The following is a 72,089-nucleotide window of genomic DNA, read 5'->3' as shown; positions in this document are numbered from 1 at the left end:
CAAGGGGCAGAGCCTAGCCTGGGAGAAAGAATCAGATTAGATGAGTGGAACCAGGAGGACCAGAGAAGGGATTGGTTAGGGGAAGGGCCCAGCACAAGCCTGGGAAAACCCAGGAATAGGTTGGATAGTTTTAAAAAAGCCTGCTTGTTCCAAAAACCAAGTGAATACATGGAGGATTATGAAGGACCTCAGAGCAGTTGCTACTGGAAACTGCCTGCACTCTACATCCCCCAGGGTGTATTATTTCCCTTCGCCCCAATAAAACTTGTCATTACACTTAAACTTCTCCCGCCTGTGTGTCCTTTAAAGTCCCTTTCTCGCAGCACTGCAAGAGCCCGTGTACACCAGCAACAGTACCTCGCGGCCCGCAGGAAAAAGTCCATTCTTGGCACTGCATCCAAGATAATTTTTGGTCTGGGTCTCAAACCAGACTCTTAGTCTTTTCAAATCTCAGTCTAATAAATGAACCTAACTTCCCAACTAAAAGAAGTGTTTCAGTTTTTAACATATCCTATGTTTTGTACTTTATATATATACATTTCATTTGCTGTTCCTTTGGCCAAATATTTCTCTTCTCTTCTCTCTCTCCCTTTTTTCTCTGCCTGAATGTAAAATTCAAAATGTTAAGTCATCTGTGAAGCCTTCTTTATACAACTTAATCTGCCACTCATGTCTGAGCGCCCAGGTCACCCCCCCCCCAATATTGAGTTATAATACTTTTCTTACCTGCCCGACTGTCATTTCTAAGACTATGAGCTGATGAAGGGGAGACATCCTGTCCTGTCATATGCATGCCTGGAGGTCATTGGAACGCTGATAAAGGAACAAATGAATGTTTCCCTGGGTATCCATGAATGCGGCTGATGTTTTGGGCAGAATTTCCTCTGTAGAATATGTGTTTCCTTCTTGATTTTCCATGCAATTTTTAACAAAATGTATATCTAACCATAAAATTGTTTGTGACAAACAACCAAACAAAACCCTTCTAAAGTGGGTCATCACAAAACTCAGTATTTTAAGGAGGGAAGGAGCAGAGCGGAGGAGCAGCATGTCCTGCGCAGCAGTCAGCTGGTGACTTAGGACCTGTCTCCTACGTATTGGACTCAACAGGAAAGACCCTCCCTGAGAGGAGGTCAGGCTCCACAGCAGCTGAGCCTTTGTGAACAACGAGCCCAATTGCCGTTTACTGCAAATCAAAGACCTGAGCCTTTTGGTGCAATGCGGTGCAAGGAAACCGGCTTTGATATGCTAATGCACAATGTGTTATTCATGAGGTGTCACTCGCCCTGGACACCGATATCAACTGGAGTGGAGAAAACAGTTATTATACTTTGCTTCATTTAATTTCCATAATTTACTTGAAAAGTGAATATGAATTAGAAGGATGCTAGTCTTTGTTTCTGAAAACTCAGATAAACTAAATCTTTAGGGAAACAATAGATCTTTTTTTTCTTTCTTAGACCTAGTTCAGATTTTTAAAGGCTCTGTCACTGTTCCTAGACGTGTTTCCATTCCTGGTGGGATTCTTGGCTCCCACGCACTGGCCGGTTGCTGAATGAATGAGTTTGATGCTGTGCTAGAACCAATGTCTACTGGTAATAGATGCTGTTTAATGAATACCTTCTAGAGTAGGTGTTTTGTGTGCATTGTCTCTAAGAGCAAGGGCACTCCCCAGAAAACAGACACAGAGAATATATGCGATTTTCTAGTCACACACATAGAAATGCGTGGGAAGGCGTTTCACTCACGTTTACCTGGTTCCAATGGCCAGGTTCTTCCAACATTCATTGCCTCAGCCGGGATGGGCTGGCTGACTGTAGAAGCAGACAGCCGCCCGGTCTCGGTGATACAGCAACGGTACATGCATCTCCTGCGTGGGTTAACCGGACTCTGTTAAGCGGTGGGACATATGCTCCGTATCCCCACAGCAGTGGGCAGGGAAACGGCAAAGGCACTCTGGCCCCTCAAGGGCTGGCACGTGAAGAGCACATTCCTGTTTACGGGACATTGACCCATGCGATTCCCATGGTTACCACCAACCCTGAAGAGCGGCAGAGAGTTCAATTTTCATTAGCCTGGAAAAACAGAGCTGCAAATATTTGTTAAACAGTATTGATGACGGTGGCACCAGGTTATGTGCCAAATGCATCAGAAGTCTTATTGTATTTGGTGGCGTAAATAGCTCAGTAGCCATAGATACAGGGTGGGGCGAAAGTAGGTATCCAGTTGTTCGTATGGAAAATAATACAATAATTAATAAATAATGATACAGGAATATACTTTTTCACGAATTCACAACTGTAAACCTACTTTTGCCCCACTGTGTGTGTGTGTGTGTTCCTTATAAACTTGGAAGAAACATAACATCTCATAAGAAATAGTGTGTGAAAGAAAAAGTATGGGTAATGTACTTTTTAAATTTTAAGTTTTTAATGAAAGTTGTATATAAAATCACTTTATTCCTGCATCTTCTCAATTGTTTCTTCCTTGTGTTTGCCCCTCCCCCTCCCCTCCCCTTCCCCTTCCCCTCCCCCTTCCCTTTCTTTTCCTTTCCTTTCCTTTCCTTTCCTTTCCTTTCCTTTCCTTTCCTTTCCTTTCCTTTCCTTCCCTTCCCTTCCCTTCCCTTCCCTTCCCTTCCCTTCCCTTCCCTTCCCTTCCCTTCCCTTCCCTTCCCTTCCCTTCCCTTCCCTTCCCTTTCCCTTTCCCTTTCCCTTTCCCTTTCCCTTTCCCTTTCCCTTTCCTTTCCTCTTTCCCTTTCCTTTCCCTGGGCGAGACTGGCCTTTACCTTCCAGGGCCTTTCTGCGGCCTCCGTCCAGCTTCAGCCCAGCGACAGCACCGCGCTGGGAGGATGTCCCCGTGCGCAGGTGTCCATCGGCTCTCTCTTGCCGCACTGGGTCAGTGGAGGTGACACGTCTCTTCCTGTAAACCTGGGCCACTCTGCCAATTTGCTGCCCTTTGCCATGCCCTCGAACAACCTGAACCTGACCCTTTTGGATAGGCATGGACCGAACATTGTGCTGTCCCGGCTCTTTGGAAAGAGGAGAAGGCGCAGTCTTCTGGGAGTGCGCGAAGGCGCATTGAAATGACTTCTAGGGCTCGTGCTCCGGTCAGAAGTCACCAAGGGACTGGCCTCACTTTGACCGCTGGCCTCCTACGAGGGAAGAGGCCGGGGCCGTGCATTTGCAATGCTTCCTGGTGGTGTCCTTGAACACTGTTCCAGCTTAGCTATTTTACCTCCCTTTTCCTTTCTGCTATTTTTAGATGTGAGAATGATTCTATTCTACGCTCCCCACCGTCCAAGCCAAGCTGGACTTTGCGGCAGCAGTAGCTGCCCTCGGGCCCGCTCATTCCTTTCCCTCTGCCCGTGGCATTCACGAGCGTCTCCTGCCAAATGCGGCTGGTTCCGGGGGTGCCCCCCAGCAGGGGCGCCTAGTGCCCCCTGGCCTGTCGGCTTGGCACCAGCAATCGCGTGTAGGTTGGCCAAGAGGTTTTCGGGAACCCTGCCCCCCTGTGGCCCGCCCGTGGGAGGAGCGCAGGGGCAGTTTGCAGGGCAGAGGGAAAGAAGATCCCTGCCCACCCGGGCCATCACACATGGGCCCTGCTCAGGCCAGGGGGTCTCCGTCCCTGCTCCCTGGACTCTCAAGGCAGCTTCCACCCAACCTCCGGGTGGCCCTGTGCTGTCCCAGGCGCATTGCCACAGGGACCCACTTTCTCAGACTCTCCCGTGCTCTCCGGCTTCCCCAGCTGCACTGATGCTTGAGGCTGGGGTACTCGGTGATTGCTTCTCTGGTAAACTCATCCCTTCCCAAATTTCTCTCACGGCCCCTCCCGCACCCCTGTGGACCCCGGGCCAGGCAGCTGGGACATGCGTTTTCCAGACAATCACAATGGGGCACAACAACCACACCTGTTCAGCCAGGTCCATGCTCAGGCAAAACTCTGTTCTATACTTTTTCCCAGGCCTCTTCTTAAACAGGTTACACTCGAAATGGAATATTTACTGCACAAAAACCTACCTTCCTCCGTGTACATCACATCGCTCGTTATTGCTTCCTTTCCTGGTGATTTCCCTCACTTCCATTTCTCTTTATAGTGGACCTACTAATTTTCCATGAGCTATTTTAAATGCTACCTCGTTCTGGATATTTCCATAATCACTTCAGATAGAAGTAATGACTCCTTTTAGACAATCATAAGGCATCTCACATACCTTCCTCATCTAGGCATTATCACATTAATCTTGTCCTTAAAAGAATCATCTGCATATTTAAGGAGATTAAAAACAGGGACTGGGATTCAATATTTCTTGCTGGCATTCGTTTGATTTTCTAGTTTTGTTCTTGTTGGGCTCAGATGTTGGTAGACATTGCTACAATGATTTCAGGTTCTGATAGAGGAGAAGCATTTTTGAGATGATAAAATAATTTTTACACTTTCTGTCACTTGTTTGAATGATCCCTAACCAAAAAAATATATTGTAGTGTGAATAACAGCAATTAGGTGTGAAAGTGGAGGAACCAAACATTAAACACATCCAGCCTTTTCATAAGACCTGGAGCAAATTCTAAACTTAAAATTATGTCCTTGAGCCAACCAAGTCTTTTCTACCTTTTTTTTTAGTGGAAGTAACACTATACAGATCTTAGTTTAGTGGGTTTAGTGGCCTCTCAGTAATATTTGATACCTATGATCAATTAATTAATCTTTCACAAAAGACTTTTTTCTTTATTACAAAAACAAATCGTGGGCCAGTCATTTTCTCAATTTTCTTTGCTAGAATCCATATTAGGCCTTCAAATCTGAGTCCTCAGTTTTCTCATTTCAGTCTCTGTCCCTCACAAACACTAATGATTTTAACGATCATTTATCCCTGCCTGGCTGGCACGAAGCTATGCTGTGCCTCTGTTTCCCCAACATATGTAATTTGATCGCTCAGATCTCATGCATGTCACGCAGACACCTTCAGTTCAAAAAGTCCATGTGGAACTTTAGCTGTGGTCCGAGTCCAGGATGACTTAGAAGAGCATCGAATACATAGTCGGGGAATCCAGCTCTACCGAGGAATCTGTGTTGGTATCTTTTTTCCTCTCACTACTCACTCACCCCAAATAGCTAATAACTTACAAAATATTGTAAATCTTCCCTTATATATATCTCTTGGGACTGCCCATTTCCCTCTCCCTGTAGCTGAAACAACCTAGTTTCTCCTGGATACCACAATAGTCTCAAATGTTTTTTTCCTGTATCTCTCCTTACCTCCGCCCAAAGCATTCTTCAGCAGGTGAGATCTTAGAAAAATGCAAATTTAGCCAGGTCTAAAATCTGTAGTGACTTTTCAACTTTATTTAAGGGAAAACATGAATGGATAGCGTGACCTTCCGGTGTAGTTAGGATTTTTGCTTTCTGTCATTCCCTGGTCCCTTTTCCCACTGCACTTCAAAATCGTCGTTTCAAGAAAACGCCTGGTTTACTGCAGCATCTACGCATTGCGTTTACTCTGCTTTGAACTTCTGCAGACCTTCGCTACCCACTCCCTCGGCCTGCACAGCTCGCAGCCGGTGCTGCTGCGGATGTCTCCCCCGGACTCATTTCCACCTTGGGTGCCTCCTTCCTACTAGGCTTCTGACACATGTGCACAAGTAGCACTTTGTATTTTTTATTTACAGCAATATACTAACTGAATTACTGTGTTATTTTAAAATAATCTGCATCCTGGACTCCATTGCTGAGGAATGTTTGCACTTTTAAATATAAACAGTGCATTCTAAGCATAAGGTATTTTTAACACTTAGGTTTTGATATATATGTATGTGTGGGTACATATATGTGTATTATGTATACATGTATGTATAATCCTATTTAACTTCTCCATATGTAAAACAGAAATAGCAAGAACCACCTGTTTTAGGAAAGATAGTTTTCATGAACCCCTATGGGAGTCTAAATGACAAGTCAGGAAATAAATAAGCGCCAGTGCTCGCTAAGGCAGACAAGGAACATGGCTGAGTCACATCATGGTTAAGCGAGGTGGAGCCAGTCACGACAGTCAGGAAATCAGTGTCTGTCATAGCAAGAATCATTGTCTATCAAATATGGGTGCAAGTAACACCCAGAAAAAGGTTTAAAACGCGTCTTGGGGATTGTTCTGGGATTTAAAACTGCTAGGCAGGGGAGGTTGTATTTGCACAAGCATGCCTCCTTCCACAACCTGTATTTACGGTATATTCCTTTCACCCTGCAGTGAGTCACAAACTGATTTACGAACTCTTGAAATGTACTTCATCTGTTACGCACACGTATATTGCATTTTATGAATTTCAGAATACGGCACAGTAATCCCCAAATATCACTTTGAGACTGAAACTATTTTATGGCTCCATGAAAACAACATGACAAGTTGTTTACTCTGGTTTCTGTGACAAATCTGTCTTTTCCGTAAGAGGAGCTCTAATTGAAATGTACAGTTCAACTCACAGGCAGCAAAAGATAAAAAATATCAAGGGGGCCCTGAGCGGGTGATGCATTAGTTAGCATGAAATGTATTGTGTTACCACGGTGCACACAGAACAAATTTAGGGGTTATACAGGGGAAATAAAAAGTGCAGCCTCCAGCCTTGATGGCCATACAAATTAATTTGCACAGGCGGAACTTTCTGCAGCTAGACTTCGGCATTTTCTGTAAGTATCATACCGGCAGATGTGCTCGGGTTCAAGTTCAATCCCCAAGTGCAGTGAGAATAGAACAGTCGGGCCAGGACAGGCCTAGATTCCTGAAGGAAGTAAACTTAAGCCAGGTTCCAATTGGTAGGAAGGGTAACCTGCCCCTAAAACTTATTGGTAGATTTGTTAAGTATACCCATAAATACATTGATCAGTACATTTATTGTAATAGTGCTATGAAATTTGTACAATTTCTGTATTTTTCATTTGCTTCCAAAAACATTCCACCAAACAAATGCGATTTATTGATATTTGATACTTTTGGAAAAGAAATTGTTTTGAAAATTGCTATTCACAAATTGCTTTTCTTTCCCAAAGATTTTAGGAAGAACATATTAGTAAAGTAATATGTTCTATCTCATTCTTGAAACAGATTTATTAGTAGAAACAGTACTGTGTCCCAGAGATATTTTCTTATTAAATATATCTTTAAAGTAATAAGACTAAATATAATGCTAAATTTGTACTTGGAAATTACAATGCTAAAATAATGAAAGGGTGGGAATAAAATTTTTAAGTCTACTAAAGACATTCAATAGGTCAAAGCATCTAAGCTCAAAAGTAGTCTTAAAATGAATATTTCTATTGAGTACTTCCTATAACTGGGTTTCATTCACTCTACTTAGCTCTTTATAGGTTATTCACATAATCTCCACTATCATGCTATTAAGAAGATGCTTTTATTGATTATTTGAAGGTCTTGCAACTTTCAGAGGCCTGAAAATTTGCTGCAGGTCATAAAAATCATAACAGATCGAAACCTTAAATGCAAAATTAGATCTACAGATAGATAAATTCATACAGAGATATGAATATATAGATGTATACACATATTCATCTATATCTATCTAGATATATCTACCTAAATGTATAGATATCTAGATATACATTTCTAGATATATGTTTCTCTTCTGTATTGAGATCTTCCTATTTTCTCACTTTTCAGTAAGTTCAAGGGGTGATTTACCCATGTTTACAGACTATGAAATAGTATTAAAAAAGATGTCCTATTTTTTTATTTTCAATAATTCATTCCACATAACATTTTATATTTCTAAACTGTTTAAAACTTTTCATTATTGAGACTACATTGTGAAGAATATGTATGTATATAAAATATATGTGTTTTTTGTGATAAATACACTCAATATGAGAAGATTATGTGCATGAGCTAAGGACTGACACATAAGTTACTCTACAGTTTTGAAAATATTAGCTAAAGAAAATACAATTAAGCAGAATGGCAGCTTTAAAAATTATAAAATATTTGTGAGCTTTAACAAAACATCTTAATTTTTAGTGTTTTAATGGATATAGATGACAAAAGTAGTTCTAGACCCCTCAGGGGCCTTTATCTATATACTTTTATATGCCAGTATGTAACATTTGCAGTGCTTCAAAAATCTTATTTTAGTTTTCTATTTTCAATTTTAGATGTGTTTGGTGAAAATTGTACAACTGAAGGAAGTAAATGTTAAAATTATAAGAAAGGAAGTGTGTCGTATCAAATTTATATCAAATTTTAAATTTATTAATTAGAAAAATTATATATTTTGAGTAGTACCAACCACAAAATACATTTATTTTTTACTTATGTATTTACTGTCACTTAATCTATAAGAGTGACCATGCTTTGTGAAATGTGTGTGATACCAGGCCAGATTACCCTAGACCCAGCCAGCGTATTTGTGCTCAAAGCTGAACTTTGGGCCATTAATGCTCTGCCAGGATCTAATGGTCACTTACTGGGGGGAGACTAATATAGGTCCCTACATGACAAAAATATGTGACCTTATGTTAGATTATTAAGTCCACGTGAGCATAATGAGAAGTGGACCCAAATGCACATTTTCAAAAGTCAGAAAAGTAGAGGTACTGCCTAGGAAAGGGTCAAAATATATGACATGAGAGAACTCTTAAGGAGGTGGAGTAGAGCCCCAAATAATTTCTGAAGCTTTTCAAAATTGTGCTGTTAGATGCTTAGCTTTTGCATACTATACTAGTTACAGGTGTTGACCGGTACAGAATAGATGACCTGTTTTCTTAGTGGAACCTTTATTTCATTTATAGTCATGCATAGCCTTCAAATAATAATAATGTCAGAGATTATTTGCAAGGATTTCTTTTTCCATGTAGTTTCACTTTGAATTCAGGAATATAAAAAAATATAATATCAGCTATTTCTCGTATTCCGGATTGGTGAATCACCTTTATTGCATCAAAAAAAAAAAGCCATGCCAGCTGGTCAAAGCCAGAGTCTACTCTGAATTGAGCAATGCTCACACTTCATCAGTTAAAGAATTGTGTCTACTCTATACAAAATACCCTATTAATTCAAATATCTGTCTTTACATATATGGACTGTAAAGAAAATATTGGAAACAATATCCATTTTTGGGACTTCCTTAAAGAGCAAGTCTAAATTTAAATTTTGCTATTTCATCAGTTAGTCATAAATATTTCTCACCTTTCAGGACAGATCACAATAAAGAGGTAGCAAACTAATAATTAACATACTAAGTGATATTATATGCCAAGAAAACCTACAGTCTTGTGAATACTTTGTTTATATACCCGCAAAAATATACATAGAAAGTATTTCTCATATACATCTATGCAAATATATATCCTCTAGTCATAGACTATATTTTATTTACATATTCTTAATTTCAAAATAGGAAAATAATTCATTTTCAAAACGTTAGCTCGCATCAAGGTGGAATTAGCCTCTTTTTAAGAAATGTACTTTCAACATGAGAGACAAGTTATCTTCATTCATATAACAAGAGGAAATTCATCTCAGATGTAACTCAATAAGCCCAAAAGCTTTTTTAGGTCATAAAATTACTAGTTTCCTCAACTTCCTGACAGGCTTATGTAATGAATGGCAATTAAAGGGCCATTGAACGAATGTGAAGGCTAATAGAGAATGTTAGGTGACTACAGAGGAAATTAAAGAGAAATGGAACTGTAAGGATAGGAAAGTGGATAATTACAGAATAGGCAAGGAGCGAGAACTGAGCCAATAATGGGAGATGTAATATAAATTTAGACAAAAATTGCTTAGAGTGTCCTCTCAATACTTCGAGGACAAAATGTCATTACTAAAATGAATTTTGAGACTGTGCCTTTCCTGTTTAAAAATTGAATGAGTGATATGTCCCCTTTGCCATCTTATCTCTTTAATGCCATTTAAAATTTCAAATAGCCCAGCCGGGCATGGCTCAGCGATTGAGCATCGACCTAGGATCTAGGCGATTGGGGTTCAATTCCCGGTCAGGGCACATGCCCGGGTTGGGGCTCAATCTCCAGTCAGGGGCATGCAGGAGGCAGCCGATCAATGACTCTCTCGTCATTGACCTTTCTCTCTCTCTCTCCCTCTCCTTTCCTCTCTCTGAAATCAATAAAGATATATTAAAAATAATAATAAAAAATAATAAAATTTCAAATAAATTAAATATACCTATGAAAATTCACCAAAAGTGAGAAATGTTTATAAGTTTAAATACGTTTAATTATTACCATTTCTTTGCTTTGGCCAGTTCATGTCAATCTTTGTGGCAGGTTGCCTGTCATCAGCTGGTCAATAAAATAATGTAGAAAATAAGACACAACCGAGCCCCTCGCTTTGGGAAGTGCTTTGTCTTCATAGCTAGGGATGGGGAAATGAGCTCTATCATTGTTTGTAGATGGAATTAAAGAGATAATGACCCATATAATCTGCTCACTGCTTTTGGAGTAAGCAAATGGATAGCATACATTGTAATTTTCCAAAGTACTTTTCGAGAAGTTATCCTAGAGAAGTAAATCAAATGCATTCCTAAACCTCCCCTGTGAGGTCTTTGCACAAAGACGTAATAGGCACAAGTCTACAAATGGGATTTTCAGTCATGGCACCAGGGAAACCTTGTATTGATTCATCCTGCAGACGAAATGGATGGAGCTGAGTTTTCCTTCAAACAATTTGAAAGAGTGAAGAGACACTTTAAGAACCAATTTGCAATGTCAGTAACCGGGGTTGGCTGTAAATACTTGAAGCACATCACACAGAGGAGTGATAGAAGTGTTTCCCTCCCAAAGTTTCAAGTTCATTGTACTCAAAGCTTCAAATGTATTCTTCACCTGTAACAGCCAGGGCCTCCTGAAATACGTAATGTTTTAAAGTATGAAGCAGGCACTTCCCAGTTATTCCTAAACCAGGTAAACTTCTACCATAAGCTCATAAACTGATCATACTAAATCTCCTATTGACAAATAAAGACAATTAACATGGACAGGGAAATAAAAGCTATACCTACCATTCAAATCTTAAGCCAAAAGCCATATCCAAATTATATTATTTTCCCTTAAAAATTACATAATTAGGTCAAGTACAGCATTTCGTATGAATCACACAGTCCGTAGTGATGACATAGCTCATTTTAGAAATAGATGTTTTCCCTTATTATTTTTTGCCAATAATAATCTTAATTGTGTATAATCAATGTTGTTGTTTTTTAACATCTCATAGCATCATAATTGCCCTCCTCTGTTTGACCTCTAACTCACTCAAGTTTGTGCTCTGCTACCAGAAAGCAATCACGGGGGAAGGCACTAATTGTACTAAATACTTTCTTAGGCATCTCAGCCCCTACAGTATTCTGATAATGAATCTAAAGGTCAGAATGGGATTTGGAGTAAAGCCAAAGTCAGGTCAAACCCCAGCTTTCTGTCCTCAGTCTTCACATTAAATTAACTCGAACATGTTACATGGCTCTCTTCCCTGAGAAGACAGTATAAATGGTGATGGAAAATGAATAAATGAATAAATAAATAATTAGATGTATGTTTTAATTTCTTATTAGCCTGTATAAGTCAGAGTCATATATCTCTTAAAAACATTTAAACACACTTATAATAAGTTATAATGTTTTTAAGTCCAAGACAATGTGTTTTATATTCATATCTATACAATATTAACATAGTACCTACATATATAATTTTGTCAGTTGTCAATTGTTGGCTAACAGGTGGCCTTTATCATGTCTTGGACACAGAGAATATTTGTATTTTTTTTTCATTCTAATATTAACTCAACTTACATTCACTTTGTAATTCTGAAAATGTTAATATTTAATCAGTATCCCCAGATTAACATATGCTTATAACATATGAAAGTTTGAAAGCTATCTTCCATCTAGGCACTAGTTTTCAAATGTAGTTAGCAGCAGAATTACTTTCTGAAAATCAAAATTTGCATTCTGTATATAAATGACATTTTCTTAAATGCTTTTTAAGTGCAAGATAATAACATTTGTCTACTGTAAATCCTATATTTGAAAACCATGAGATCATTGCAACAAATGTATTGTTTGGAGTAAGCAATAATATTATATCATAATCAATTTATTTCTTTGTTTTCTTTCAGTTAAGAAATATTACAACATAAGAATTTATTCATATAAATATTTGAAAATAAGAAGATATAATGGCTTCTTTAAAATCTCATAAATTTCATTAAAAATGGATGCAAAAGCTTGGAGGAAATAGGATGATTCACTTTTGTTTGTGTGTTTGTTTAAAAATTGCATCACAATCAGACTCTAAGAACTCACCACTTTATTGTTAAACGTTCATTTTAAAGTAGTGGCTAAATATATTATTCAGCCAATTTTAATTTCACTATTTATCAGAGGATTTCTTAAAATCTTAGTGGGTATTTAAACATGTCTATTAAAATATATCAGGTACTTTAGTGACTACATTTGTCATTCAGACTTAAAAAATATGTCTATTCTTTATGCTATAATCAGCCCAGACAGCACAGTGAAACTCTAATCACCTAATTAAATTCTTTCAGCTTGAGCATCATCAAAGGAACCTCAAAAATAAAGTAAAAACAGAAAGGCCATCTATTTAAAATACCATCTTAGAAGTGATAAAACTCGGAACCTACCCTAATACCCCCAGCATATGTCTGAGTCTTGAATTTTGCAATACTGAAACTTTGTAATGCTAAACTCGTACACATTATTTTCATGCAAGCTGGGGATTTTAACTAATTTTAAAATACTTTTTATTTTGTAAATAAATGGAAAAATAGTGTACTCTTCAATTTCTCTCAAGTTTGACTGAATTAATAAATAAAAATAGCTTATATTCTGATTTTCTTTAAAGAGATTTTACGGTTGTCATTTAAAGTAGGAGACACCTTAAGAGGCCATTGCTATAATGTGTTCAAAAACAATGATGTCTTGGGCCAGGATTGTCATAGAGGAAATGGGACAAACACAATAGATGCCAGGTATGTTCCTGCAGTACAGTCAACCCCTTGCAAATTATTTGGATCTGGAGAGAGAAGTGTCAAGAACGTCTCCAGGGTTTTGCCTTGTACAGCTGGACTGAGTGTTGCTGTCAGCTCTTGACATATAAAAGTTTAGGGGCTGAACATACTGAAATGTGTGGAAACATGTTAGATTTTAGGAGTGTGCTTTTCAGAGACTCCCAATACGTCCGTGTAGAGGTGATAAATTGGATATGAAGGCTAGAATTTCAGGACAAGGTCTGGGGTAGTGGTATTTGGTGGTTGTGGCATCACAGATGGCTAGATCTTCAAAGCAGATGCACACAAATAATAGTTCTAATTCATCATCAGACCTTCCAAGTGGTTAGTGAAAGATGTAAGTGAAAAGTAGAGAAGCTGGCAGCCTCACCATATAGTCTCTCAGATCACCACAAGCCCAACAGATGTACCTTCCAAGACCAAATAAAACAATACCAGTCAGCTCAAGAAAAAAAATACAAAACTTCCTGGAAACAGAAGAAGATGAAAGCACAACCCAAAACCTATGGGACTTTCCTGAGAGGGAAGTTCATAGCACTGCAGGCCTACCTCAAACAGCAAGAAAAATTTTTAGTAAACTATCTAACCCTACAACGTAAAGAATTAGAAAGCTCCCCTGTGAAGCCATCTGGACCAGGGCTTTTGTTTGCTGGGAGTTTTTTTTTATTATTGCTTCCATTTCATCAGTTGTTATCGGCCCCTCCAGGTTTTCCGATTCCTCCTGGTTCAGTTTTACATGATCTCACTCACATGTAGAATCTAATAAACAAAGTAGACTGAGGAACAAAATAGACCCAGAGATACAGAAACATGGAACAGACTGAGGGATCTCAGTGGGAAGGCGGGGTTGGGGGAGTGGGTGGGGGGAGATTAATCAAAGAACTTCTATGCATATGTGCATAACCCAGGGACACAGACAATAGTGTGGGGAAGGCCTGGGGTGGGGGGCAGATGAGGGGTGGAGGGGATCAATGGGGAAAAATAGGGGACATCTGTAATACTTGCAACAATAAAGATAAATTAAAAAAAAAAAAAAAAGCAAAACAAAACCAGACATTTCTCATCCTGGATGAGTTTTGATTTTGGAGAAAAAAACAGATACTATCTACGTGTATGGGGCAGTCTAGCTCAGAGGAAGATGTTTTCGTCTGAGGTTTCTTGGTTTTATACTTCACCAGTCTCACAGGCGGTCTATGCAGCTAACTTCCATCCCCCAGTTAGCTTTGTCCCATAAATCTATGCATTATAGGTTCATCTTTAATAAGCAGTGTGAATGAACGATATGTCTCGCTTAAAAAAAATCCTCAGATAAGAACTTCCTCAGCTGTCTTGCTGGTATAAATCCCACTGGGATGTTCACAAGTAGATTTCGTTGAGATCAGCATGGCTCTTGCACGCCCGGGAGACATGCTGCCAATTCTTTCTTCCTGGTCATCAGCATACAGCTGACATTTGAAGCAACGGCACTGGATGGACTCAGGGATGTTTCCCATCACAACAAGAAAATGGGTGCAATAGCATTCACTTTCAGCTGCTCTTAGCCAGGTGTGCCAGAGGGAAGGCACTGGATCCAACAGGGCTTGCGGATTTGCAAGGCGAGTAGAATGGAAAGGAAATGTCTATATTGGTGGACGAGATGGGAAAACAATACCAAGCACTACAGGATCTGCTACTAATTTCCTTTGTCTACTTGCTTGTCACGTATCCTGGATATCTGAGATTCTAACTATGTGGGTCGTCAATAAGAAATGGCAAGGAACCTCAAACAAAACAATAGACTCTATTCTATGAGTCTTCAAAAAACAGTATCAGGGACGCTCAAACAACAGACAACCAAATGCATTTATATTGTCATTCAGGTTGGATGGAAATCTGCTATTTCATGAAGTAGACATCTGAAGACCACAATTCTTCATTTAAGTACTATTGACATGAAATTTTAATGTATATTTCTTCCATGTATATAAATATAAAATACATTTATATTTTATATAAATATAAAACATATGTATTTATATATTTTTATATATTTATATACATATATATTTCCCCCTAATACACGTGTATGCTTTAGTTAGAACATGGTAAAATCTACTTCTTAAGACTTGCTGTTTCCCCTTTCAAATAGAAGTCCTCCTCTTGAAATTTCATAAGATGAAATTCTGCCACAGTGAAACTTTGCTCAACTAGACAGAAATGGCCTAGTTAACTGTCCCTTCTCTGACAGGTATTTTTTATTTTATTTTTCTCAGTCAGTGCGGTTGAATATGAAGGAAGAATTAAACTCATTATACCAAGTCTATTTATCTGCATGATATATGCCAGGAACTTTGGATTTCATGAAGACTACATTTAATTAATTAAGAAAGGAAGGCTTGCCATCTAGAATGCGAACAGTATGTATTTATTTCCAACACTAGGTTAGGCTTAATCAAATGCAACAAATGAGAAATTGTATTATAATCACCATCTGTTAAATGTGCCTGCCCAGAACCTCATTCTGATATTTCTCTGCATTTAAATTTGGATTCCCTAGGTAGAATCAAAGAGTACTATATCCTGCCACAAGAAAAGGCCAAACAGCAGCAGCCACTTCCAAGGATTTGGAAGTTTCACTGAAGACAGGGTGCTCCCAGCTTTCTTGGCCATTCCGTTGGAAGGTACGGCTCTTTCTAGCATCCTTGGCAGAGCTGCTGACTGTCTGGTATCTGGCCCCTGGCTTTTTCAGTCTCTAGGGGTATGCAGTGGATCAGATTATTTCTGATAAAAAATTGTGCTGTTTGGACACGAGTAAATCCTGGCTGGGTATCACCAAGTTTGATTTCCTGGCCCTTTCAAAAGCTGTCAGCCAACAAATAGCCCATAAGACGACCCTTTCTGCTTATCCTACATGAAGTAGATTCCGTAGCTGGGTCTTGGCAAACACATAATAGTCACATCGTTCAATGCTGAGCAATTGGCAAAAACGCTTCGCCATGTGCGGCAAAGGGAATCGTCCTTGTCGTTGCCTAGCGCGGCTTCATCTGCTGTGCCCACAGCACTCCCTGCTCATTGGCTCTTGCACGCCCTGAACTGTTTTTGTCCTGTGTTCATCAGCACCAGGAGGATCCCTTCTCGTCACTTTCCCTTGAGTTGGTTCATGTTCCCTTAAGGTACCAAATCTTTATTATTAACTAGATACCCACGGTTTGCCCCTTATTTGCTCTGTAAAATGCTTGTCACTGAACATTCAATCTGTCGAGGTGGTTTTCCCTCCTTTGCCCAGAGCTGCACCTCCCCTCTCAGGTGTTCCTGGTATACTAAGCAGGTGGGCGCCATGGCCTTCTCACAAGCACACGCGTGCACACACGCACACACACACACACGGGTGTGTCTAGTATGAACACACTCCAGTGGAGTTATCTAGTCATCAGTTGATGGGCATTTTTTGTTGTTTCTATGTTTTGGTTCTAATGAGCAAAGTTACTATAAACATTTCAGATAAAAGAAGTTTTTGTGACAAACATGTTTTACTTATTCATGTATAAATACTAGGAATGGAATAGCTATTTTTATTGTTTAACTTTATAAAATGTTGCCAATTTTAACTGAAATTACCGTTACATTTTGCAATCTGATGAGTATCATTTGCTACACTGCCTTTACCAGCACTTTTAATTTTGTATTTTTGTGTGTGTGTTTTAACGTTTTTGGACTTTATGGAATGGTATCTTGGTGTCCTTTAAACTAATTTCCCCTGATGATTAGTTACCTTGAGCGTTTTCTCTCCGGGTTATTTCTCTCCCACACATAGTCTGTAATGAAGTTGCCCAATTTTTATTGGGTATTGCCTTATGGAGTTTTAAAAGTTCATATCAGCTTTGTGTTTTGTACATGTGATCTTTCAGGCTGTGACTAGCATTTTCATTTTATTAACATTTTCTTTCAAAGAACATGTTTTTAATTTTTATGCAGTTTAATTTATCAAAATGTTTCCATATCATAACTTTTATTCCCTAAGTAATTGTTACATAACCCAAAGTCACAAGGGATCTATCCTATGTTTTCTACTAGATATTGTGTAGATTTCAGTTGTATACTTAGGGCAATATAGTTTATGTTGCAAAGTATTTGTGAAGGTTTGGGTGGTTGTTGTTTTTTGTTGTTTCCCCCCCAAAAAAAATTGTCCAAATATTCATACAGAAAGCTACACTTCTCCTATTGAGTTTTATAGACACTTTGGTCAAAAATCAATTGGCCACATATGTCTCTCTCTATTTCTGGCCTTCAGGCATAGATCAACATAGTTGCCCTAAAGCAATCTCTCACTTGCTCTGTCTAAAAGGCCAACCTCATTGGAAATCAGTCAAATAATTTATTATGTGGATTTCAGAGTTACAGGGTAATTCATTAAGTCTCTCATATAAGTGCCAAGGAAGGAATGCAGCCCCAAAACTATAATTCAAAATTATAAAAGTCTACAATAGACAAGAGCTGAGAACTAATTCTTCATACAGCAAGAGGAGCTAATGAAGATGTGTTTCCTACATCGACTTAAAATATCACACAAAGGTAACAGATAACATAAGTAAAGAGCCCTATTACAAAGAAAGTGACACACTGATTGCCAATTCTTCACTCTGTCTGGAATAGAGTTCTGCCTTTGATGTTAATTATTAGACTCTTTTCCTAGCACAAGGGGCCTAGTTGCTCTTTGGGGCTTAAAATGAGTTATCAATGAGTTAGCAAATAAATTGAGAGCACCATTTATTAAAAGTAATGAGAAGTTAAGCTAAACATCCTCTAGAAAAGACATGGATTTGAGAAGACCTAGAAAGCGAAAATTTCTACATAGTTATGATTTTTCTGTGCTACCTGAAGAATTCATACACACTCAACAGACTTGATTACTCCATGAGACACCTTCGAAACCATCACACTAAGTAATCTGCTAAATGTGACCTAATCAAGAGAAGATAAACAGAGCGAGATAAACAAACCAAAATACACCCCCAATGCAACTAAAGATTGGTGATGAGCAGCAATGGCCGTCGTTACTGACATCTCAGTGCCAAGATTTGGTCTGGGTTTGTGACGGCTTTTACTTTTGTGTTTGTTTTCCCCTGAAACTTCTAATAATCAATGCAAAACATGTGCAATGTAAAGGTGCAGGTGTGTGGATGATATGCTCCCCAGGTTTCCTGTTTCCTAACAGAGGGGCACCCAACAATGCATTTAAGCTGAAATAGAAGAAATAATGATGCTCTTCTGGAAATTGCAGCACCCACTCTACTAAAGGTGCTCTGTTGGCAGCCTTGGAGTCACCCTTGTTTACACCTGTGAGGCAGGGTGGCGGAAGCCTGCGTCTCTGTCTGCGTGAGGCCTCCTTTGAGCCAGGCGTCCGACAGCCTGGGGAGACGGGCGGGGCTGGCACTCACATCAGGAAGGAGAGAAGGTGAAAAGAGGAGATTAATGTGCTGTGGAAGGACAGGGATCGTTCAGTCTCTGTCAGAATAGAGGGCTTCTGATCTTATCCACCCTAAAATAAAGAAATACATTTTACTAGTTAAAGCAAAAGATAAGGTTAAGGTTTTCTGAATTCAGTGTAACTTGAAAATTTTGACAAAGAAAGAGTGTGATACTTTTTCCCAGTAAACTTTCCCAATCTGGTATCTGATAAAAGCACACATCCCTCATGTTTCTGTTTCCTCTGGTGATAGTGCAAGCGATAGAAAGCCCAGTCTGAGGAGAACGGCGTGGCTTTAAGGAATACAATTTCTACAGCATTCAATGACCTTGTTCCTTTGAGTGAGAAGTGGGAGGAATAATTATCTCACACTAATTTTAGCGCATGTTGGTTCCATTAACTAGAGAACGTATGAATAACACTGTTAGTATCCATGGGGAGAGGAAAAACAAAGAATGAACAGTCTCGCTGAACCTCCCTGTGACAACGCAGATAGTGTAACACTGCCTACGATCAAATTTTTACTATACAACATTTTGGAACAAAATTGAATTCTGTCACATATGGTAGTTCATTGTCTCATGATCCGCTGCTCTCTGTGGCGGAGGTGAACCGCGTTTCCAGATGGCAGAAGTAAATGCGAACTCCCCAGGATGAAAGACAACACCAGGCAATTTTAGTTTTGGCTCCCTACGTAATTGCTAAACAGCAAACACAGATGAGAACAAAGAGACATTTTTGGAAAGCTAATGGATTGCTCTTATCGATTTGTTCCTGACTCAATAAGTAACATACACAGGCTCCTGTGGAATATTCTAGAAAATGGGAATGCCTGGAATTCTTGGAAATACAGTAGACAAAAGAGAAAATAAAAATTCCCCCTAATCACACCTTATAGAATGTACTGAGAGTTCTTGCACGTGCCCGTGTTTGCGTGTGGTGTGCGTACATTACGGGGGGACCTATTTGTAAACATTTATCATAAATTTGGCACTTAAAGAATACAGAGGTTTGGACTGCAGATGTTTGCTAAATCACATCCTATGGTGTTTGAAAATGTAATTTAATAGTTAAAGACTCTATTTTTGGTAGTTCAACACTGTAATATCCTAAAATTATTATCTGTATCGAATAGGTGACAAAACCAGAAAAATAACTCACACAGTGTCACCGAGCTAGATCCTGGGAGTCTCTATTCAGAGCTAATCTTCTCAATGACTTTGCTACGATACACCTCGAGTACAGCTGTGCAACTGGGTCAAGCAATGGAAAAGTTGCTGAGCTAGTTTCCAAAGAGATTGTAGAACTGTACGCTTTGTGTAATCAATAAAAAGACAGTTAAAAAATATTTTTAAATTTTGAAGGAGTTTAACCTTTTTTAGTTCAACCAGCTGTTTTTATACTTGCTTTAGAGAGAAAAATAATTACTTATGACTTATTTATTTATTACATACATGTTTAGATATTTCTTAAGACTTTTAGGAGCTACTTACATAATAAAGTTACTCCTATCTTTTCCTGCAATGCTTCAGTAGGCACCTTAATCTCAGTATACCCTTTAAATATAAATTTTATTTTCCCATGTTTTTCACTTGAGAACATTTTAATTTTTATTTGGAAAAATCATCAATTATCCTTCAAGACCTTACAAGTATCTCCTCAATTCTTTACTAGTTTTTCACAGTAAAATTCATGGTTTAAATTATTTATATCAAAAGTATTTAGCTCTGAAGCAAAAGCTAATCTTTATATACTTTTTCTAAATACCCAACAAACTGATTTAACACAATTAATTGAACAATAGTTTTTATCCAATCATTTCTACTATTAAATTTATATATTTTCAAAATAAAGAGACTCTTTTTGAGCTATCTATTATGTTTTATTACTTGTCTACTATTTCATCTCACAGAAGTAAGCCGATATATTTTACCGTACTATTGGATAAAAGGCACTTCGTCTTTTCTCTCCCCATTTTCCTATTCACTTGCCAAAATTTTGTATATAGAATATGCTCATTTCAGTCAAGTGCCTTTTCTATATATAAATATCCATGTGAAAAATAGAAAATAATAAAAAAATGCACAAAAGAGAAAAAAAATGCTCACTGTTCTATCTTTAAGAGATAAATGGGAAAAAAAATAACTGCTTCAGGACTTGTGAGCAATATCAAACAGCCTAACATATCTGTCTATGGAATTTCAGAATGAATCAGAAGAAGGAAAGAAAAATATTTTAAATAGAATTTCAAAATTATTCCAATTGTATGTAAACTGGAACTCACAGATACAAGAGGTTCAAGAAACACCAGCCAAAGCATTAATTCTTTGTAATAGCAAGATTAAATTGCTGTTTCTGGTTCCATGTAAGAAAGTAGACATTAGACATATTTCATCGTATTATTTCTACTAAGTACAGCTAAAAGCCTTGCATATTGTATTTATTATATTATATTACATTATATACATAGACTCTAAAACACAGAAACATAAAACACTCTATAAATTGAAAAGAAAAAAGCCACCCTGGATTGAAAAATTGGCAATCCCAGGCTTAGAGTTGAAGAAGCCAGCAACCCAGAAATGCCACTGAGCACAGACAAAAATGATTAAAATTAAAAAATAAAAAGCCTGCTCTCTCTAGGCAAAGGACCAGGAAAGGGGAAGTCTAATAAGGCAGAAAATCTTTAAACAATAACTGCCTTACTCCAGCTAAACCATGACAATATGTACCACACCTCCATCCCTGCCAGCAAAGGCTGGGTGGGGAATCTAGACTTCACCACCACCCAGCAGTAAAGAGGCACACTCGCCGGTGTGGATGGGGTCAGACAAGTCGATATGAGAGCTGGAAATTTCTTCCCTTCCCAGCGGTATTAAGGCTCCCACATACACACCGTGTCACTGAAGAGCATTCGATGAGCCTGACACCCACATCCAAGCCCAAACAACACGAAACCTTCCACCCACTTCAAAATGGAATCTAAAAATGTTTAGTAGCCCACAGGAAGGCAGAAAAGAGTAAAGAAAACAAACAAGAAAAGAGATCAGAAATAAAATGCTGGCTAGATTTGAGCCTTAACATATCATTACTAACATTGAATATAAACAATCTAAATATACTTTTTATACGACAGAGATTGGCAGAGTAAAGAAAAACCTGTCCCAATTAAATGCTGTCTACAAGAAACACATTTCAAATATTATGATAGTGCTAGATTTAGTAAAAGAATTGAAAGATTGGGCATGTATATATTAATCAAAAAAACAACAGGAGCAGCTACATCAATATCAAATAAACTTCAGAGTAAAGGAAATTACCACAAAGCGGGACATTCAGAATGATGAAAACCTAGTGGGAAGGCACAATAATCCTAAATGCATATGCATCAAACAATAGAACTGCTATGTGCAGGGATATACTACTGGGTATGAAAGAAGAAATATGTAATTTCACTATTATATTTTGTGAATCCCTTAGCATTTTTTCAACAATTGGTAGAATTGATTAGACAATTGATCATATAGAGATAAAAATCATCAAGCAACAGAAAAGTTCAACATTATCAACCAAGAGTTTCTAATTTTTAATTATATTACTTCGCCTAATAGCAGAATACATATTCTTTTCAAGCATCCAAAGAAATATCTGTTAAGACAGCCCATATCTTGTGTCTTCGAACAAATATCAACAAACATAGAATAACTAAAATCATGCAGAGTGTTTCTGGATCACACAAAACAACAACAACAACAAAACACACACTAGAAATCAATTTAAAAAAATGACAGAAAAATCTGGAAACTAAACAACATACTGCTAATAATATATTGTCAATGAGGAAGTCTCAAAATTAAAAAATATATATATTCAACTAATAAAAAGAGGATGCATCATATTAGAACGTATTAGGTGCGGGTAATGCAGTGCTGAAAGAGAAATTAATTGCCCTGAATACACACATTAATAAAAAGGAAAAGTCACAAAATAACAAGGTCACACCTCGGGAAATCAGAAAAAGAGCAAAAGAAGGGTCCCAACTGGTAACATTTACAAACTTGCTGCAACCAAACATAGGAAGTAGATCAGTCTTATAGGAAAAATAAAATAAAATAATTCATATTAATTTCAGAAATCTTAGTGATGTAAATAACAGAAGGCAATAGAGTAACATATCAGATATTCTCTACCTGTCAAGAAAGAAGAAAGAATTTTCAGTTATCTAAATAATGTAGGAATTTAATACTGAGGAAGTCTTTCTGACAAAGTCTTTCAAAATGTAATCCAGTCAGTTGAAAAATAAAGCAGGACATAAAAATCACACATAGTGGAGTTTTGAAATGAAATGATTGATGGACTTCAGATCTAGGATAAAAAGAAAAATGTATACTGCTCATCAGATAGTATAACCACATGAAGAATGTAATTGTTGACCGTTATATTTTTGTAGGAAAGGCATACAACTAAAAATCTCATGACAGATTCAAACATATTATATAATCCATGAAGAATGGGAACCTATTAATAAACACCATCCCACAGACAAACCCACAGACGGAGAAAATAGCACCAACTAATGCAAACTTCTCCAGTTAGTGGAAAAAGAGGCAACACTGCTTAACTAATTCTTTTTTCGTGACTCACATAGTCCTGATTAAAAAACTGGGCAAGTGCCGGGCCGCCATGGCTCAGCGGTTGAGCGTTGACCTAGGATCCAGGAGGTCGCCGTTCGATTCCCGGTCAGGGCTTGATCCCCAGCGGGGGGCATGCAGGAGGCAGCTGATCAATGACTCTCTCATCATTGATGTTTCTCTCTCTCTCTCCCTCTCTCTTCCTCTCTGAAATCAATAAAAATATATATTCTTTTAAAAAACATGAAAACTGACCAAGTATAGTATAAGAAATAAGTGCTATGGAGGCTTTTATAGTGAGTGCAGATGCGTAAAGAAGCGAGTTTCTGGATGGGGTTGCTCATGAATTTTATGAGCACACGGAGGACTTTCTGGAGAAAGTATGTCCCTAGGAGTTTGCATCAAATGGTGTTTTCAGAATCACCTACATTTGCCTTGGTAGTGGCATGCATGGCATGTTACTAGGTTACTAGAAGGAAGGGCATTGAAAAACCAAGTGACCATGCAAAGCAAAACACACACACACACTCACAGACTTGACCTCTCAACTCCAAACATGACTGAAAAACTAATCTTGTGTGTGTTTCTGTGTGTGCTGACTGGACATAACTCATTATAGAGCCAGGACTGGGTTTGGACCCAGGACCTGACAGTTTGGCTCCACGGGTTACAAAGCCCATTAATTCCAGCCATCGTGGTCACTTGTTACAACTGAAGGAGACCCTAATATTTGGGATGCGGTTTTTTGGATAGGAAGCAGCAAATATGAGAAATGTGAAAGCCCAAGCTTCAGATGTAGTGTCTGTCAAAGCAAGCGGCCCTCCAATCTTAGGAAGCAAACATTTTCATTGGGGGGGGGGAGAGAAACACATTTTGATTACTTTATGGAGTTGACATCAAAGGGATATTCATCCTTTTCAAGTCCTACCCCCAACACGTCACATCGTTTCTAGAACCAAAACACATCTTAGCAGAGCCCAGAGAAATATAAGATCTTTCATAGTACTAAAACCAGTCTCTGAAAATTGCCTCCTTGAAATCAAATAAAAATCATGATACCAAGGTTAATAGAAAAGTTCAATTTCTTTGAAATGGGCAAAATAGTAATAAAAATTAACTCTGCAACATTAAATTCATATTTAGAAGAGCATATATTCATCATATGTATAATCTTAGCAGGTTGTGGGTGGGTTTTTTTGTATTTGCTAAAGCTTAAAGTGCTATCCTAATGTACTTCAAAATTTTGGATCCATAAAAGCTCTTTGAATTGAGATTGTATTTTTAATTACCAAAGATAATCGATACCATTAAAAAGGAAGAAAAGAATGAGAGCTGCGGAGAGCTTAGAGTCATTCTAAAGTGAGCATTAGGATACTAGCACGGAGTGAGAAACGTAAGAGTTAGATGAACACTTCAGTTATTATTAGAAGGAGCAGTGAAGTAGCTATGAAGACTGAAAATGGAGAGAAGTCAGTTCTGTACACATTCCTCCTAGGGAAGAAGCGTGGCGCTCGGGATGAAGCGGGAGCTAGACAACGCGGCCCCGGGCTCCTGCCTGCCCTTACTGCCTTGCCTGCTCTTGGACCTAAAGTTCATACGCTGCGTATCAAAATTCCTGCGAGGATTAAATGGGCAAAAAGACATTACCTTGATGTTGCATGTCACGGTGCACAGCTCTCATCAATGACTCATAAATCAGAGCCGGCACACATGCGTTTACATAGGGACAGCTCTAGGTTCAAGGGCAAAGCGAAGGCCTAGTCCCAGGAAAAGCAGGGGAACCGCAGGAGTAAACAAGGTATATGTCAGCTGATTTGTTTTCTTCATTTTTATTTTTTATTTTTATACTCACCCAAGGATATGTTTTGTTTTTTTTAAATTGATTTTAGAGAGAGAGGAAGTGGGGAGGGAGAGAGAGAGGGAAGCATCGATGTGAAAGACAAACATCAATCAGTTGCTCCCATTCACATACCGACTGGAGATCGAACCCGCAACCTTGGTATGTGCCCTGACCAGTGATCAAACCCCCACCTCTGGTGCAAGGAGCGATGCTCCAGCCAACTTAGCCACCCGGCCAGGGCTGTTGGTTCTCTTGCTGCTGATGTTAAAGGCTCTCTTCTAACAAACTGTAGGTTGTCTGGATTTCTAACATGGTCAAGGGCGTGTAAATGTAGCACCTTTTTTCTACAGGCTTCCCTGGCTTGTGCTTATTGGCTCATACCTATTGCTGCCCCTTCACTAAGGGGGCATTATCATCAGCACACGATCGCTTCCCTCAGTTCCAGTCGGCCTTTGATGTGAGCTAAAAACGAAAAATGAAAGGCAGAGCGGTATATGAGATTAACTAAACAACCTGCCCACGAAGCTTTAGCTCTCCGGCGCTTCATCTCTGGCAGGTAGAAGAGGGGGGCTTTATAGCCCACATGACAGTATTTTTCGAGTTGTTTCTCCCTGAGATAAAAATAAAGATCTTTTGAAGCCTGAAAGGTTACAGGTTATAAACGGAGTCTCTTTCTGTTGATCGTATCTAAATATGCCCAGAGGAGACCTGAGATAAAATATGTTCCTTGGTAGGTAGGATATTACAGGGCAGTCCAAAGCGCAGGGAGCTTTTAACACCTGCTAACGTCAGGAGTGGTTCTGATGATGAAAAAAATAGCTAAAAAGTTTCAGTAATTTAACTCAGGCAATAGTGGCTCCTGGTTCTCTATCATGTACTCAAGTCATGCAGGATAAAATTAGGTAAATAGTTTTTCTAAAATCTATATGAACATATAGATTTTATATATTGAAAACCTTACTATTGAAAAATGTTTCCTGTGATTTATTTAAATGTTACTCTTTTCTTCTGACTCTTCAATAGAAGCAGCTGAAGGTAATTCAGGATCATTCTACTTCCTACTGATTTTTTTATATGTTTTTATTGATTTCAGAGAGAGGAAGGGAGAGGGGGAGAGGGAGATAGAAAGGTCAATGATGAGAGAGTCATTGATCAGCTGCCTCCTGCTGGGGATGGAGCCCGCAACCCAGGCCTGTGCCCTGACCCGGAATTGAACCTCGATCTCCTGGATCCTAGGTTGATGCTCAACCACTGAGCCACGCTGGCCAGGCAACAATTTTGAGAACATATTATAAATATCTTACTATATGTGTCCCTCATTGCATATAAAGAAAAAATGTGAGAAATGTGTGAGAGTAGGCGATTTATATACACACGGTTATATTTATAAATATATAAATAAGTATATGTGTGTGTGCATATATATACGTATACATCCATTCTATCCCCTTTCTAACTGTGGCCTATTTGTCCTAAGCATGTCGTGACAATCATATCATCTCTACATGTGATTGGATCAGAATGTCAGGCTTAATTTTTGGTTACTTGCCCTATTATCTCAGGAACAGACACGATCCTGTTTAGATCAAGGAAAGGTTTACGTGAGGGTTTATGGAAACTTTCCTTCGCTTCTCTTAAGGGCATAGAAATAAAAGTCTTCGCTCTGCCAGTTATCATCCCGCGTGGATATGAGGCCCGAGTAGGAAAGACTAGATCGAGCAAGGAGCTTAAAGGTGAAGCGTAAACAAACAAGCAAAGGGCTTCTCAGGGGACCACCGTAAAAGGGCCTAGGCACTGGATCAGGCAGCCTCGGAAGCCTGCCCCGCTCCGGGCATCTGAATGTGCATCAGCACTTTTCTTAATGAAAAAGTATCGGATGAGAGCATATTCGCAGCTGCTGCGCTCTTTATAAACGCCTCTGGCTTTTCTGCACTCTGTTCTGTTCCATCGACCTGTCTGTTCTCTGCCCGAGACTCTCCGCCTTGACTGCTGTAGCTCCGCAGTGGCTCCTGACGTCGGCAGCACCGGTCCTCCCACTTCCCCTCTCCAGTGTTATGCTGGCTACTCAGGGCCGTGGACTCTCTATAAACTTCAGGATCCGTTTCTAATATTGACAGAAAATGCTGGGGTTTTTATTGGGTTGCATTAAATCTGTTGCTAAAAGCGGGAAGTCCAGACATTTTAATATTGAGTCATTCTACCCATGAAGAGGAGATATTTCCACACATGATATCTAATTTTATTAATTTTGAGAGAGAGAAGGAGAGCGAGAGATGTGAGCGAGAAACATGGGCCAGTTGCCTCCTACATGCACCCTGACCAGGGATGGGCCCGCCCCGGGGTTCGTGCCCTGACTGCGAATCAAGCCCATCACCTTTCGGTCTGTGGGATAAGCTCCAACCAGTTGAGCCACACCAGCTGGGGGTCACGCATGATTTTTTTATGTTCTTTTACTCACATTTCAAGGTGGACACAAGTTTACCTTAAAGAGGAAAACTGTTATTTTTCAGACATGTGTCTTTGGTAGCCTGGCACAGTGACCTGCGGTCCATTTGGGAATGTACCCTCTAACTACCCAGGATTCTTATCGGGAAATATTGAAAGCCATTTTCAGGGGAAAAGTTAGAGTATATAATACAGATAACTTTGTTTTATACATTATTAGACGCAGATTAATAGTTCTCTTTTAAGTGTATTGTTCCAGCTATAATCAGAAAATAGGTATCAGTTCCCTTCCCAGTAATTTCTGATAGTCTCATGTTACTTTAACTGCGTCTCAGCTTTAAAAAATAATGAAACATTTGGATGCAACAAAGAAAGAAACAGAAAGGATGGCAAATAATGTCCAACTTCTAACACTTATGGTACAAAAAGATATAAAAATAATCATTAACATATTAACCTTACTAAGGATGAGATTGATGATTAATGTAGGGATAGATGACAGATAGAGAGATGAGAATTATTAATAAATGTCATGCATATTTAAATATAGATAAGAATTATTCATAAATATTATAGATAACCATGTACAGGGATGGAATAGACACTTTGCGGACTCAGAAGTCTCCAGCTTATTTGAGATCAAAGTGGGAGCTTTGATACTCATACTACAGAGGTGATTTTAATTAGTTCTATTAAACATACTAAGGGAGATTTTTCATGAAAGCTGATGGGAAATTTTTATTAAACAGAATGAAGAAGCAGACTCAGAGATGAATAATTTTGTACTGAGGATAGGAATTTCCAAAATTAGCATGTTCACCTATAATAATAAATAAGGGAAGACACTCATATTATCAAAAGGAAATCTTCAGGAAAACAATTTTCTTGCCAAAATATGATGCACAAAGACACTGTAGTTAAAAATGTGGGGCTACCAGTACCAGTGCAAGGCAATCATCTCATCAAGATGAGGCCGAATACGGCATCTTTGCTATGAGACAGACACACGCTCAATTTTCAGAAGCACCGCTTGGCAGAGACCTGGACATGCCACCTCCCCCGTGCCACACGCACTGCTGACTCTGACTCGAACTACCTTTCATCCTCTGTGGGCTCGGGACCACGTAATTTTATTCAATATGGACCCCGAGCCAGCACTCCAGCAGGCACTGGTCCTAAAAACTAAATAAGAAATATTTCCTAGTTTCACAGCTTTGTTTGGAGGTAGAGACTCATTGTATTCTCTGTGAGCGTGTGAAAGCGTGCTCACCTTCATCAGCGATTAGGGAATGGGATGGGCAGTGTTAGGTTTCCCATGCATCACGACGGGCATTCCTAAGACATTAAAAAATGCCAAGGCTTAGCACGGACGTGCAGCTGGCGAGATTGCAATCTGGTAAGATCGCTTAGGAAAACTGTTTGGCAAAATGTAGAAAAGTCAAACAAACACACACTATCTAGCACATTACTGATTTATAGAATTTTTTTCAATTTTTATGTTGGGTAGAAAAAAATCTGAAGTGACTATTTATATATTTATACAAATGCTAGCAAAACAGCAGTCTGTATTTTTACTTTAAAAGATGTTAAAGGTTAGGAAATAAGATATATTTAGATTTTCTTACATGCAATAATAATTATCCTCTAAAATTTATTTTCTGGATATTGTTTTTTGACTATTTTCTTGCTTTTGCATGAGACTTTCTGTTCTCTCATTTTAAGAGCATAAAAAGCTGTGTTCTTTTATAGCCATTAAGCTTAGCAATTTACCTGATTCTTTTATTCCAGAGAAATTCATTTATTGATTATAGAGACACTATGTTTCATTTTACTAAATACCTCGAATCAGAGTATTGGCTTGTGAGAGCTTCAGGTAAAAGGGTTTAAAGTAGTGCTGGTGATCAATAATTGCATTGTTAGAAAACAGGCTTTACTCAAACAGAGCTCTTGCTCCTGTAGAAAAAGCAGAGGTCTTGTTCCCATGCATATATAGTTATAAGATTATAGAGAGATACGTGCGATGTGCATTGAAGCAATATCTATGCATGCTGTGTGTGTGCAGGTGCATGTAGTCATCTCACTTACGGACCTGGAGAAAATTCTCTGAGTAAAATCCTCACAGTCTACCCTTGCTCTTGATGAGATGAGCATATTGGACAAATATTTCACCTGAGGAAACCCAGAGGGATTAAACATTACAACACTTACTAATGCAACTTTCTACTCTTGGATAAAGAAAAAGATGGCACGGCCATTTCAATCAATGCGGAGAAAGCTTTCAGTAAAATCCAATGCCCAGTGTCCCGGCAACCTACCAAAATGGGGTCCTCTCTACAGCATCATAAAATATTTATACTAATGTCAGGGGTTCCTTGAGTATAACATGAAGAAGCACTGAAAGCTGAAAACACAAAATTGGAATGAAGGATGTCATTATCTGGGACTGTGTGCAGTAGTATAAATATTAGTCCCATATTAAATTTTAATGAATAATAAGACTAAATTGGATTCTAGTTGTATAAAATATAGCAGGCAGGTGAGGATATAATTTTTGGTTCCCTTTAGAAGGAGGTGGTAGATTGGAGGGAAAGAGACAAAATACCTGTTTTTTCTGATTGTACCCCAATATACACATTAAAATGAATATAGGACCATGGCTATAAAGGGCAGCTTAAGGGAGACTTTGGATGGTTGTCCCAGTTGTCACCTTCTTAAGAACCAGCGGGTGATGCAGGTGGAATTTTATGATGATCTCTAGCATCTGACTCAGAAATGGACACTTACATTTTATAAAATGAAAATGCAATCCCTTTCCAAATACCACATGCATATATTAAACTATTGCTATTGTATCAAAATCAATCATTTATTTACTGACATTTTTGCTAGTGCATCAATGTTATTAAGCACCAAGTTTTTTTATAAAACTTATTTAATTATAACAACTAGTGGACTTTGTCTTCAAGTTCTGCAGTATTGTCATACACAATGCTTTCAGTTCCCATTACAAAGTTCATGGGTGAGTAGTCATGTTTAATAAAAGAACTGATTATTGTGTCCTAGATGTATCATTATAAGTGAAACTCATAAAAATATTCTTAAGCGCATGACTTTACAGGTCATTATTCTGAAATAATACTTTATGGTATCTTACTGGACTTTTGCATTTGATTACTACTTTTTATCTCGACTCTTGTGCATGTTTAAATATGAATACATTTACGTGGGCTGTTTGTAGAGCATATATTCATTATTATTCAACTCGTGATTTTTAACTTTTGTTTGCCACTGATTTTTAAAAATGAATGTTTTTTAGAGTTACATCTATTACTTTACAATAGACTTAATTTTATAAGAATGTGTTTATTGCTCACTTGGTTGAGTGCTCTATTCATGTTTTTGTTCAGATATTTTTATTATATCCAGAATCAAAGAAATAGACAGTTGGTTTTTGACCTGGGACTTGCTTTATAAAAGTGGTTCTCATCATTCATGCAAAAAATCCCATTTTTAATCCTACAAACTATTTAGGATTGACTCCATATAGTCTGAAAATCATTAGATCAGTCTCTATCTGTTTTTTCACGGACTACAGAAACCACACTCATCCAGTTACTGATTTTTTTCATTTGGCAAATAACCACTTTATCCTTATGATGTATCTGTGTTTATACATAAATATTCCAGGTAATTATTTTGGGCAGAGGTGCTATATCTGTCCTTATTTCCCAGAATTTTTGTTAAAATAAAAACTGAGTTTTTTGGGGAATATGCAAATAACTTCATAAATACCTAATAAAATTAAATAAGTAGGAAGTATATATAATGAAAAATAAGAGATAATATCATCTTCCTTCAGGCTATCATAGTGCTAATCTTTGGATTTTTATATTATCAAGTGAAGCTATGGGATTTTAGACTTACTAATTTTCTTTATGTCAAGCAATTATTTCCTGAGTAAGAGTATTACCTTACCTTCTGCTTTTCTAGATTTCCTAGGACATGTTGTAGTCACTAGTGGTCTCAGTTATGATATTAAAGAGGTGTGACATGTGGTCCAGCAGGATCTACTACAAAGTGTGTTCACCAAAATCTGTTACACTAAGTGATAGATCAGGCAATAAACAAAGGGTAGATTGTTCTGGTTTGGTGATTTTGTTTGGAAAGGGTTGGATTGTTAAAAATACATGTCTATAAACCAAAAATAAAGTACATGGTAAGGTAAATTTTTTGGCTGATTATTATAGACTGAATCGTATCCCTACCCAAAACTCAAATGTTGAAACTTTAATTCCCAATCTGACTCTATTTGGAAATAGGGCTTCTATGGAGCTAATTAAAGACAAATGAGATCATTGCTATGAAGCCCTAAACCTATAGAACTGCCTCATGTTAAGAAGAGGAGACACCAGACCTCTTTCCCTCTGTACACAAATAAGCCTGCTGAGGTCACAGCAAGAGGATAGCCCTCTACTAACCAGGAAAAGAGCCATCACAAGTAACCAAGCTTGCTGGCAACTTCATTATGGGCTTCTAGCCTCTAGAGCTGTGATGCCTAAAAACATTTAATTTCAAAATTTCCCGGAAATATTCCCTTTACTCGTGACAGTGGAGAATAGCCAACTCTTTCCCATGGACCACATAATAATCTCACTAAAGCAGGTTCCCTGTAAATAACCATTGTTCGTCAAAATCCATCACTTCCTTCCTTGCTGCTACAAGCCAGCACTTGTACCTCATTTTATTCAGAGCAGAGAAAAAGAAATCCTGCCCTGGGAAGAAATGACCTAGTTACCAAAGAAATTTCCAGACCTACCTAGTAGTATAAACAGGAAGGATCTGGGGAAATGCATGTGGGAGAGGAATCTTAGAATGCAGAATAGAAGGACTGCATAAATAATACACTCTTGATTTTTTTAAAAAGCCACCACTCATGCTTTGGCAAAGATACCTGCAGCTGACACCAGTATTTGTTGGATGGCTACTTAAAACATGGACTCAATGAAGGTCCTTATTAAACCAAATGGGGAAACCAGAACTCCCTTACATCAGCACTGAATATAGGAGCACATGACTCTAAGAAGTGGGAATGTCAGGCCTCATTTGTCACATGTGGCCTGAAAACACACCATCTGATATATTTACTTGGATGGTCCAAAGGATTCTGTGTTTATTAAGGCAAAAACAACACACTGTTGAAGACACACTGGGAATCCTGAGAAGATCAGGAATGACTTTGCTCCATAGGCCAGATATTCTGTCACTGAGGTCTGCTCTGAGATAACGACGGGAAAGATGCCATCCGCCACTGTCCCAGAAGGACAGGGGGAAGTGGCAGCATTTAACACGAGGGCCAAGGGGGACATAATTTCAAGATGACCAGCAGGGCCTGAGTGGGAAGCAGGATCTCTTGCCCTGCAAGAATTTATGGTTGTAGCTAATAGATCTTGAAGTCCCTAGTGTTGAGATAGATAAATAGCTAATAACAGTGTCGCTTGATTTATATAAGAAAACAAAATTGGAAGTTGGCAGACAGAAGGTTAATGAGTCAGTCACTACAATGAAAAATTACGACCTCTTACCCGTGTTCCAGATTAAGTCAGCTCACTGACCCGGAATAAAGAAAAGGCCAGAGCAGTTTGAAGTGAGATGTTACAAATCCCTCACAAATATATCCAGCACACATTCTTCCCAGAGAGTCTGAAGCTCCTCGCCAAGGCAGATATTCCTGAGGCAAGGAGAACGCCCGTGTTTTCTAGGCCTGTCGACTAAAAGATGGATGTAGAGCGGATACCGGAGACCTGAAATCCCACACAGTTTTAAAATGAGTAGAAGCGAAGGAGCCAAATCTGTGAATCTGATGCATTTAATGACTACTGTGGTAGGCAGATGAATCTCCCCTCCCCAAATCCATGTGCCCCTTCCCCAAATCCATGTCCTAACCTCTGGAGCCTGTGCATATGTTACCCTGCGTGGCGAAAGGGATTTATCAAACGGGAGTAAAGAGTGTGATGTGGGAGATCACCCTGGAGTTCCAGTGTGAGCTCAAGGGTTCTCATAAGCGAAAGGTGAAGGAGAAGAGTCAGAGCCAGAGAAAGAGATGCGATAAGGAAAATGGACGTTAACCGAGACAGGACCGCAGGAAGGCCAAGGAATGAAGGAAACTTCTAGAAGTGGAAAGGCAAGGAAAGAGGTTTTCCCGTAATGCCTCGAAAGGCAACACACCTTGATGTCAACACCGTCATTCTAGTCCTCTAAGACCCACTTTAAATTTCTAACCTCCAGCAAAGTAAGACAATTTTGTTGTTGTTTTAAGCCCCTCATTAAGTTACAGCAGCAATAAGAATGGAACGACCTTGCAGGCCTTTCCTTTTTCAGGTGTAATGGAATCTATATTCTCAGCAGCTGCAAAAGCCTCGCAGGGATTCCCTGGCCTGTGAAATAAGGGCCATTATCTTACAAAACATCAAGTGAAAGCCCATGAAATTGTGCCTCCCCCCACAAACACACACATGAACACCAGTGATAGTAAATCAAAAATAATGCCAAGGAATTCAAATATCTAAAACGTGCAGTGGTGGAGATTTCTATCAGAACCTTGTCTAATTTACCTCTCTGGACCCAGCCGAAACAGAGGGGTCACGGTCAATGGTTGTGGGCGATGATTAACATAAGTGGGTCATGTCTCAATCACAGTCGCTGTCCTGGGTGTTTTATGCTCATCAGAGCAGCTGAGTGGCCTGACACTGGCTTACAGCTTTTTAGAGCACATTTTTTTCTCAGTGTACACCAAAAGGACCGATCAAAAGCAAGAGGCCACTCTATGGCAAGAAAGAAACTTTGCTGTCTGGACTTGGGGAGTATTTTAATTGTCCTATTTTTCTGCAATAACACTATATAAAGGGATCTTAATCATGTTGACCTTCCAAAGAGCATCGTTCTAGTTAACACACTGATGACAATGAGCTAGTTAGAGCTGGTGGACAGGAAAGGGCATGTACGGCACATGTATGCCAGAGGGTAGGAGATAAGGCCCACATATGATGAAGTCTTCAGGACTCTAGTTTCTGAACTTGAAGATGTGTCAATATTCTAAACTGAGCTGCAAAAGGGGAAAAGAGCAGAATGTTGAAATCCTGCAAAATTGCAAAGGTCCTAACATATATATGAGGAATATTAAAAGGGAGAGAATGGAGCAGAATCGATACTTAAAGTATATCATGGCCAAAAACATTCCAATATCTACTAAAGTATACATTTAGAAAGCTCTGAGAACATTAAGCAGGACAAACGTCAAACACACACGTACACAGAAATAGACGTTTATATAATCATCCAACAACAGCATACAACACATTGCTCTCAGGCCCACCTGGAACATTCACGGGGATAGAACATATTCTGGGCCTAAAACACATCTTAACATTTTTTTAAGTGATAAGAAATATGTTTTTATACCACAGTGGCATTACTCTAGAAATCAATAACAAAATGGTCGCTAGGGAAAAATCCTCATGTATTTGGAAATGAAATAATGCACCTTTTTATTTTTATTTTTTAAATATATCTTTATTGATTTCAGAGAGAGGAAGGGAGAGGGAGAGAGAGAAACATCAATGATGAGAGAATGATTGATCCACTGCTTCCTGCACGCCCCCCACTGGGGATCGAGCCCGCAACCGGGGCCTGTGCCCTGATCCGGAATCGAACCCCGATCTCCTGGATACGAGGTCGATGCTCAACGGCTGAGGCACTCCAGCCGGGCTGAACAATGCACTTTTAAAAACACATTGTTTCCAATGACAGTTTACTAAACTGAATTTAATTAAATTAAAATACAACTTATGAAGATGTGCAGGGTGCTGATAAAGCAGTGCTTAGTGAGAAAATAGCATTAAATGCATTAGAAGGAAAAAAGAATGAAGTTAAAGCCATAACCTATGCTTCCAGCTGATAAAACTGGAGGAAAGAACAATTAGGCATGAAGTGAGCAGAAAACAGGGAGCAATAAACAGAGCAGATAGAGAGACGAGGCAGACAGAGAAAGACCTATAACCTAGTATCACTCATACATGGAGTCTGAAAACAGGGTCAGACTTATAGAAGCAGGTGATTGCGGGGGAGGAGCAGTGGGGGAAGTGGGGACATGACAGGAAAAGATAGAAACTTGCAGTAATAAGATGGGTAAGTTCCAAGAATCTAACATACAGCACAATTATTAGACTCAAAATTTGCCAAGAGACTAAACCTCAAGCCTGCTCACACACGTGTGCCGTGGTGACACGGATGTGTCCATCGACCCGACGGTGGGAACCGTTTCGCGATGCATCTGTATATCAGATCATCACATTGTGTGTGCCAAATTTTTCCAGTATTACAACTTTAGTTGTCAAGTATGATTCTGTAGAGCTTGAAATAAAATGATCGTTTCTATCCTTTAAAAAACAACAGAGAAGCAATAGAGAAAATTGACTGAAATCAAAACTGATTCAATTGAAAGAATAAAATGGATTCAACTCTAACCAGACCAACCAAGAAAATTTTTTAAAAACTACCAAAACCAGAAAGAGGAATTCTTGTGATGAGTCCCATGAACATTAAAAGATTAAGGAAATAGTATAAATAAAAAACTATGCTTTATGCATTTGATATTTAGGTGAAATGGATCAACTTCTTGAAAGACAAGAACTACCAAATACTATCTTTCATATTATCTATTTCAGAGGCATAGGAATAATAGCTAAATCCCTTCAATTCTCGAGAGAAGGGGGTGGCTGTGTTGGGCACTGGCAGTCACCGCCGACAGCAGGCAGGGCAGGGGCCAGCGGCACTGGCAGTCACCGCCGACAGCAGGCAGGGCAGGGGCCAGCGGCCTCGGAGTGGAGCTGGACGGGGCCTGCAAGCGGACCAGTGCACACAGGAGGGGGGCCGCTGCGACCCCTCCAAGCCTGCTGCTCAGCTGTCCAACCCCTGTGATGCTTTGCAGCTACGTCTGCTTTCACTGGTGAGAGTTCATGCCCTGTTCAAGTTTGAGAACCTCCCCTTCAGACTATCAAGTGAATGCATCAAGGAAACAAGGAGACATAAATATCTGGAGCTTGGGTAAGTTTAGGAGAAAAAAGAGCAATGAAAATACCACACATGTAAGGCAGAAATTAGGCTCGGTCAGATCCCTTTTGTGAGTAACCCTCAGCAACATTTCTTTATCTCACACAAAAAGGGAAATAAATCTGCATACATATTTTCATTCTAAAACATCTGTGATAATGCTTTTATTTTATTACAAAGTATGCAATGATTTTGAATGTCACGAATAGTAGATTATCGAGCAGAGGGGATCATCGACTATCTCAGGGACAGCACATCATTTGAAATCAGAGAGACCCTGAAGATACACACCTCATCTGCAATGCCAGGGATTGCTGATGGAAGACAGAGGACTTGCGACCAAATTTTTTAAAAATCAGAACAAAGTCAGGTCTCTTACAATAACGCCCAAATTACAACACGTTTACAACAGAAAGAGCTTATGGAAGATGTATAATGCAAAGGATCTTGTATTCTTTTGGAGATAGACAAATAAAGCAATAAGTATTTATTCATGAAAACTAACTGCAACCCAGTCTAAATTAAGATTCCTATTAATTTCTGGGGTAATCTAACAAGCATAAGCTTATTAACGAGATACTATTTTAAAAACTTCAAGACAGGTGTTTGCTTCACTAACTTTATACTAAATTATTTATGAACATGATTGAAAGTGTATTTTGAGAGAGCAAAAAAAATGAGAACATTAATTTGAGAGTCAAGGGATGAAACCGCCATATAATCTGTACTATGGATAAATGACTTTGTTTCTTCAATTTTGCCATGATAGCCATTAATTCAAATGAGGAAACTACCAGGAGGAGCAAATCTAGATGAAAAACACACTATTTTTATTATCTCAAAATAAGGATGATTATCAGCAAAAGTACATTATTCATGTTCATGGACTTTAGTTTACTTTGTTATTCAGTTATTTTCATGATTTGGACCAGGAGACAAAAGGTGAGGACTTGTGATAGTTGTGCACAGATATAACCCTGATGTTTTTCTTTGCCTGTATCACCTACCAACTAGCTCGAGGTTTCTAAATCCATCGCAGGTTGTATTGTTTATCCCTCTAATAATTTCTAAACTATTAGTTTTTATTAGCTATTTTTTCTTGCTTACTTAATCCAGGTTTACATTTGTTCAGAGCTATAGTATATTCTTCAAAGATGTCAAATTAATGTTATGTCAATCCTATTAAAGAAAATGTAATCTACAGGTGAGCTTTTAAATGCACTCATCCAACAGAGTGTGTATCAATGGGATCCTTAGTTACACGGTGCAGAGCTAGGAAACAAACTAATGAGTGATCATGTACACACTGAGTAGATGTGAGATTTCCTTAAAATTTTCCTAAGCTTTTTCCAAATGTCTTCATAACATATCATAACTTACTAGTCATCAAGTAGACGATTAATCCCTACAGCTTCTCAGAGAAAAGAATGCCAATGGTCACTGATTGTGCTGCCCAATTACAAACATATTGCTAATTTTAGTGAAATTGTCCTTGCACTACTCAGGTCAGGAATGCTAAAACTGTTAAAATATGTGTCAGGTTTTGTTCAAACCAGTGAAGATTTTATATTTTCAAGATTTCTTTCGGCACCCAACAGAAAAGATTAATGTATAGTGATTAACTTCTTATTACAGGGGTCAGTACTTTCGATTTTATAAATGGAATTCAGGAGTTATTTTTAAAATTATACAAATTATATTTAAAATGTGTTCAGTTTTCTCTATTCTTCTAAACAAAATTATTCATGTGATTTATAGCTGTAAATATCACCTTATCAATGTTTCCATGCTTAATAGTCACAGAAATGAAATGACTTATTTTCTACAGGAGCTGAACACTAATTACATTGGGGAAATATGCATGTTAATAGACATATTTATTGATTACTGAAAGAGTATTCTAGTGTCTTATATGTGCTCAAAAAATGTACCCAAGAAAAACGCTATCAGCAACTATTATGACACAGTGTTTTTTTTTTAAAAAAAATAAAATGAGCTATAGTCTATATTAAGATAACTACATTGTAGACATAGACATTTTTTAAAAAGTAAAGTACTTACAAAATTATATATATGAAAAAATAACATAAGAAAAGCTATTTTTCTAGATAAAGTAAAATTAACAATTGAAATACTGGTGATTCTAGGTACTTTAGAAGAGGCGAATCTTCACAAGAACACCATTACAAATTAATTACGCAGCACAGGCTATTAACATGAAGTACATGTTATCATCCTAAGCAATTATTTCTGCCCCCTTTTTTAATCTATCAGTAGTGTCAAAGATATTTCCTCTAAATTTTTCATAAAACAGCTGCCGCTTCATGGTTTGGTGTATAACTTCAATCTTACAATTCACTGAAATATTATGTATAATAAATTATGAAAAGTTCCCTTATAAACATCATAGCTCTTACCATGACCATTTTCTCACCAGAAAGACACAGATTTGACTGAGTCACTATTGGCTTAACAACAGAAAGGCATTATCTGACAGTCCTGGAGGTCAGAAGCTCAGCATAGATCTCACTGGTTAAAATCAAGGAGTTGGCAGGGCTTTCTTCCCAGGTACTCAGAGGAGAGTCCAGGTCCCTGCCGTTTCCAGTCTAGAGGCTGCCTGCTGTCCTTGGCAGGTGGCCACCACCTCCCTCCATCTCCAAGGCAACCATTTCCACACCGTCATCCCTTCCTCTTCTGCCCCTTTGTGCACTTAGAAGGAACCTTGTGAGCACAACGGGTTCACCCTGATCATCCAGGACAATGCGTATAATCTTAATTCCGTCGACTACCTTGTTTCTCTTTTCCCCTGTAACCTAACATAGTCATAGGTTCTGGAGGTGAAAACAGACATCTTTGGGGTGCCCACTGTTTTCCCTACCACATGGAAATGTTTGATTGCGATGAGTTTTCATATTTTCTATCATAGTACGAACTAAAGTAATCCTCATGGCTCCCCCCCCCCCCAAATACATCCTGATTAGCTATTATGAAGTTTAAATGAAAGTGATCCTCTGAAATGGAAAATAATTAGAAAAGAAAAGAAAAGAAAAGAAGAGAAGAGAAGAGAAGAGAAGAGAAGAGAAGAGAAGAGAAGAGAAGAGAAGAGAAGAGAAAAGAAAAGAAAAGAAAAGAAAAGAAAAGAAAAGAAAAGAAAAGAAAAGAAAAGAAAAGAATTGAGCAAAGGTAGCAACAAATACTAGTTTTCAGATGATTTGCACTGAGCACAAGTCAAATAATTAAATTCAAAATTTGTAATTGTAGCATTTGATTGATCAGAATCTGACCCTTAAGATTTGATGAAATTTTATGTCGGTCCCATAGGATTAAGTAACGCACATCCACTATACATACATATATATATAATATAATAGTTATAATGTAGAATATATTATATATATGGTATTATACATTATACTTATACTTATATCATGAATATGTATTATGTATGTGATAGTTATAAAATCACAGTACTGTGTCTAGTAGTACTTTGTATGTTTTTAAAAAATACTTAAACTGCAATCTAATGTGGATTAGTGACCCACAGACATGAGTGACTGGTGTGGTCATGGATTACGTGGCCTCCATATCATGGTGCTTTTCTCAAGGAAAACTCGTGCAAGTAGCAGAACAGAAACGGGAATATTGATTTCTTCACTTGTAATGTTACGTTTACACTCTTTAAAACAAATGGACTATTGGCAGAACAGCCCAATTACTTGGATACAGCTTTGACTAAGGCTGAGTGTTCAGAAATAAAGTCAAGGAATGTGCTAAGATTATCTAGGTAATGCAAGACATGCAAGCTGAAGGGAGTCGGGTGTCTTTGTGATCTCGAATCATCCAGGATATTTGGGTAAGCCTCTTAAAGCAATTATTTGGCTTTATATATAAGCATACGTTACATGTATGCTTAATATATAAAAACACAGCTTAGATAAACAAACACATAACTTCCAAATGTTCTCACTCACCTAGCCATGTTTAAAGTAAATTATCACATATACTTATAGAGAATCGGCTGTAATGTAACTTGCAAGGCTTGCCTCAGTAAGCGCTTTCAAACAGCACACTCACGAGGTGATAGAGGCTGGGCGTGAGCAATGAGGTGAACTGCACCAGCAGGCATTTTTTATTAGGTGTAGCACATGTATTATTTTATTAGATGTATTTTCAAGTATACAGAAAGGAATGAAGGGAATTAAGACACTTGAGAACTCATGAACAAGAGTTGGCATGTTCATAAAATTCTGAAAGACAATGAAACTTTAAAGTTCTACATTTATTCTTCTAAACAATATGATTTGATTTTGCACCTGTAGTCAATATTCTTTTATGCGTGAATTAAACATATTTTACACATGCCTATTTTATTTTTTAATATGTTGTTAAGGATGCCTGCTGCAGACCACATTTCAATCAGATTTTTTCAGGCAGCAGTGAAACGTTACAAAAATAATATATGCATCAAATGAAGCCACATTGGGCTGGCAGTGAAAATGTTTAAGTAGTGACGAGGGTCAACATAGAGTCATCCTTGCCCCTGTAATATATCTTTTTTTAATAAAACATAAGTAGAAATATCTGCCGAGGTTATTTTCAATATATAAACTTAATAAAGTCTTGTGAATTGAGTTGTTGCTGAAAAATTGAAAACTTCTCATAATTTCCTGGATACTATATAGAACAGCAATATGGAAAATAAAATTTTCATGCTAAATATTTTAAAATTAAATGGCTAAGAAAAAGACAACACAATTATTCAAGCCAGAAGATGAGACGGGGTGAAAACATAGGATACGGATATAGAACAAGAGCAGATACAAGCTTGGTTAAACCCCACAGTGCTGATGGACTTTTATCTGCTGAGGTCCTGCGCTTTTTCCCTGTGCTAGTGGACGTGACGTCTCAGTTCGCGTTTATCATCATTCAGTGTCACTATGGTAAAAAGTGAAATACAGTAACAGCCATGGCGAGCAGACGGGACGCACGTTTTAGTCTCTCACTAGGTGGCAGCGATGCGCAGCCCTGGGGTGCGCCTGGCTCCCTCGGGGCGCTCAGAGCAGGCCCGCTGCGCTGCTTGACAGCTTCCCTCAAAGGCAGCTGCAAGGAGAGCCCAGCCCCGTAAGGAGGCGAAAACGCCGGAGCTCAATCAAACAGTAAGAAACATGTTCAAACAGTAATTTAAAAAACTTGATCTGCGGTACACAGGGTAGCTACCTTCCCGTTTAAAGTGGCAAGTTAGAAATAAATAAAAGCTGTAGATCTAAAGTTGTAGAACAGGGGTGAAAAAGCATGCATCTTGCCACGCACACCCTGTATTCCTGCTCTATGTACAGTAAGTTATTTTTTAAAATATGTAGCAGAAACTATCAAAAGTGGTATAACGATTTATCAAGTAAAATTGAACGAGCCCTTTGAAAATAATGGTACGAGGAATCCCATTCCATTACTTCTAATGTGATTGGTCTGTGTCTTTCATGCCAATACATCCTTTGTAAATGGAGCAAGCTTCCCTGCGTGGCCATATAATGAATGAGAAAAGGAAATGAGAGTCCTGGAAATGAACATCTAATCCTATTTCTTGTAAATTTTGTGTGTCATCAGCCACTTATCACTTAACCCATAGCTACATTACTTTGGGAATACAGTCATGATGGTTTTTGTCCCTCTGTCCCTCTAAAGTATATCTGGCAGAAGGTGGTAATTTTATTGTCATTATTTGTAGATTTCTAAAGTGGAATAAATTTTAAAAGCATTTTGAAGTCCATATGTATATTATTTTTCCAAAGATATATAGAAAGGCATGTAAAATAGATGGATAGACAGATAGATATAGATAGATAGATGATAGATAGATATAGATAGATAGATAGATAGACAGATAGATAGATAGATAGATAGATAGATAGATAGATAGGCAGATGATGGATATATGGACTGATAGATGATAGATAAATAGATGATAGATGATAATAGATGATAGATAGATTATAGATAGATGACAGATGATAGATGATGACAGATAGATGATAGATGATAGATGATAATATAGATGATAGATAGATAGATAGATAGATAGATAGATAGATAGATAGATAGATAGATAGATAGGTAGATGATAGATAGATATAGATAAGCAGATGATGGATAGATGGACTGATAGATGATAAATAGATGATAGATGATAATAGATGATAGATGATAGATAGATAGATGATAGATAGATGACAGATGATAGATGATGACAGATAGATGATAGATAATAGATGATAGGTGATAGATAGATAGATAGATGACAGATGATAGTTGATGATAGATAGATGATAGATAGATGATAGATGATAATAGATGATAGATAGATAGATAGATAGATAGATAGATAGATAGATAGATAGATAGATGATAGATAGATGACAGATGATAGATGATGATAGATGATGATGATAGATAGATAGATAGATAGATAGATGATAGATAGATAGAGATAGATAGATAGATAGATAGATAGATAGATAGATAGATAGATAGATAGATAGATAGATGGATGATAGACACTTTTAAGTCTTTATAGCTCAGGGGTTGATACATATCACATGCTGGTTGAGCATTATCAACAAAGGTAGTTTTAAATAGAGAACTGCATTCTTTCCAGGAATTGTATATTTGTCTACAATTTATGGCAAATGAAAAGGTGTGTAAAAAAGAAGTCACAGTCACGTAAACTCCACTAAGCCTCACATTCGGCTTAAAGAGCCTGGTGGGCCAGTCCTGTCGTTTACTAAGCCCTAGCGGTAGGAAGAGGGAGCAGCTCAGGTGTGCTAGTCCTGAGCCTGCCTTGAAAAATGTATGGACAACTAATTGTACAGGAGAGAAACAAACTGAATGGCTCATTCACACAAATTCCAACACGATGAACAAAATCTTTTTTTTTCCTAATTAGAAATAAATACCCCCCCTCTGAAATTGCTCACTATGGTCTCAGAAGGTAGGAAGGGTGTTTTCAGGCACTATTTCAATCACCTGGTGAGGTTTTTCAACATGTCCAGCCCATAGTCCCCACATTTCCAATACTCCCGAGTGGGAAAATAGAAAAGGGAAACAAAGAGGATGGTGAGACGTGGTTTCATGGGCGTCAGCATTCAGGCGAGTTCAATCATACATCTCTCTGAGCCTCGGCTCGCATTCAATATTTAGATTTAAACATATTTTTAAATTAAATTTATTGGGGTGACTTTCGACCACATGATTGTTGCGAGGACTAAATGAGATGATGTTTATAAAATACATCAACAGTACCTGAAACATGGAAATGCCAAATAATTGGATAAAGAAATCGAGCCACTGTCCCCATGGTGATCATTTCCGGTTGGAAACAGCTAATGAGCACTGGGCAGAGGAATTTTCTCTGCATTGTGTGTCACCAGGAAAGCGGGTGAAGCTAATTTAGAAATACTGTTCTGGGACTCAGGCTGTGCTCAATGGAGAAGCAGAACAGATTTTCCAGGGGCAGGAACTGAATAGATTTTTTAATCACCAGAAAGGAACCAGGCAGGAATGTAGGCCCAATAAGAAAGAGTGGTGAACACAGTCACTCAGAATTCATTCATTGAGCATGTATTCATGCCAAAGCATTTATTGATTCCCTCATACCATCTGACTCTGTGATATCTTGCATGTATTAGCCTATTTCATCCTCAAAATAACCATATACATGTTCAGTGATTATTCTTACCATACCCATTTGGAAGAAGAGAATACTGAGTCATGGCATTCCTATAACTTGACCAAGTCATTCTAAAGCCCATTTGTCAATTTTGATAATTACTGAACATCATGGTGAACACAAGGAAAGTTATACACCCAGATACATGAGGGAAGGTCTATCCTTCCAGCAACTATTGTGTAGAGTAGGGAAAGCTTTCTGGAAGAGGAAATTTATAGCCTATAACTGGAATAAGTAGGAGTAGGTCAAATGAAGACTTTGGAGGCATGAACATGGTAGCAGGCTGCTCATGACCAAAAAGAGAAACAAAAAAGAATGTGAAAAATAAAATTAAAAAAGAACCACCTAAAGATAAATGTTGTTGGAGTGCAAAGCAGAAATTAGACAGTGACCGAGAGGATCCTGGGCAATGAAGGGGCCAGATGAAGTGTCCTTCAAACATTTCCAGTCCTAGTCAAGGAGTTAATAAAAGGTTTTATGTAGTGGAGCAACGTGGACAGAAATCTCAGAGGATACATTTGGGTGGAAACACTATAAGGAGGAAGAAAGAAATTTGGGATGTGCTGTTAAAGAGATTATAAATTCTAAACCAAGGCAGAAAAGTAAAAATGACCTAAGAGATGACCTTTGATAAATAAGAGTTACAAAACCAGGCCAGTGGAGAGCCAAGCTTATCATCAGAAGAGTTAAAAATCCATGGGCTCCTGGCTTCATCTGCTTTATGATAATACCTGGCATACCTTAGTGTTCAGTTGGGTGCTTTCATTACTTAACACGTCTTCATCGAGAGATCTCTTTGTGCGTGATAGAATATCACATCACCTATGTTATTCTCTGGCCTACTGGGGTGATTGTTTAACCCAAAGCTGAGGCCGTTTTATGTGAATATCATAACAGGAAGAACATATGCCGATTTTACTTGTTGCTGATTAAATGGCAAACCATCTTCCTTCTTGGGTAAGCAACAGTGAAGTGAACACATTCATTCCTTCTATGGCCCATTTTGAAGAAAACAAATGTATGCCACTGTTGTCATAAGATCTATTTAAAATCTCTCTGTATTTGTGAATTCCCTTCCCAGGGAAGAGAAGGCAAACAGCATTGGCAGCTGCACACGTCCCTAAAATTTAGATTTCCAACATGAATGCCATGCCTGTTCACAACATCAAGTGGTTTTCTCTTTGGGTTGGTTAATGCAGCCCAGAGAAAGGTGTGCCAGGCAGTTGCTTCCTTGAGGCAGAATTTGCTTAAGGTGTTTTCCCTTGCCCAGGCTCTCTGCTTGAGAGCAAATAGAGTTTGCTTCTAATGAGGATTTGCTTTGTCATTAGTAATAAAGAAACCAGTCATCAAAGTAGCCTTCTTATTTCATACCACTAACAGGGACTGAGGAACTTGGAGGTCATGGCCTGTGCCTAGCAGAATGATACATGTAATGTCATCAGCAAGCACGTTTCCTTTGGTGAGCTTTTCAAAGGCAAAGCAAGTCCAGGTTACCCAAAAGACTGCATCCCTTGGGTGCTCAATGGCTACCGTTCCTGACTGGATTAATAAAAGCTTCTAGATGGGCAGAAAAACTATTGCCTTACTGAGATCACATTCTGTTAGGAATGTGTGTCCAAAACTAGTATGTGTTTAAAGTCATGTAAGTCTGAACATTACATTCCTGAAGAGAAAGCCCCTTCCTGATATGATGCAAGTACACAAATATTAGGAGTCTTATGTCACAGGTTTGATTAAATCATTTGTGAGGTTAAGATCTCAGAGTGCAGGGAATTTCTGATTCCCTAGGGATGGCTTCATGCCCTACCTTCTGTTCAATGTGCCATATTCATTTGAAGTTCAATATGAAAGAATCCTTTAATTTTGCTATCAGTCATATTTGAAGACTCAGATAATGCTATCCAGTTAAACCACCCTTAAATCACAAAACAATTGTAATATATTCTCTAAACCTGGTTTTGATTCCTGGTTTTCTTTGTCAGATTAAGATCATTTTAGGAAGCATTATTTAAAAATATGTTTTCATTGATTTTAGAGAGAGGTGAAGGGAAAGAGAGAGAGAAACATCACACTGTTGCCTCCTGCAGGCACCCTGGCTGACCAGGGATGGAACCCACAACCTGGGCATGTACCCTGACCAGGAACTAAACTGGCAACCTTTCAGTGCATGGGATTATGCTCAACCAACTAAGCCACAGTGACCGGGGTATTAGGAAACATTTTTTAAAACATCATCACTTTTCCATGATATTCACACTATATAATTATGATTATTTTCTAATGCATTGAGTAATAACTAGAAATGAATGAGATAAATGTCTTATTATATTTAAACCCATTTCTTCTTAAGTAAAATAATTGAAAAGGCTTGATCTGCCCATTTATTATTAATACATAGTCACAACCACAGGAAATTCTTTCCATATATATTAGTTCGGAGAATCAGATTATAGAACTCTTTTCACTTTCTATAGGTAATTCCCAATATGCCATAAATAAAGGAGTCAGCATTGATATTATGCAATAGTAAATTTTGCTAACAGCAACATCAAATTTTCTCACATATATAGGCTTTATTCTTACATGAATATAAAATATAATTCATAATTTGTAACCCAAAATTCAGTTCACCCATCTGATTGAATCTAATATGATTACAGTGATTGGCATGTATAGATTCATTTACATAGGTATATTATAATTTATAACCTCTAAAATCAAGAGAGATTTTAGCAATATGGACTACTGGAAATAGCCCTTGAATGTGTTAAATCTATGAGTTTATGTAGGCAGGTAAACACAAATATGCGAAGAGGAGTGTAAAATGAAATGTATATTGGAGACTGTGGCATTCTAGGTTTCCTCTGGCTGTAGCTGGAGTACCTTGCAGTAGGAACCACAAGGCCCTATTCTGAACAAATAAAGTCCAGAACTTATGCAAAACATGGGTACTTGGATTATGTGAATACAGGTGCACATCTCCAGAGCAGTGGCTGTGCACCTGTAACTATATTGTCACCTAGAGGTCTCCATAGGGCATTTATTTTTAACTTTTTTTATATTTCATTCACTTTATTGCCCAATAACATTCCATTGACATAGGGAATTTAGACACCCACTTGACGAATGTGTTGAAGAACACCTAGATAATAAAGAATAGCCTCTGTATAGACTGTAATTGCACAGCACTCAGAAATAGAAACCACTGGGATCCTTACAAGTAGAAAACTCTATCTTCCAAAGATCACCAAGGTCTGAGTCAAACTTTGATGTGCTCAAGAGTAACAATTCAAGTCACAGGGAACGATACAGTAGAGCTAGAGATTTTATACTAAATATAAAGTCCGTGAGAGAACCTAAGTGAAGACCAGGAAGCCCACAATATAAGGGCTCAGCCCCATGCGCTGGATTCTCTTGGAGAACAGGCGTGGACTTCTCTATTGAACCACCTGTGCATACTTCCCTTTGCTAGATGATCCCATTTTGTTTTAACCTCAAGCCTCTGCAATGTCCTAGCTCATTTATCTGGAACCTCTTTCATCAGAGATCAATGTGACTTGGACCTCGCTGCTCTGGTTCTGTTTTATCAATGAGGACTTTCAAAATTTTCATCTGTATCATGTCCCCTCCCCAGACCATATACTATACTCTGCTATGTGCCCTCCATATAATTTATAAAAGTTAATATTTATGTATTTAGGTATTAGTTCTTTTGTCTGCTTTTCCCAAACTAGACTCTAAATAACAGGAGAGTGGTCTTCCTGTGAGTTTTGCTCATTTTGTGTCCCCAGTGCCCATAGCAGTTCTGAGCAATAGTTGGCACTCAGCTGAGGTTGATTACTCTTATATTATTTACATGGGGCTGGATACAGGGCTCTGGATAATGGGGAAAGAGGTTCCAAATTTAGAAATGGTCCTCGATTCCAGACCAGGATGAATTGGGGATACATAACATAACCTGATCCAAAGCAGCAGTGAAATGGCAGACTAGCGGCCCAAATAGAGGCACAGATAACAGATAAAAACGAAGGCATGAGGAATAAGTTCACGTAAAAACATGCTGAAAACTAATAAGGTGAAATGCTACAGAAAGAAGTGGCTACACAAAAGGTGTGAGAAATAGAACACAACTGGGTCCGAAATCTACTCAGAGAACCAGGCTACAAAGCAACAAAACCTTTCGTTTTTTTTAGTAAATTACAAATCACACTTAATCAATAAATACTTTCATTCATCATGGAACTTTGATTAAAACATAAAATGTGTCAAAATAATGTCATTAGGTGCATCAGTAGATCCTTGTGACCCAATGTGATCTATAGATTGATTACACACACACACAGTCTTTATGTGAGTCATGTGGAAATTATATTTCCTGATTATATTGCTGATATATTACCCATTGCAGATCTTGTTTACATTAAATTTTATAAAGATCTCTTTAAAGAAAATTTGAGGAAAATAGAAGATGTTAAGATTTACCAGGATATACTGCTTTGTCAATAAAATTCATAACTACTCTATAAGTTTCATATACCCACGTATGTGAGGAAGATAAACCTATCCAGACAGACGTGGTGAGCAAACTTAGAGTGCCTCTGTACATACTCATCAAGATACTGAATGCTATTAAAAATTTTTGAAGTCAAATTGTTCATGGAGACTGGAGGTAAATTATTTATTTGTAAGAGAGAATTTTGAAGGGGCTCAGGCACTGTAGTAAGCATTCCACTCGCTGTTGCGTGGCGACATGAGTGTGAAGGAACTCCTTCCCATTGCCTGAAGGGGTTGGCACTCAACACAGGAAGTTATTTGTAAAATTACTGTTATATGATACAGCAAATACTAGTGTCAAAGAAAATATAGTGCTTATAAATGCAGAGAATGCACATAAAAGGTATCCAAGAAGCCTGTGGAGAGAGAGGAACATTCAACCCTGGCACTTGGAAGGAGAGGACTAATCAAGATCTGAAATTCTCCTAAGAGAGCAGAAACCGACCCTTGTATTGACTTCAGAGTAAATGAAATCAGGGAGAGGAAACATTGAGAGAGGCATTTAAGGTTAGATTTAGCTTTATGCTAAAAGCCAATGCATTGTATTTTTTTCCTCAATAAATAGATATTTGTTAAATTCCAATCACATGTAACGCATTATTTAAAGATTCCTAATAAATCATTTCTCCACTTTTTTCCCTTTAATATATTTCCTATGAGTTCCTCACTCTAGATGTAAAAATAAAACACATCCAAAAAAATAAAAAAGTGAAACCCCAGGTGATATGTGGCTGGTAGGGCAATTGAGGTGATGCATCATTTGTCAACAATTGCCAAGAAGACTTCATCTACTCTATCCTTGAAAATACATTTAAAGGGCCTTTCTCCTCACTAACATCTGTAGCAGTCTGCCAAGATTTCCCTGAGCCTTTCATTATGCTAATGTCATCACGCTGATGCATCTGATATTGAAAGGAACTTAATGACAAAGACGTTAGATAGTAATTCTGTGCATACCAATTTAAACTTTATAAAACATTGCATTTTAAAAATTCTCAGTAGTGAACATTTGGAAGCAGGCTCCTACATGTGTTATATACTGTGTACTATATGTATTATACACATTTTATATAGTACATGTATTATTTATGTTTTGAGACTTAATATTGTTTAACCATATTTCACTTCCTTTAACATTTAGGCTACAATTATACTCTAGTCCAATGGCTCTAAAACATTAGAATACAGTGAAACTTTAAAGAGCTCATGAAAAACCATTGTCAAGGTGCTACTTCCAGAGACAAGACAACTAAGGGAAGGTGAGGAATCTTAAAAAAACCCTCATGTAATTTTGAGCAGTTGGTCCATGTACTACTTTTTGAGAATTGTCAATTACATAGACTGTGGAAAGGATTAGACTGGTTATTAGAGGATCTCATGTAGGGAGATACTTATTTCCAATTTCAAAAGCAGAAAGAGCAGACCTTAGGAATCTGATGGTATTTTATTAATATTTAAAACTAGACTGTAATTTCATGTGATATTACATTTAATAAAAAGTCAAGATACAGAAAGGGGTATTCTGTGTGTAGCAAAAGAAAATACGAGGTGGAAAAAACTAGTTTGTCAGAGTCATTGTTGAGAACGAAGGTCTGCATACATTTTTGGTATGATGACTGAGCATATCCCTCAAGTGGACAAGCATTTCAAGAGATGACCACGATCAAGATTTGGAAGCAGCCCAAGGGCCCAACAGATGAGTAGACAAAAAAAATTGGTGGTACATTTACACAATGGAATAACACTTAGCTGTAAAAAAGAAGGAAATCTTACATTTTCTGGCAGTGTGGATGGACCTAGGGGGTATTATGCTAAATGAAATAAACCAATCAGAGAAAGACAAAGGCTATTTGATTTCACTTATGTGTCGAATCTAATGAACAAAATAAACAAAATAGAAACAGACTCAGAGATAAAGAGAACAGACTGATAGCTTTTGTTTGGAGGGTTGGAGGACTGGATGAAATAGATGAAGAGATTAAGGAAAAACACACACACACAAAAACTCATAGACAAGACATCAGTATAGAGATTACCAGAGGGAAGGGTGGTGGGAGCAGGCTGAGAAGGGTAAAGGGGGGATAAGTGGTGATGGAAGGAGACTAGACTATGGGTGGTGAACACAATACAACAGACAGAAGATGCCTTATAGAATGGTACACTTGAAACCTATTTAATTAACCAATGTAACCCCAATAAAGTCAATAAAAATATTTTTTAAAAAGAGATGACAATGGTCATTAAAAGCATTCATCTAATTCTCCCAACCTGTAGTATATATTCCCCCAAATAAGTACTTTGTAAATACTTCCCTCTAGAGTTTTCTGTTTTGTGACCATGCACTTCTCAATTGTTGGTCTGGTTTTCATATCAAATTGATGTTAGCATTTTGATTTCCATATCAGCCTCTTTGTATACCACTGAGGTAAGTTAAGTATGTAAACCAGGTCAGCAATGGATAAAACACCAGACTTTACTTTCTGTTCCTGCATATCTTTGGGGTGGCCTCTGGCTTTTTCATGGCCCTAAAAAACCCCACAAATTTTGCAAGCTACATTTTCCAGTTCCTATTGCTAGTACAATTTTTAAGATTTAAAACTCATTTATATAATTCTCAAATAGCCTATTTTCCTATCATTTGACTTATATCCCTGCTACATAATGCAAAAGCATGGTCTCTTTAAATCAGATTAAATGTTTACGCACATTTCAAATAATCTGATAAATTTAGCTATTGCTTGCTTACCCTAAGTCTAGGGACAATGCAGAATTGTTCAGTTATCCTCTGAAATTGTCTAATGTGCTTTGTTCAGGGAAGTTTAGATTGCTGAAGGGATCTCAAACTTAGTCTTGCAGCTTAAACTAATTTTTCAACAAGTGATAGCATTCATCATGGTGGCAAACAGCAGCCTCCAGTATCCCGAAAGGCAGGCAAGAAAATTACCTGATCTCTCCGATTCTAAACAATATTGTGGCTCAGTCCATAGCTGATGCAGGGGCTTGTGCTCAGGGGGACAACCTCTGACTCCAGGCTTTTGCAGGGCTGTCGACTCACTGGGGCTATGACAGGGACAAGGTACCATTTTCCACGCTTGTCTGGATGTTTCATCTCGATGTCCACTTGCACCATGATTGATGGCTCTGCAAGGGAGTGGAGTGATCAAGCTGCTTTATAGTGCTGTGTCAGTCAAATCTCAGACTTCGGTAATGTTTGAACGGGAGATTTTGCCCTTGGATGAGTGCCCCTATCAAATACAGGAGGGAGGAAAATGCAGCTGGCGAGCGGCCTTAGGATTCTAGGGTAAAGGAAACAGGCAGGGCCTGCGAAGGCAGAGCAAACGCAGGATCCTCGCTGACCCACTGAGACGTTTAAGGCTGGCATAGCTCTGAAGCACTAGAGGAGTTGAAAGGATTTGTTCCATTAATTCCTAGACAGTTAACATTTCATATATAAAAAAGCGTAATTAGCACCAAAATTGTCTTGGATCCCACGAGAAGTTTTTGGCCTTAATACCGCAGAAAGCTGTGCGACCCAAAGGTTACTGTTATTTATTGCCATGCCTTCCATCTTTAATAGGAGTCTATTCAATAAAAATCACCAAGAGGACTTTTCTGCCGCTTTCTCTAACATCCTGAAATCAATGACTTGAAATAGGTCCATCAGTTAAACGCAAAAATGTCCTTTCAAAGATACACTTTTGCCCGAGATATAAATTGCCTTTTTTCCCCCCAAGAAGGAACAGTGGTGAGTAGTGATTTCATTTTAAGGGTGAAAAAAGTTTTTAAGAACTAAGGATGGAATAATCACAGTGAGTCAACCCATTTGGAATGAAAGCAATATCTATTAAACAATTGAGATAGAGTAGAAATTCTTAATATGCTGCAAGCTTTGTAATCAAAATTAATAAAAATTTACTTAGTGCCTTCAATTTTCATTTGTATCCCTAAAGAGTACAAATAACCCAAGAAAATATTGAAATTTAATTTATACTATTTAATTATGACTGTGTCTTCTCACTGATTTTAAAATACTTGAAGAGAGAAGCTTATTTGCTATTACATCTTGAGCTCTATTAAAATAATTTGCTCAATTCTACAAATTATTTGTATCTACCATGTGCTACTCCAAATGTATGCCACAGTAAAAAAGTAATAATTTTAACTTCCATAAGTTTTTAATAGGGTACATAGACAAAAATAAAAACCTATTAAAAACAGGAGAGAAATATGTAATGCATGCAATAACGGACTGTGTATAGACTTTTAAAAAACAACAATTATATCAAAGTCTTCCATGAAAACACAGTTGCATAATTCTCAAATATTTAAAAAAAAAGAAATTCAGTACCAAAGTAATGACTATATCTCAAATGCTAACTTTGACAGTTTTTGTTCTGCATCAATTTTATGCCATATGCAGTGTTTCAGATTACTGTAATATTTGGATTTGTTTTGTTTTTGGATAACATTAAGAAAAATGGTAACTGTAATTAATTTGGGCTGTATTAAATTGAGTCGCCATGTTTAGATTTATTTTTGACAGTTCTTCTGGGTTATGATGCACTTCTGCTCATTTAAATATGTCTTTATTAATTTCAGAGAGGAAGGGAGAGGGAGAGAGAGATAGAAACATCAACGATGAGAGTCATCAATCGGCTGCCTCCTGCACGCCCCCGACTGGGGATCGAGTCTGCAACCCAGGCATGTGCCCTGACCGGGAATCGAACCTCAGTCTCCTGGATCCTAGGTCAATGCTTAACCACTGAGCCACACCAGCCAGGTGACACTCATTCTTTGTCACACAAGTAAGGAAAATGGAAAGGATCCATTCCCATCTGATATGTGGTTTCTACAACAGACATTCGATAATCCCAGGCTGAATTTGAAGTGTATGTTTTTGTCAAGGACAAGTCTCTTTGTTTATAGAACATTATAGGTGCAGATACTTTATACATTATTAACTAAAATCCTTCCATTGCTCAGATTATTAAATTGCAGACCTAAGGGTTTATACATGTTGCTGATGGACACCCATAAGTACAATGTTTTTGAGATTCATCAGTGTTTTCATGTCATGTGCTCATTCCTTGTTTTGCTGAATGGTGTTCCTCTGTGAGGATACGACACAGCTTGTTTATCTTTTTGGTTTTAGATAAGCATTTGAATTGTTTCCAGTGTTTGTCTTCATGCTTAGCTTTGATGTGTTCCTTTACTAAGGCTTCTGTAATAAACTGTCACAAACTGTGTGATTTAAAGCCACAGAAAATTAGGGAGAGAGGTTATGTTAACCGTTTGGATTACTGGACAATATTTAGATCAGTTACTGTTAGGTTAAATTAAACTACTATCTCTCTGTTTTTCACAACTCTTAGCATAGCAGAGAGTGTGTAATCCGAAAACTTGTTTAACCATTCCACAACATTGCTTTACTCATTGTATTTATCTGAAAAGTATGTTAAACATACAGAGCTGCACTATTTCTGCCAACATTTCCTTTCCAAGCATTTTTATTTCATACATTTCGACATTGTATACTCATGTGTGTAACGTGTCATACTAGTTATATTGTCATTGTGACAACCCTCTTAACATGGTTAAATTTCACACATTTGATATTATTTTTTAAATATTTTCCCACTCTTTCCCTTCCTGCAGAAAAATTACTCTTATTCCCTGGTTTTGGTTCTTTTTACCTGTAACAGGTAACCCTGTCAATATTTTATTAACATTAATCTGATTATTTTCAATACAACTCAAAATACCTACCTTTTTTCTTTTGTCTAATGTCATCATTTTTCCAGTCTTTTAATATCTATTCATTAAAAGTCTACTATGATATTGTAAATATATTTTTCTGTTAAAAACTTTTCTACATTAAAGCAACAAATTATTGTGAACATCAAGAAAAAATTATGGTCAAAACATAATGTCTAGTCACCTGAGCTGGGCCTTCCAGGTGCTCCCCTGTGTGGGCTGTGTGCACCGTCCTGTTGTAGTTGAGCCTTGGTTGCTGTTGGCGTCACTGGGAGGAACTGAGCCCCAGGCCAGTCGGCTGTGAGGACCAGCTGCAGCTACAGCCAGAGAGCTGCTGTGCTGGAGACACCCCTATGGAGCAGGATTTACTTCAGTGGGGCTTTGGTGCTCACCAAGTGCGCCCCTTGAGTGTCACTCGTGGCTGTGGTAGGGTTGTAACCCAGCGTGGTCGAGTCTGACCACCAGGTGCACTGTCTCTGGGGCCTCCAGGGAGGTGCAAAGTCAGCCTGTGCCAGTGCCTTGCCCAGGGCCCCCCAGCATGAGCTACACAGCAAACTGTAGTTGGCTGCTCCTTGTGCTGGGCTGGCGGTGCCCAGGAGAGGCCGAGCTATGAGCCAGTGCAGCTGCCGCTGGTGCCAGGCCTGGGGCCGCTTATCCAGCCGCATGGGGCAGCTGCTGCTTGTTTGAGAGATTTTAGGAAAGTCCTGAGCATGAGGCTGGAGAGGCCACTTGCACAGAAAAGCCCCTGGAAATGGCCCGGATGAGCTGCAGGTGGGGGGGCGGGGCCTCTGGGAGTCACAGGGCGGGGCCAAGGGTGCGAGTCAGGTGCTGGCGACTCAAACATGGCGCCTGCCTGCGGGCTGTGTGCGGGGAGGACTCGCCACAGGAGCCACGGCCTCCGCCAGCCCTTCTGCCCGGGAGGAAGCCGCCCTCCGCCTCTCGCCCGGATCCCAGGCAGGTTAGTTCCTCCCCGAGTGTCCCGGGTCCCTTCAGGCTGCTCCCGGCGCTGGGCTCAGAGGGAGCGTCCGAGTGAGTCCTGCCGGGCCCTTTAGAGGAGCTGCTGGGGCTCCCGCGGCCTCCGCGACCCTCAGGGACAGTCCCCGCTGGGTTCACAGCCCGACGCTGTGGGGACGTCTCTTCCCGGCCCTGGAGCCCTGGGCTGGGGGCCTCTGTGGGGCTGGGACCCCTCCTCCTCTGGGAAACCTCTGCCGCAGAGATGCCTCCCGGGTTTCCCCGCGGGCCGGGTGTGGCCTGTCTCGGAGATTCAGCCCCGCCCCGCCCACGTCGCCGCCCCTCCTACCGGTCTTGGTGCTTCTAGTTCCCTGCTTGTGGGGCTTCTGTTCAGCCGGATTTCACGAGGCTCTGAGTGATCGGGGTTCTGTATTAGTTGTAATTTTGACGTGGCTGCGGGAGTGGCTGTTACCTACGCGCCATCTTGTTTCTCTTTAGCTGTAATTTTGATGCTGTTGCGGGAGGCGCCGGGGGGCAGCCGTTACCTGCACCGCGGTCTTGTTGTCTCTACAGGACACCTGCTACACAAAGCCACCCTACCAACCCCAGGAGACACAGCGGCTCTACCTAATACATAGAAACAAACACCTGGAAGCAGCCAAAATGTGGAGGCAAAGAAACATGTCACAAAGGAAAGAACAGGAGAAATCTCTAGAAGAGGAACTAAATGAAATAGATCCAAGCAAGCTAGCAGATACAGAGTTCAGAGTAATGGTTATAAGGATGCTCACAGGTCTTAGTAAGACCATTAAGGAAACTAGTGAGATCATCAGTGACATAATAAAGAACCAATTTGAAATGAAGGCTACAGGAACTGAAATGAAGAATAACTTACAGGGAATCAACAGTAGCGTAGAGGATGCTGAGAATCAAATCAGCAATTTGGAACATGAGGAAACAAAACACACCCAACCAGAAGAGCAAAAAGAAAAAAGAATCCAGAAGTAGGAAGATAGTATAAGGAGCCTCTGGGACAACTTCAAGAGGCTCGATATTCATAGTATTGGGGGGCCAGAAGGAAAGAGAGCAAGAAATTGAAAACCTATTTGAAAAAATAATTGCAGAAAACTTCCCTTACCTGTGGAAAGAAATAGACCTACAAGTCCAGGAAGCACAGAGGGTCCCAAACAAGAGGAACCCAAAGAGGCCCACAGCAGGACACATCATCATTAAAATGCCAAAGGGTAAAGACAAAGAGAAGATCTGAAAAGCAGCAAGAGAAAAGCAGTTAGTTACCTACAAGGGAGCTCCCATAGGACTGTCAGCTGATTTCTCAACAGAAACCTTGCAGGGCAGAAGGGAGTGGCAAGAAATATTCAAAGTGATGAAAAACATGGAACTCCAACCAAGACTGCTCTACCCAGCAAAGCTATCATTTAGAATTGAAGGTGGGATAAAGAGCTTCTCAGACAAGGAAAAGCTAAAGGAGTTCATCACCACCAGACCAGCACTACAGGAAAAGTTGAAGGGTCTTCTTTAAGAAGAAGCTAATGAACAAAAGAATCTGACAAACTAAATAGATCCAGAGACACTGACGCACGCCACAGATGATCATATCTCAGAGGAAAGAGGGAAAGGGGGGTGGAGGGTGGGGAGAGATTAACCAAAGAAGTTATATGCATATATCCATAACCCATGGACACAGTCAATAATGGGGTGAAGGCCTGGGGAGGGGGTGGGAGCAAGGTAGAGGGGGTCAATGGGGGAAAAAATGGACACCTGTAATACTTTCAACAATAAAGACATAAAAAAAAAAAAAGTAATGTCTAGCCTCTCCATGCCTTGTGCTTCTACATATCTGCTAAGGTCCCATCACTTCCAATCACATCAATTTCTTTGACATGAAGCTTTGTTCTAAACTTTCCAATCCCTTTTTCACTCTTATAAAATAGAGCTTAAAAGTAACATTAGTACCACAGTTATCTACTCAGCCTCTTACATTTGACATTTTGACTAGCAGATAAAAGCCTTGGAAAGGTCTGAATTTCTCACTTTTCCAAACTTCTATTTTCTTTTTGTTTCTTAGATGAAAAAATCAAAATGGGAAAATTATAAAAGATAGCAAAGAGGATTTTCTTTTCTTTCCAGTTTTAGGTCAGTTTTTATATTATAAAAATTTTGCTAAGGGCATCTCTTTCTATATCTACTAAAACAAATTAATAACTTATAATGTTCTGTTTATCGGGGATTTTTTTGAAAATTACACGATAAAACACATAGCAAAACTATTTAATTCTGGTTACTAATGCTAAACATGAAGCCATTTTTCTAAAATTACACGACAAATCATCATGCTATTGTGAGATGCATAAATTCCTAAATATCAGTTGTATATATAACTTCCAAAGAGATCAACATTTATATTTGAATTACATGTCCGTGTGTTCTTGTTTTTCTAACCCAAAAGAAATACAGCTGTTACATGTTCCTTCTCCATAAAGTCCCGTTCCTGAAATAAACTTGTCTAGAAGCAGCAAAGATCTTTCCCCAGACAGATTGCAACTTTCACCAATCCCCACTAGCACAGAAAATGGTAACATCTGCATTTAAATTACTTACTTATTCAACTCGTTTGTGCAAAAGTGTATTAAGCCTAAACTTCAGTTCTGGAAACTGCTCTGCACCTAGAGGATATCCCATTTCACATAGTGCCAACAACTCGTCTCCAGTAACTGTCAAACCAGTAATCTAACGGTGTTGCATTGCAGCATCATTCCAGTGCAGCATCTTGGAGAGCCTAATAAGAAACTAGACCATAAAGTAGGCTCTTCTAAAATGTTAAAAAAAAAAGTGATTACTATTTGAGACTATCTGCCATCCTTTCAGAACATCTTAGCGGAGCTGGTTCCCTCTGGCTTGGATGATTGTTTCATATCATCTGTTCATTAAAAGGGTACTAATCATAAACATTCAGTAGCCACTTTGGAAACAATTTCAAAATATATTTTCTATAATTTCAGGCTCATTCAATCACACTTCCTCAGTTGGGCAGCTTCTACAATAAATATATTGCATCTTCATATGTGAAAAAATTGCTAATTACCAATTTTGTTGCATTAAACAAATATTGAGAGGCTACTGGGTGTGAGGAACTCTGCTATGGTATGAGAGATAAAAACAACAAATAAGATTTGGATTTTTATGAAAGAAACATACAGGGCAAACACTGTGGAGAGACAGGATTATTGTCAAGAAGGACGGAAAACATCCTAAGGGACTGGTCAAGAATATTGAGTTATTGCTACATTCAGAGAAGTGGTGGCTTTGTGGGCACTCAGAGAATCAAGGAAAACTTCTCAGAGGAGAGGGCATTCCAGTTGTCATGTGATCAGAAGTATTTTAGGTAGTTTATAAGAAATCGATACTTACACTTTAGAATACGAAAGTGGTGTGTTTAGAAAAAAATGAGTTCAGAAAATAACAGGCATCTACATGTAAGAGTAAAACATTTTTGGAGCAATGTTGTGGAAAATTCTGAATAGATTATTTGTGCTAGAAAACAGGGGACTATGAAAGCCACATAAAGAGACAATTGTGTTTTGTAGAAAATGGGTGAACGCCACAGATTACTGAGGTTGCCCAACCTTTATTTTAAATATTTTAAAAAACACACCTTTCTGTAGGTAAGAGAAGAAATAGATAAAAAAAGTATTTGAGACAGGAAGACCATAGTGCTAGTGAGATAAATAAAAGTCTGAACTAAGTGATGATAGTAGGAATATTTACATGTTATATGCATTCCATTGATGTGTGTGTGTGTGTGTGTGTGTGTGTGTGTAAATGAAAATGTTAATTATTGCTCAGAAGTATCCATATAAACCGTAAATACCCTGTCTGACTAAAAGTAGTACAGGAATACTAAGAAAATGCTTTTTTTTTCCTGTTTTTTTTTTTTTATCTCTATGACTCACTATATGAATGGGTCCCTTACATCTTTCAGTCATTCCCCTTATCACTTGAAAGTTCATATTCTCAGAATTATAATTATCTCTCATTTAATTATACCAAGAGTTTAAGTTCTTAAAATCATATAATCATCTCGACCTCTGCCCCTCCCATTCACTTAGTCTTCATCATTTATTGCAAAGTCCAATCTATTTTTCTTTGAAAATGTCTCACAAATAGAATACATCCTTTTTTTTCCATCCCAGTGCAAGCACCCTCATTCATGTCCTCAGGAATTTTATATTTTTCCTACCTCTTTTCTCTTCTTCCACAAAAAACAACAACCACCTTCCTCACTGTTACCATATTAATATTCCAAAGGAAGACCAATCTGTGCGTGTTGAGGGGAAATGGGAGTCAGTGTGGCTTTGTGATTGACATCCAGAAACTTAGGTGCCAGGGAGAGCAACCTAGCTCCAAGTTCAAGTTCTGCTACTTCCTAACTGCAGCAGTGACCTGGTGGATTAGCTTATATTTGCATCAGTTCGCATCAGACTGTCATATAAATGCCACATAACAGCAGACACTAACACTCAGTTTTGTACCTGACATGCAGGTATTTCTTACTCACCTGTTTCCAGAACAGCAACCATTTAGCTATCTCAGACTGGAAGTGCCTGCAAACTGCACACTTGGCCCAGACCTGCTCCACCTGTGTCTTTTGTATTAATTTTCTATGGCTGCCATAACAATTTCTACAGACTTAGAGGCTTAAAACAACATAAAGTTTTAACCTTATAGTTCTGTAGGTTCGTAGCCTTATACTGGGCTCCCTGGACTAAAATCAAGGTGTTGGCAGGCTGTGTGTTTTCTCTGGAGAATACGGTTCTTGATCATTCAGACTGTTGGCAGAAGTCAAATACTTGTAGTTGCAGGACTGAGATGCCCATTTCCTTCCTGGCTGTGAGCTGAGGGTCGTTTCAAGCCCAGTGTCCATGGAGAGAAGTAGTACATTCTCTTCATGAAGGTGGAGGAAGAGGTGGGTGTTTGCTAACCAATTATATATTTTATGGTAATGTTTGAAATATTAGCAGATAATCTGTGTTACGGGCTTAGCATTTTTCCTGATACATAGTCGTTGGCACTTGGTTAGAGCATCAGTCAGGGTTCTCCAGAGAAATAAAATCAATAGGAAATATGTACATTATATACATAGTGGAAAGAAAAGTTCCAACCCTCTAATCACATGGTCAGATCCCTCAGCAACCAGCCCCTATTCTGTGGTTATCTAGGGGCCTTCCAAAAACCACCTCCTTAACATAACGCAGGTGTAGTTGAAAGAGATTTGTGAAAAGGAACAAGACACCCATTTCACCTATCACTGTAAAGTTATTTCAAAGATGTAATTGTTTCTATACCTTTGTTATTACTTATTGGATAATATTTCATTCTATATAGAGTAACTTAGGTAATTCAAACCTAACTTTGCCTTGGAAACAACTCACAAATAGGTATCAAGCAACATGTGGAGGTTTGATGTCAAGGTTCACAAATTGGTATGTGCTTGACCTCAGTGTCAGGAAACTTCCCACAAGGTGCCCTCCGCCCTCCTACAGACCTCGCATCGTGCAATCAAACAATAAGCTCTTCATCGTTTTATTCACCCAGATCCTTCTCAGGGTCGTTTTATGCTGCTGGAAATTTTGAAAATAAGATAACAATGCAGAAATGGAGTAGGCTTTCCAGCCTTCGCCTGATTGCCCCCTCGCAATAGAGTCTGTTCTTATACTTGCTATAGAATGCAAATTCCTTAAGCTTCAGGTTCCTCAGCTGCAGTGCGGCCCACTGCACAGGGAGCATTTATCCGGGTTCATCGCATTGCCCATGGAACAGGGGAAGCCAAGTACAAATATTCTGCTGCTTCTGCTGCCAGCTGTGCTGGGACTAATGCAGTTTTTTCCTCTCACACAGGAATCTCTCGTCTTTGTCAGCAGCCTTGGATCTGTGGCAGGTGAGCTTACTAGAATTTATGGTCATTTTGTTGAGTGTTTGTTGATTTAAGAATTCCCTCCACATTGTCCAATTTATATAAGTCAGGTAACAACATCCCCATAGCAGGCCATATAGATAGCACATGGTTATAAAACGTTTTTGAAAAAGTAATCTTTGTTTTGTAGAATAGTCTCTGGCAACCGAACAAGATGTTGGATGGAGGGTGAAGAAACCAGCATTCTTGCTCCTGCTTTGCCAATAATTAGTCATTAGACCTTGAGTAAAAGGAAATGTAGTCAATATCCACTGAGCATCTGCTAAGTTAATGTAGCAGTTAATTCTCATGTATTATACCCACATGAAAGATGTAGAAACTGAGGCAAAGTGCCAATGAGTTCACTTGAGTATACAGGGCTAATGTGGAGCAGGTGAAAGACTGGACGGAGGCAGTCAGCTCCAGAGTTATACTTTTAACCAATGTTTTCTTGTAAAATGAAAAGATTATGAATGCTGGAAACAGGCATGCCTATGTTAATATATGTTTCTACCACTATTCTCTTTGTGGATCTAGGGAAATTAAGCAAGCCTCTAGGCCTCACTTCCTACAATGCTAGGATGTTGAATCAACTTTGAAGGGTGTTTATGTGAATTAAACCAGATCATAGAGGTGCACAGTGCTGGGAGTATTATTGGCTTTCAGTAAAATTTAAGGTATTTTCTCCAAGTGCTTCTAAAATGTGAATGTGGCTTCAACTGTTTTATGTCTAACCTTGTAGATCTTGCTTTGAAGTGTTAAGTTAATGCTCTCATTTTGGATAACAGCTTTTTCAAAATTATTTTGCATTTCAAAACTCATTTTTTTCACTACTTAGTTCAACGATAAAAGTAAGAAAGTCTTATATTACCATATTCTGTGCTTTTTGAAATAACTCTCCAAGTAGAGAATTAAATGAAAATTCCCTGACTCTCAGATGTACCTAAAAATGAATGTTAGATGTGGTCATATAATTTAATGGTTGAAAAATGATGCTTTCTGAAATAATTTACTTAGGAGGTCAACTAATTCTTAGAAGATAGGTATTATAACTCTTCATTACGAATGATTGTAAATTCTAACTATTTTATAACACATATATAAAGTCCCGATTTCATAATGCTTTAATCCATCAGTTAACAATGTGTTTGTTATAAAAGGAGCTATAATGCTTGATGAAAATACTGAATAGTTCATAAAATCCATGCAGCTTGAATTGGTCTCATAATCTCTTTGCCGTTAGAGGACCAAGTGGTTTATGTTATTGCATTACTATTACTAATTCTGATCATTTAATTATCGGTTAGGTTTAATCCAAATATAAATGTTGAGATCTCATACATATTTTAGAACAAATATAAACAAAAAGACACCTTGGGGAATGGTTTATTATATTGATATAATTAAACTGCAGGCTGCCAATTAAGAACACATGTATTATTGTGAATTTCTAAGCTTACAGACAGACACAGGAAATGACATAAATTCAAAGAGAATTGCCTAACTGAAAACTGAAAGGAAAAAACATTAAAGTGATTGATTTTCTTTCCTGTATGGAAAGATAATCACATGATTTAAAAAATTAATTTAATAATTAATTATTAAATTAAAAAATAGTCTATTTTTACATTTGGGGCTAAATTTAAGTGATGTTCAGAGTAGATTTGAGACTACAAAGCATAGTGATGAACTTTCAACTTGTTTTGTACCTTGGAGGCCTATTTCAGATAGACTTCTTTCTCACAGGCTGGTTTCACAGAGATTAGGGAAGAACATGATAGTGCAAGTTTAAGACACACTGTGAGGGGATAGTCTTATATTCTTTCTTTCTTTTCTTTCTTTTCTTTCTTTCTCCTTTCTTTCTCCTTTCTTTCTCTTTCTTTCTTTTTCCTTTTTCTTTTTCCTTTCTCTTTTTCCTTTCTTTCCTTCCTTCTTTCTCTTTTCTTCTTTATTGATTTCAGAGAGAGGAAGGGAGAGGGAGAGATAGAAACATCAATGATGAGAGAGTCATTGATCAGCTGCCTCCTGCATGCCTTTTACTGGGGATCGAGCCCACAACCCGGGCATGTGCCCTGACTGGGAATCGAACCTCGATCTCCTGGATCCTAGGTCTATGCTCAACTGCTGAGCCATGCCTGCCGGGCTTATTTTCCTTCTTGATGACAACCTTCCACACTTTTGGCTCTTCGCCAAGAATGCCAAGATTTATATAGGGGATTATGTTTTACAAAATAATTCAATTTGCTTTACTCATTTTTATATTGCCTGAAGAGTGTTTCTAAATGTGTGAATTCCTACCTTAATGACTTGCTTTGTATTTACTTTTGTCTGTGTCTGGTTAAAGTTCAACTCTCCTATAAATTTGTCTTTATAGGCTGAATATCTGTGTTATGATTTTTCTTTTACCATCATATCATGGTAGTGAAGACCCCATGGACAGAGACTTGGGGTTGGAAATTTACCTACTATCTGTATCACATCTTTACGTTGCTCACCTTCATTGAGATACAGTTTTCTTGAGGATTAATTTAAAGGTTATGTTGTATGGATTAAATTATCACTTTAATTATTTGGCATAGTGATTAATCAAATGATAAACTCTCAACCTAACTAATTCTTGTTTATAGAACTGTATGTTTAGTTATTTCAATATTTTCCAAAGCTTGACCTAACACCTGCCAAAGACTTGGAATTTTCCTTAACAATGAATAATTACCAGATGGCACAAGTTGCGTTGATTTGCTCTAATGGAGTGCCTTAAGAAGATCATGTGATTGGGGACACCATGTGATTGTTCCATGGTCATGCTCTTAGATGGATATTCATTGTGCAGCAAGCTACTCATATGGTGATAAAAGAGAACTATCCAGCTCTAATCTTTAGAGATTTTATAGCAACACTCATCTGTAGCATTTCCTCCTGGATGCCACTTAGCGCTTTATTAGGAAAGAATATTTACAGACATTCGACTTGAACTTTCCTAACACTAAGCCCCTCATTTAGTGAACAGGAAGAGAAACACCCCTGATCAACAAATTGCTGAATTCTACTTAAACTGTGTTTCCAAAAACTACAATACAACTACCAGCTATATTCACAGACCAAGGCCACCCATTGATTGATTGTCAGGTGGATTTTGGACACAGCTTTATATGTCCTAAATCACTATATCCAGTATTTTCTCATGAAATTCAAGTCAGTCACTGAGCTCCTCCACCCCCACCGCCACTGCCCCTCCCTCACATATTCTTTTCTATTTGTCTCCATATCATGTTCCTTCCTAGAGAGCTTCTGCACATTCTACACAATGTATTAACCTTTGCTAGATGGCAGGTGGGCACAGAAAAAGCTCATTCTTGTTTTCATTTTTATTGGTCATTATTTAATATTTTATGTTCCCCTTGCTTTGACTGTTGACGAACATCAGCCCATCTCCTCGCTATTTCTGAGGTGTTTGTTATCTGCCAGGGTCTCTGGCCACAAGGAACCTCAGTGAGCAGTGTTCTCATCTTGATTTCCAGACTATTCACCACTATATTATCTTTGCATTCTTATTTTTACTTATTTATTTCATCTAGAGTAAGGTAAGAAGCAAGGGTAGAGGAAGACTTATTGTCCATTTGTCCTCATTTCAGATCTATCCTGTTGGACAACCAAATGGTGACTATTGAACATAGAATCAAAATGAGGCATCTTTGTTTTCTAATCTGGATTCTCACTGGCTTCGCCCACCCATCTAGCCGTTAACGGAAGGTTGTTGAAATGATGTGGCAGGAAAGAACACATTAACATTTTGACATGTTATGCTGCCAAAAATCAATACTTACCATCCTTCTCTGTGTAATTCACATTACTGAGACTATGTTTTCTATAAAAGTATTTTCCTGATTTATGATTATATGACTAAAGCTTCATTAAGAAGGTTTGTCCGTAGGATCTATCCTAACGGTCACTTCATTTAGGACAGTTTACACTGACATCTCAAAGTTCTTGAGAGTGTGTGTTTTTGTTTTCCCTAATTAGACATTGCACATGGGGGGCAGTATTTATTAGCACATGAAAATTTCCATGATGACATTTTTCTCAGCTAAACATTCCTTACATATTTCAAATAAAAATACATTTTTGATCTTATTAAATATTATATAATAGACTCACATTGATAGATTTAATGAGTTTGATGTCACAGATGCCCGTGTAATTTTTTTTCTCTCTCTCCCTCTCTCTCATTTGCATGTTTAGTTTTCACTCAATTTTTATGTCTCTGGAAGTGACTGTACTTTTGTGGAAAATAAAATGATGTTGTGAAAAAAGCACTGAGCTCTAATCAAAAGACCTGAGCATTAATACTGACTCTACTTCCTCACTACCAAATGCTATTGGATAAGTCACTGACCTGCCTAACTTATTCATGTTACAAAAAAGTATAATGTTAGCAAAAATTATATTTATGAATTATTTTCTAGAAAATAACCCTGATACTCATTTATGTAAATGAAAGAGTATACATAACCACACACTATGATCTCTAGTATATTCAGATACATGATATTTACATGGAAATGACAGTAATAATGATTATAAATCACCAGTGGTGGCGAATTATAATGGATGTATTACAATGGATATAGATATTTTACCATATAAAATATGGTAAATTTTTTTAAAAAACTATGAGAATAGTCATAGTTAATAAAGCACGATGAAAACTGCATGTGTATAGTTAAAGATAAATACAAGTACATGACATGGGAAGAAATAAATATTAGATTCCCTGGTAGAGAGGTTTAATTAAATAAATCAGAGGGTGTGTTATGACTAAAAGTAGCTGATTTAACTTGATAAGAAAAATTAAATTATGTTTAGGTGAAAATTAGTAACACACAGTGTTTTCATTTTATTTTATCTCTTTGCATACGTTTCATTAAAATTTTATTTATCCTTGCGTGGACACATAGCTATAGATTATAATATTTTGCTTCCTCCATAGACAGGAGTATTGACTAAAAGTATTTAAATTAATTTCAGAAGGCCTGCCAATAAATCATCATATTATCCTGGGGAACTAGGATGAGGGGGGGGAGGCAGCCTGGCGGGCGTGCTGTAGGTAAGGCTGATGGACCGGGACACGGGGAAGGTGGGTGTTAGAAGCTGCCTGTGAAACCCGCAGATGGATCAACAGTTTGTTCACACATCATTCTATGTTTCACCAAAGCAAGTTGTTATATTTTTAGTATGTGTTCTTAGATGAAAGTTATTAGCATAGTAAACCTATCAAAACTGTATCACTATTACCCTCCTTCATTTTGGGTGCTATATGTGTATTCTCAAAGTTTAAAATTAACAAATGAACAAATTAAATGTTAAATATCTGTCAATATACTTGAGAAGAGGGATCATATCAGTGGAACAAATATGAGAAAGATGTTATAAAGCTCTAGTCCCTTTTAAAGGTATCCTGGTATATTTTTTCATTATTTATTTATTTTAAATATGTCTTTATTGATTTCAGAGAGAGGAAGGGAGAGGGAGAGAGAGAGATAGAAGCATCAATGATGAGACAGTCATTGACTGGCTGCCTCCTGCACGCCCCCCTTGCTGGGGATCGAGCCCACAACCCGGGCATGTGCCCTGACCAGCAATCGAACCCTGATCTCCCAGATTCTAGGTCGATGCTCAATCACTAAGCCACGCCCGGCTGTGCTATTTTTTCATTATTTAAACACAATGACTTAGGTAACGTGTAGTTACAGAACAATTGGTTTCAATTTATTTTAGAGACAAGCATTAGGTAGTATGTGAGTTTATCCAAATATGTTATTAATAATTATAACAAACTACTTTATTAAACTAAATTGTTACTTAAGTACATATGTAATATTTATTTAATTTCTTCCACTAAAATATTCAATTCAATCCATAAAACATTTTATCATAACTTTATTTATGAACATATGAAATGTCTACATTTGTTTAATTCCCTTTTACTTATCAGTATATTTAAATATATTTGTCTGGATATTAAGAGGGCACATAGACTCTAGTCGACAGCTGTCATTTATAAAAAGGAAAAAGAAAAGAAAAAGACTGTGCTCATGAATATTTTGAATATTTTGAGTTAATTATGGAGCCGCTGTGAAATGTTCAGATAACACAAGGAAATTCTACAAATTTATTTATAAAAATAACTTTCTCATTCATTTCCACGTCATTAAAATGGCATCCATTGGGCATTAATTTTAAAAAGATTATATCTGCTTATTTGTGTACCATGTGAATTAGACATTTTCTTCATATCTCCACAATTGAGGTCTGGTGCAATAGGATCTGCAATTGACCTTACTGTATCTGAAAGAGTGACTATGGCACCTGATGGAATAACTTATGGTTCAAAGTTTTAAGATTATCTGAATTCAGAAACAAAATTCTAGTTCTGAATGATGTTACTATATCAAGAATTGCACTACAATTTAGCTAATCATTTAAAAATTATTTTTAAATGATAAAATTCTAAAGTTTATGAAATAATTCTAAAATATTAGATCTTTTTTTAATTATAAATGTCAGCTTTAGATAGTTTCCCTGAAAGGATTTAATTGGCTAGACACATTTGAGGAATGCCAGGTAGACCTTAGGTTTAATTTGCATACATTCATCTAAGCCCTCCAAATTCTGTAGTCATTGCACAGTGATAGACTAAATATGAATGTAAATAATTGGTAGAAATCTCTTAATTAACAGAAGTTTTAGTTCAAACAGATGCAAATACAAAGGTCAGTGTGACCAGCTGGGTAACAGATTTTATTCCATGATATTGGCAAACGCCAAGTGCAAGAGAATTAAAGGTCCAGAGACAGATGTGTGGAGAAGACCGTGCCTGAAAGCAGGATTGGAAAGTGTGCTCAGGATGTCCTAGGAAATTATTTCCATGGCAATGCAAAAATGCAAATGGACTACAGTGGACTATTTTAACAAGTGACCTCAGAATGTCAGGAAGACCAGATCAGATTTGTTGGTGTCAAAATATCCCCTTGTTAAGGGGATCTAGATATTTATGGTGAGAAAGTTTCCAAAGTTAAGCTAAGAAAAATTTTTATAATTAGACATGTTAGAAATGCATTAATAGATATTCAAATTCTGACCCTTAAGAGAAGCAAAATGGCACACACATACATACACCCATCACACACGCAAACCACATGCAATAAACACATCTCACACACACACACACCACTCACCACACACAACCTTCATGGTGCTTAAAGAAGAGGGCTTAATTTTTATATGGAAATAAATAAAGGAACATTAAACAAATATGCACTATTAAAATCTAACAGAAACAGCTGATTTTACAGATTTTGATGAGATATATTTATTTTTCTCTAAACTTTATGAAACCAAACTTTGACTTTTTGAGAGAAGGATATGGCATTCAATTGAAGATTGACAATTTAGAAGCCACTAAAATAAAACTTATTTTTGATTTACTTTAATAGGTGAGGCAAGGGCAATGGTACCTGAAGATCAGTAACTGAACTGTCTCATCTTCACTTCAACTTGATTTACATGACAGAGTTCTGGGCTTCACACCAATGCAAAAACAGGACGAGCCTTTTACAAGTCTTTGGAGAGGGTAAATGCATTTTACACAGGAAAGGAACTTAATTAATTTGGGGCCAAGGAGCAAACTGGGGCAAATTAAAAATGGCCACAATTTATTGCTGCTCTTCTCATTGAGTACTGGAATCAAATTCTGAGTGATTATGTGACAATAGAATGGTGTAGAGTGATGTATGCGACTTCTGAGCCTCAGTTATAAGAAGGTAATTAGCTTTTACCCAGAGCTTTTAGAATGTTCATAATCAGAAGCCAGTTATTAATCCACTAGAGGAAGGCCAAGCCCAAGCAGCTCAGTGGAAAGTTCCAGAAGGACAGGGAATGATTCTCCCAGCTCACAGCCCCAGCTAAGCCATCCACCAACAACCAGCTTCAATGCACCATGTGCAAGCCACATGGACAGTGGACCCTGCTGCCCCATTGGAGCCATCTGTGTTGTCACTATGTGGACATGAGAAGAGCTGTCGCCTGAGCCTTTCCCTCATTGTGGATTTATGGGCAGAATAAATAATTAGTGTTGTGAAGTTACACCTTTGCCAAACACAGTAGATAATTAGAGCACGCTGCATCCACACTAAAATACCCATGTGCCGTCACATCCCCAGGCCACATGACCCAAACAGTCAGCTGATGTTCTCCTAACCTTGCCTCCAAAGCTAGTCCAGGTCTCCTGCACATGGGCAGATATGTCTACAGGGCTACCGAGGGTCCAAGGGTTTCTGTGAGCCCCTCGGGTCCATCATGTAGAATCAGCTCAGCCACTGCGATTGCGAGACGTGGCGCTCTCTCTAGGGAACCCACAGTCTTCCTGGAGGCTGGCTTTGGAAGGAATCAATCATTCCTCTATTCTGGGGATCCCAAACAAAAATGGATGGTTTTTTATTTTTTCTTTCTTCGACACAGGGGCTAAAAGCTTCATACCCATGTTTAAGTTCAGGTTGAGTCCCAAGACAGGATGAAATTTAATCCTGTAATTTCTTCCCTTGCTTCATCCTGCATTATCTTTTTCTCTACATTATGAATTTATTTGTGTTATTTTTTTCATAATGACCAGCCCATGCAATTAAAATTATTTGATAATATTAGATTTTGCAACTGAAACCCATCTTTAGAGAGATCACCTTTTTCTACATTTCAAGAGCCTCGGCTAGAACCCAGAATTAAGAAATAGATTGTTTTCAACTAGATCACTCTTTATTAGACAGTATATACAAAAAATCTGCTGATTCGATGGGGGGGGGCGGTGTCATGACCATAGGGAGGTAAATGTAGATGAACCTTGATTTTCACTCAAAATAGTTTTATTAACAATAACAGAGCCTGCCTCTACAGACAAGCTTATCATAGAAGGTTTATTTTTTTAACCAGGAAACAGTGTCTTGCTTTATTGTTATCAGCCTGATAATCTAATCTCCAGGCATACTTAGAGCCTAAAGATGTTTTATCTATTTAATTCTCACTCTTACCCCCAAATGTCACTAGCTTTTTGGTACAAGTGCAATTACAGGAAATTGCTCTAGCAGAAAGATTTTTGGCAACCACAGTGAAAACCGATCAATAGTACATCAGGCTCATGGTGGTGTAAACTTTAATGGAAGGAGCGAACCTGTTTGCTAGAAATGCTTCTCACCAGAAATGCTGGTAATTATACAAAATATTAAAACCTCAGCTGTCACTTGAGCAGCAACGGGGGAGGGTTATGGGAAGTGAAGCTGAGAGATTTAGGTCCCAGCACCTCAGTTGAATACAGTCGTCCCTCCTTAGTCACAGTGTCACTTCCTGTGGTTTCAGTTACCCCCCATCAACTGCAGTCAGAAAATATTAAATGACCACTTCCAGAAATAGCAATTCATACGCTTTCAATGTATGCTGTGCTGTTCTGAGTAGCGTGATGAGATCTCTCGAAGTCCTGCTCGGTACTGCCTGGGACAAGAGTCACCCCTTTGTCCAGAGTCCCCACACTATGTGTCCCCTCCCTAAGCCACTCAGTAGCCGTCTTGGTTATTGGATTAGCTGTTGAGGTATCGCAGTGCTTGTGTTCAAGTGAATCTTGTTTTACTGAACAATGGCCCAAAGCAGAAGAGGAGCGATGCTGGCAACTCGGATGTGCCCAAGGGAAGCTGGGAAGGGCTTCCTCTAAGTGAAGAGGTGTGTGCACAGGGAAAAAACACAGAGTATACAGGGTTCGCTACGACCCCTGGGTCCAGGCATCCCCTGGGGGTCTTGGAACATAACCCCCAAGAAGGAGCAGCACCGTACTCAGAATGATGTTTTGTGACAACGAACTATTTCTATAGCTCAGATAGTCTACACAGTCTCTCCTTTCTATGGTTTTTAAAGGCCCTTTGCCTTAGTAAATAGGAACATGGACAGTTGCATTTTCTCCCCTAGTTTGGGAGCATTTGGCAAAGGGAGGCCGCACTCTGCAGTTCTCCCAGGGATAACAGTGAACCAAGACAAGGAAGGTGAAGGTCACTCACGGGGAACCTCACTGCAGGGACATTGTTTGAATTTCCTTTATTTTCCCTCTCTCTCTGCCCTCACTAATCCCTAATTCTTATATGTTCTGTACCCTCTTTAAACATCTAATCTCTGGTGCTGCTATAACTATGCATTTATTAATTTAAAAATCGAATATTTCATTGTGAACTGACTGGCTCATATCCTAAGATAAAGATGTTGTTTAAAAAAAGACAATTCTAATGCATGCGATGCCTTGAAGATACATTTGTGTTTTGATGAGGTTTCTGCTCCTTGATAATTGATGGTTACTATCAGAGGGGGGAAAAAAGAAAATATATGAATATTTCTGTTTCACCTGACCGAATATTGCTGATAATCAGATGTTTAAAATGTAGAACACATATTCTTAGAGAAATAATAGCATCTGCAGATGTTTGAAAGCCCCTATGTCTAGAGTATGTCAGGAGTGTTCAATGTTGCTATTGGACCAATGATTCCTAAGCACCAAATAGTAGCTCTGAACCAATAGATGAACACTTGCCTA

The sequence above is a fragment of the Miniopterus natalensis genome, chromosome 7, assembly GCF_054644295.1.
Source record: "Miniopterus natalensis isolate mMinNat1 chromosome 7, mMinNat1.hap1, whole genome shotgun sequence".
Lineage (NCBI taxonomy): Eukaryota > Metazoa > Chordata > Mammalia > Chiroptera > Miniopteridae > Miniopterus > Miniopterus natalensis.
This window is presented reverse-complemented; position numbering follows the sequence as displayed.